The sequence below is a fragment of the Gobius niger genome (assembly GCF_951799975.1).
Source record: "Gobius niger genome assembly, chromosome: 9".
NCBI lineage: Eukaryota > Metazoa > Chordata > Actinopteri > Gobiiformes > Gobiidae > Gobius > Gobius niger.
In genome coordinates, this window is record NC_136860.1 from 8024874 (window position 1) to 8096962 (window position 72089).

The window sequence follows — 72089 nt, forward strand, 5'->3', positions numbered from 1 at the left end:
ATTTAGTCACTTCATTCGTCATGTGTCTGAGTCCGGACGTAAAACATCCAGTTTATTTTTAACATTGATTTTCCTAAAAATTCAAATAGAGTTTCTCTGTGCTAACTCACGCACATTAAACACACATGGTTAAATTGGAGATTTGTCTAAAACATTATAAACTGAAAAGTTATCAAATCATTTAGGCGTATTTTCGAATGTTGAGTGTTTTCTTTCTTGTATAATATCCGCCCAATGGTCGGTATTAGCACATATCTGATTAGCCAACGTCTGGCTTTTAAACTCTATTTGAATTTTTCTAAAAATTGATCCTATTAATAATTGGGATATCCGGACCCAGACACATGAACGGAAGTGGATGGGACTGCTCTATCCATCTTTTAGAACTTAGATTCCTGGGAATGTGTATCACTCTGAGATGTCGTAGTTTACTTTATACATGATACATTTGTTGTAATTTTGAATGGTTTGAAGTAATGAAAATTAAAGGGTATATACAGTATTTTAAGCCTCATGGAGGGAGCATACAGCGGTCCTCCACTGTTCTTGCTCTAGTCTAGACCCACTCTGAGCAGTTCTGCATCACAATGCCATTGATTTGCCAGTATGCCATTAGTGAAAGGAAAAGCTTGTCATTCCCACTGCCTGCAGAGGGGATTTCCTTCTCAATTCAACATCCTGACCAGCCCAGTCTCCCACTCTTTACTCCGGATTGAATTTGACTTCATTTCAAATTTAAAACATTAAACATAAATGCGAGAAATTTATTCAAATTTAAGAAATACAAATATGTTGAAAGCAGCATTTAATAAGACATCATTGCAATGAATAGTTAGTGTTTACAAGCTTTAACATCATACATCAGATTAGCTATTGTGTGTGCTTGCTTATAAGTTGGAATGGAAATCAGAGAATACATCACTAGCCTCATATACAGTAGAGGGAAAATAATGCACACTTGGTCCATTAGATATTGTATTGTTAGCTTGTGCTGTTTTTCTTTATCCAGTTACTTTATTTAAGGAGTACACAGAAAAAAAAAACGTTAAGTACTAAATGAAGTACAGGTAACAGAAAAGTATAAATGCCCTCATTTTGGTCATGTTGCACTGTGCAGACAGTCTCTATATATAAAAAAAACAGTAAAACAGTCAAAATTCCCGCTAAGTCTCATCAAAAGGTGTCTGGGGCTCATATTAATTAAAACAAAATCCTTTAAAAGGGGCTAGATGCAAGTTGGCCATTTTATACTCACTACTGCAGCCTCAGGTCATACGTGTAACTGCACCTTCTATATTAAGCTCGTGCATGTAAAAACTTTTTGAGTGACAGTGCAGGATTTTAGTGGCAGTTGTGGTGAACAGGTCTGAGTTCATTCTACACATTAGGACATGGCTGGAACATGTAGGGGGAGGAAAATACTTCATTTTAACATTTTTAAACTCCGTAATAGTCCCTTTAAATGAGAAAATCAGCATGAGACTTCAGTGAAAATAACCCACTGTTGGTGCAGTATCTATGGTAAAAATATTAGCATAAACATAAGTATTCTAAATAGGACTTCATGTCCTAAAAGGGCTTTAAGTGGGATTTTAAAGAGATCTTGCTCAGTACTAATCAAACTCGGTTATTAAGTGATTGGACCTCAAAGCCACGACTGGTTTGCAAAATGAGGAGACAGAAAGAAATATCAAAAGTAAACATTGAAGCTCCTGATTGGACCTGGCAGGCTGGTTCACAGGAAAGAAATCTCATTGGTCATTGGATATGGCAAAGGAGATTCAATTTTTTTTGCTGAGATGCAAAGGAGGGACTGTAATTATTTAATATTATTTGCTTAAACTTACAGACTTTACTCACTTTAATTACATTTACTTATTATTTATATTTCAGAGCAGCGTTTCTTAACAGTAACTTGACTTGATTCAGTGATTCACATAAGTTTCAACAACAGTTAGGATTTCAGAGGCCTTGTCCAGTGCTCGTCTTTCATTGGCTGATCTGAACTGTCCATTAGGAATGTTTGGAAAAGAGTGATAGTTTGGATACTGAGTCTTTTTGGCGTCCACATCCAGAGCTATGAGATCTCTCACTAGCTGTGACAGACCACTGAGCTGAGGGCTGTAGCCGGACACTTTTGAGGCCATGGCTGAGATGGAACTGCAGTTTGGCTGCTTGCCATTGTTTCGATAAGATGCAGCAATGAGACTCTTTTCCACAGCCTGATGAACTTTGAATAGACACCACTCAGTGCTCTCTCCTCCAATATCTTTGTGGGCAGCGTAAAGATCACATTGTGCTTGTCGACACCAGCGCTTTCCTTCCTCTTTGTTTGGCCGTAGTATATTTTCATTGAAGCTCCAGAAATTGTAGGAACGTCCACCAGTATGAAATCTCTCTCGACTAGTTCTGTGATGTCTGGCCTCTTCGTTCCATTGATGGAAGAAGTCCTGAAAATTGGAATATGATGAGGATGAGTGGAAACCAGTAGATTTTCCTTTGCCTTTTGCGAGTTCCTCAATTCTATTCTTTAGATACTTGAAGGCCTCTATAGCAATAAACGGACAGTCGGGGTTTTTGTCTGGATGCCATCTTAGATACACACGCTTGATGGCTTTATCTCGTTCCTCCTTTGGAAGAGTCCAAACGTCCTTCAAACATTTGTCAATTTCTTTCTTGGCCTCTTCAAGAGAGGTTGGTATGGACCTTGAAGTTTGTTGAGAGGAATGAGGTGTTGCACCTTCTACAAGCTGGAGCTCCAAACCAGTAGATGCAGTTGGGTGTGTTTCACATTTGAATTGATACAAATCAAGAAAACTGACCTCAATCGGCTCTTCTTCACCAATGTTTATTTTGTATCTCTGTGTGAATTGTCCTGAATGCCCTGGAAGCTCCTCAACAATTACAGCATAGATGTATTTCCCATTTGAATAGTAGCCGACATATTCCCCCTCCTCAAAGTTATTCAGAATGTTCATGGCCAGAGCATCGTGCCATTCTTCGGGGATCTCAGTCCCTGGTGCTTGAAGATCAAGCACATTTTCATCTTCAACACTTTCATGGATTTCATGTTCAGTCAGTAACTCTTTAACTTCTTCTAGACTGTCACAAAGAAGAAGTTGTAGTAAAATTGTCAGGTGGTTGTTGGAGAGTTTGTTATCCAAAAGCCTGTTCATTTCATTTGCAAGTGTTGTACAAACTTTAAATGTCACCTTGAGAGTAGAAGCATCATGGTGTTTCAAATAGAAGATGCAGCCTTCTTGCTCTTGTTTTACATAAACTCCTGTTTCTGCAGCAGTATTGGGCAGTCTTTGTTTCTCCAGCCAGAGCTCTGTTTGTAGACTTTGACAGCAGATAATCTGTATCCTCCCAAATGTGGTGTTGCACATTTCCATAGCCTCTTGATGTTTTATTTTCCCCTCTGACTTTGCTCGGATCAGACAAATAAGGCCATGCCTAAATGCATCGGAGGACAAATGCTCTCTAAAGAACCCACTGAAGTCACAGTTCCTCTCACAGAGCTCCATTTGGGTCTCCACTACTTTCTCCTCAGTGATTTGTGACAGCATTTGTGGCTGAAGTCTCTGAGGCAGCAGTTTCAGCAGCTTGTGATGTTCATAGATGTCTTTACCCAAATGGCACTTGGAGAGTTTTTCAAGCAACTCAAACTTCTCTGGAAGAGTTTTTTCTAATCGTTTATCATACACAGTGTTGTTATAGTAAAGTTTACACGACTCTTGTAATTTCCCATTGACACCCTGAAGATACAGTGTTTTCACATCATCTAGAGTTTGGTTTCCATTCAAGTGTTTCAAAAGGTGAAACAGCAGTTGAACAGCACGTCTCACTGTTTTTTGTTGATTTGGTTGTAGGCTCGGTTTACTAATGGTCTCATCATGAACTGCTGCCAACACAGAGCAAAACTGAGTTGCAGTGGGTTCCTTCTTCACACCAATTTTTGTGAAGAAATTCAGGTAAGGGGCCAACTCCGGTGGTATTTGATACAAATAAGGCTTAAACTCATCATCATGATCAAGACGCATTGTCACATTATCAGCTTTCACCAGTTTTTTGTTGTTTTCAACTAGTATTATCAGATTGTCAGCCAGTGAGCTGCTTTTAAAGGACGTTCTTTGCAAATAAGCATATAAATGGTGAAACACACGAGTACGAGTCTGGATTATGTGTTCAGTTTGACAGGGTGACAGACAGATGTTCCTCATATTTTCAGTGACTTTTTCTGGTGGTGGATTTTCAAACACTCCTGCTTCACAAAGCATTTGCAAAAGATTTTGTGACATATACACCGGTACATGTATGATTGGCATTGAGGACCAAATGAGTTCTTGACGTCCGTTGTCACCTTGAATCAAAGCTCCTCTGATTGAAACAGCTGAATTCTCAGTGGTGAAAGGTGGGTGATAATTACACAACTCTGTCTTAATTTTCACAGGGAAGATGAATTTAACATCTGCTATGCTGTACAGCAAGTTTGTTTTCTTGCTTTCTGAGTGTTTGACAAATTTCAGGGCAGCTTCAAAAACAACTTCTGATTTCTTTTTCAGAGTCTCATTTTTGCCTGTGGCCTCTTTTTCCACCTGGTGTGCAAAGGTTATTATGTCATTTTCAGACACCTTGACTCTCAGCCCAAGTTCTGCAAGTAATTTTTTTGACTGTATTTCTCTGCAACTGTCGTTGTCACTCAGTGCATCCCAAAATGCATCGGGTACAAATCGTTCTTGTGGTAGCATCTCTTTGAAGAGTTTGATGTCATGATCATAGAAGTAGGAGGCAATTTCCAGTTTTCCAATAGAACTGCGAATGAGTTTGATATTCTTAAATGTGGAAATGATATGGTCTCTGTATTTGGAATAGTCATGATTATGTTTTATTGAAAGCATAAGTTTAAGGCAGTCCAAGGTCTGACGCTCTGTGAGTTTATGAGCTACAGGTAGAATGAACTTAACAAAAAAGTCCAAATCAGACAGTGTTTGGATTTTCAGTGTGTCTGTAAGCTGCATGTTTCCTGGGCTATTTATGAGAAAAATGGCCGTCACGTCAGGCAGTGTCCACAGATCTGGAAATCTGATCAGTTCATTCATCTTGATGACGTACACGTGTTGGTGTCTATCAATCCTCAATCGCTCACTGTTTATGGTTTCAAACAAGGGTAATGATTTGAACTTCCTCTGGTAGTCTTGTGTGTCTTCGGCTTTGGAAACGCCAGAATTTAAGAAGCTCTGAAGCTCATTCATTTCCCTCGAGGAAAGTTTTAAAAATTCCAGACAATCAATGTGGTAGAGTTGATCCAGAACTGAGCTGCTGTCAGTGACATTCAAAAGCTCTGCATGAAGAAGAAAACGCGGCTCTTGGTACATCTCAGAGAAAAGCGAGGTGTTGAGCTTCATGAAGCCAAGTTTAAAAAAGGTTCTTGATAAGTCCTTGTCAGACGAAAAGGGAACCACACTGGGCATGTCCCTCATCATTTGCAGGTATTTCTTGTCGCTTTGTGGACAAATGACTGGCAAAATGTAGCACTCACTGTAGAGCTGCCTCACAACTGCTAATGTCAGACTATCGCTACTACCATCCGAAGGTTTGAGTTGACTGAATATGAACTTCCAGAGATCCTTCAACCACTCCAGCATTTCTTTACTGGGGATGTAGTGTTTTTTGCTGGGATCAACTTCACATTTTTGAAGAAAGAGCTCAATTAAAGGCTTCAGGTATTTTGCTGCATCTGGAACAGTTAACATTTTTACAAAACCAATTTTTTGAAGAATAGAAATGTGCATGCTTCTGTAATCAGCAAACTGATCCTCATAGCCAATAAACACATTTTCATACAATGAAGCCAAATTGGGAGAGTTGATGTCAAACACTCTCAGAACCTTGTCCTTTGTAAGAAGCAGTGGAAGTTCATGGATTGCACCAGCTTCAGATTTCTCTTCTTTTTCTTTGAGTGCTTTCAGATCTTTTAGGCAGAAACTCAGAAGCTCTGAACACCTTTCCTCATTTTTGATCAGTGTTTCAGATATGGGGAGAGGCAGTGGTGCATCAGTCTGTGAGGGATCGTTCAGGGGCTGTGATTTCAGAAATGTCTGAACAGATGAAGGAGTCACATAATTCAGTTCAATTCCAGCTGACTTAAAACCACTCCACACTTTTTGCATGCTCAACGGTACCAGCCTCATTCCTATATCTTCCAATATTATTTGGATTTGTTCAGTCCCATCGTGAGCGAGGTATGGTATTTTAGTTGGTTCTGTTTCTGTAATGCTACACCAGTCAAATGCATAGACTTTCCGAGGCCTGCCATCAGTTATTTCTGCAAAAGGCTTGAACACGGGGATGACATCTTGACCCCGTTCTTTGATTGATCTGTAAACTTCATGCACCATCTCATGCCATTCTGGGGGAACATCTTTGAATTCAGTTGGGAAAAAACGCAAGTAAGATTCTTGTAGAAATTGCTCCATTTTTGTCTTTTTATCCGGCTTGTTCGCAAAACTACAGCGACGGTAATGAAGGAGGTCAGCATACAAAGAAGCTATGATGGTCTGTTTCAAATATTCATTCCAGGTAATTTTCTCAGATATCTGATCATCTTCTTTCCATAGATTTTTTCGAGAAGAATCCACCTCAAAGTTGGCATTGACATGAACTGGTAGTCCAGTGTGGCCAGGCAAGGGAAGGGAACAGAAGGCTACTCCGTTAAAATGGGGCAAACCTTGTGGTTCCTTATGAGAATTCTTTTGACTCAAACGTGCTGCAACTGCGGCTTGAGCAAGTTTGCCTGCAGGTAGTTTTTGTTTTCCATCTGTGTTTTGGACCAACTTTTCTGCCACTATCCACTTAATTGTTATTTTATGTGATGTAGAAATGACTGATGTCTCTGGGCTGGCCTTGTGTCGCCTCGGGGTCTCCCCAGAACAGCTAGAGTGGGTGTGCGTGGATTGAGAAGTCTGGGCATCTCTGCTCAGACTGCTGCCTCCGCGACCCAGCCACGGACAAAGCGGAAGAAAATGGCTGGATGGATGGATAGTAATATCTGCACCATAGATCACCGTTTGATCAGTTGGTTCATCGGACACTAGTGCCTGTTGTTTACATTTGTCAAATGCGTCTTTGTTCTGGATGCTTGACTCTGATATCTTTTTTTCTACTGCATATATCATTTGAAGCTCTCCTGATTTGTTGATTTCATGGATGTGGATTTTGCAGACGGATTTCAGGAACAGCACAAGTCCTTCAGGATCCTCAGATAGAGCAGAGCACAGGTCTTTCATGTCATGCTCGGTCACACTGTGTTGGGATATTTTAGAATTTTCTGCCATTTCGTCACTTCTTAAAGGCAGCCTGAACATGGTGCCTTCTTTCAGAGGGAATTTATCTGGTAGAAAGGTATTGTAGACATCCATGTACATCTGCTTAAAACTGTCAGCTAGTTCGTAACCAATACCACGAGGTGAAACATCTGAAGTACTCTCTATGTACTTTTGGTTGGGATCAGAAATGCAGAGTAACTCATCCCCAGTGAGGATTGAGGGGCAGTCTGTCAGATGGTAAACTGAGTTGAATCCCAGTCCATATTTCCCAGTCTTTCCTGGAGAGTTGTGCTTCCCGCCCTCTCCCAGCTGCTGGATACCTTTTAAATCTGCATCTGAGAATACTTTATTGTTGAAAACACACAGGGCTGGGCCTTGAAGATAATTCCATTTTTCACCAAAGGTTTTTGTACAATTGTGTTGCCTTTTGTCCCAAATGAAATGAATTTCTGTTGCCTCTGCATCATCAGCATTTTGGATAAGTTCTTTAAGGATGTCCTTCTTTGATGGATAGGCAGAGATAATATTTCTGATTCGAACTGTTAGCTGTTCATGTTGTTCAAACTGAAACGCTAAAGGTGACATGTTTTCAACAGCATGACTGTTCAAAGTGTGGTGCTTAGTTGTTTTGATGCCCAAGTGGAATGCCATCACTCGTGATATGTTTTCATGACAAAAGGTCACATCTTTTTCCACTGGCATCCATGGGCTGTCATTGTAGAACAATGTTTGTGCGGGTTGTAAAATCCCCTTCTTATTTGGCACAAAACAGTTCTCAGTTTTCTCTCCAGCTTCATAAATTCCTTTGTTCAAGATTGTGAGACAAATTGAAAGTTCACTTTTTGATAATGGTTTACTTTCGTATTTTGAATGGATGTTCTTCAGGGCCTCCAGGCATTGGCTAACAGTAAACTCCTTTTTCACACCAACCTTTTCCCAGAGTGTTCGAAAGTTTGTGAAATGATGTGGAAGACCATGAAGATATGGTCGAGCTTCAAACTGTGCTGTCTCAGCCACACAGCTGACACTGACAAATCTGTCATCAACAAGCACAAACGGAAAAGAAGTTACACTCGGCAAAATTACGTTTTGTTTGTCATTGTGTGAATCAGACAGACAGTGATCAAGAAACTTGTAACACTCATTGGCTATTTTATGTAGCACTAATTTGTCCAAAGATTGATGATGTTTTTTTGTTTCTTTTAGCTGCTCAAGCACCATTTCAGGACCTGGGTGGTCATTAACTCCCAACATCTGCAGAACTGGATCAGATGAATGTATTTGAAGTTTAGAGAGATCCAAAATTGGCTGTGTCATGTTCACAAGAAGAGCACATTTCTCAGTAAAAACATCAACAGGCCTTTGCAATGTGACCTCTCTTTCCATTTTTGCATCCCCAGGAGAAAACCCTGGCAGAAACTGAGTAGAGCTCAAGGTTGCCCAGAAAGGAGAGGTATCATTGTGTAAGTGAAGCTTGAGAAGTTCGAGAAGACATTTTATATGTTTATGGGCTTCGTTTTGGTCATTATTCCAAACTGTATTGATTGCTTCTGCTTTCTTAGTAATGTCTTCTAAAGAAAGCTCATCACTAGCCATTCCAAGCCCCTGCAGACGTAAAACATTTTCAGGGGAGCAGAAGTCATTTATCGTCCCTCCAAGCAAGCGACTTTCCTCATTTTTAAACAGACAGGCCACTTTTCCTTTTGGGTTGACCAGGTTCTGAATATACTGAAGCTGTCCATTAGTTGTTGGAATACATGGGTATGAGACCAACAAAGAGTCAATCTCCTTGATGTTAAGGTGAAGAGCATGTAGCATCAATGTATCTCTCCATTTTGGATCCATCTGGTCGAGATTGTTAAAAACTGCGTCTTTGTAAAACCTCCCCCAAGTCCATGTCTTGTCTTGTAGAACCTTCTCCAGGCCTGCCTGTTTGAAGCTATTCCTTGTCCATCTTGGCAGAGAAACAACATGACTGGATTTGACATGTGTCTGACATACCTTGATTGCAAGTGGGCAAATGATCTGATCTTCTTGTATGCTCTCATGCAAAATAATGACATTTTCCAAAGAGAACCAGTGCTTGCCATCACTGAAAAGCTTGAGAGCACTGCAGGACTGAGCAATAGTAGAATAAAAAGCATCTACCAGCGGTCTGAACGTTTCACTCACTTGCTCTCTGTCTGGCCAGAATGTGTGGTAGCTGTAGCTCTCCAGTTTCTTGTTTTGGGACATTTCCTTAAGGGCCAACAGTGCAGTGATTAAGGCAGTGACTAATGGGTCCTGCAGCAAAGACTTGTTCCACTCATGTTTAACTCCACTCTCCCAAAGACCTTTTCTGTTGCTGGTCACAGCAAATGTTCCATTGACATTGAATGGCAGCCCTGTGGAAATGGACAGCGGAAGGAAGGAAAATGCTTGACCCGCAAGGTTTGTCTGTGATGCTACAAATGTGTCAGTTTCGTGGTTGAATTGTAAAGGCAAAGCAACGCCACCTATGGGCAACGAGAATGCAAGTTTCTTGTTTATTCCTGTGGCCATTTTTAGCGACTCCTTTGTTCCAAAGCAGTTGTAGAGAAGCCAGCACTGCACTTGTGTTTCACCTGATTTGTTCCAGGTTATCTCCACAATGTCCACTTTACTGAAGTCGATGATCTCTTTGCATTTTCTGTTTAGTACTTTTTCAGCATGGTTTTGCTTTGAAAGAAAACCTTCTTCTTGAATATCTATGCTGCATAGTGTGCTTTTTGAGACTGTGAAAATGTCTTCAATATCTCCATGTTTCAATGGAGTTGAAGCAATAGTTGGGGCAGTTTGTAGAGACACTGTGTTGACATTTTTAAGAAAGATTAGGTGTGATTGTGAGTCCTTGGTAAAGTGTCTTTGGAAGGTTATAATATCTTGTTTGTAATATACTTTAGAACTTATTTCAGATGACAGCGACTCTTCTTCAGTTCTGAATGGTAATTTAATCAGGGTGCCTGGATAGTTCTGAGGTGTTTGACCAGAGAAACTACAATTAAAAACACCTTCGTAAGGTGTGAACTGACCAGAAAACCAATGAAAAAGTCTCTTCTGAGTAAGGTCCAGCTTGATGCCTGGATTTGATTTGTGCTTGATGCGTTTTTTTAAATGGGTTGTATTGGGATCGAGTATGAGGAGAGTGTTCCCGCTGAGGATGGAGGGAATGTCTGTGACATGATAAACTGTGTTGAACCCAAGTCCAAACATGCCTATCTTTTCAACCTTGTTCTCCTTAGAGGCAGAGCCCACTCTCACGATATTGTCCCAGTCATTCTGTGAAAACTGTTCATTATTGAACGCCCAGACACAGGGCCCCTGGCACAGCTTCATGTTTGGGTCAATGAGACTTTCAGGGTCATCTTTGTGAACTCTGAAATCCAGTAAGAACTTACAGGTGTCTGCTCCAGCGTCTTCAGCATTTTGAATAATCTCTTTAAAGATATCACTTTCTTCATCATATTCTTTGAGAATGTTTTTGATTCGAGTTGTTATTGGTTCTGTTTGCCCACATTGTTCGATTCCCACTTCCTTCGGATCCAGAATATAGGTACTCAGCAGTTGAATGTCTAACCACTCCGCTGTTGCAATTGGTATCTCCTCATGAACAACATGTATTTCATCTTGGCTACACTCTAGTTCCTTCAAGCTATTTTTGCTCAAGTCACAGAACACAGTCTCAGACTTTGATTTCAGTGTATATTGTCCAGGTTGTACAATGACCGGCACTGGAATATCATCTGGAAAATCCTTCTTTTCTCTCCAAATCCAGTTCAGAATGTCAATAGATACTTTAACCTCAGACGATGTTGCTACTGCTTCTCTGCTTTCAATGGTTTGCTTTATTGTGGAAAGTAAGTCAATAATTTCTTCTTCAGTCAGTTCTTCTCTGAGACCAAACTCCTGGAACAAACTTTTGTATGGAAGAAATTCATCTGCGACTTTTCCAACATGAGAGCTCAGGTCAAGGTTACTGGGATAGTTTAGAACCAGTTCCTTTGGAGCAACAAACTGTCTGTGATTCCAGAGCCATTTGGTGTCTTTGCTGATTAGTGCAGTATATTGATTTACTGACTTTTGCATATGTTCATAAATGCTTCGCAACTTTCTTTTAAAATCCACATTTGTGTCAGGAGTGGTCATTTTCTTCACATTAGAAATCAGGGCTAATAGATTTGCCACTACTTTTTCAGGTGGAGGAGGTCGTTTAAAACCAAGTTTGCTGCAAATGTTTTCACTGAAAATTCCCTCCAGGGGCATCACATATCCAACTATGTCTTCATACATGCTGTGCCTCATTTCTTCTGGGCAGAAGAAGCCACTTTTCATGGAGTCATTTTGTGTAGTCACTGGCACCCATTTAAGCCTTTTGAGTTTCTCAAGCTGGTCATTAGTAAAGTTCTCCAGTAAATCATTGGCATCCAAGACTTTCAGAAAAACTTGAGCTCTTTTGCGAGCCTCTTCTGGACCGTCTCTCGTAAGATTCTCCACCAGTTTAGCTGCATGCAGCAAGTGTTCAGGAGGCACATCCTTTTCTTTATGAATTAACCCGAGATCGATCAAGCTCACGAGCATCTGTGGAGTCTTTGTGTACACAGCTGGTGGGAAATAATGCTTCTCAAAGAGAACTTTAAAAGCATGAACTCTTGGGTCATACAGACTGGAGGCCTTTATTTCGATAAAAAGCAACTTCACACATTGTGTTTTTAAGTGTGGATTTTGATAGAAAAGCATGTTTCCGTGGTCTAAGATCCATGTCATGATTTTTTCAGTCTCTGCTTTGGTGCATGCTCTATTCTCTACACTGTTGATGAGAAGGCTGGCTGCTTGTGCTGTGTCCAAGAGGCGGATTTCAAGTCGTTTAAGAAGTCTGCGATCTGCCTCAGTGGCACATTTAATCACTGAACCGAGCATTGTCACATCTGTTGGGATCCTGAGTCCAGATATCATTAGCACAGCTTGTTTGGAATGGGCGGTGGTATACTCTCCTGTCATGGTTTGGAACAAAGGCAAGTGCAAGAGTAATTCTGTCTCGCACTTTGAGAGAGAATCAAGGTGAGAGATGTAATCTTTTAGCTCCTCTATAGTACTTTTAGAAACAGACCTCAGCTCTTTGATGACCTGCTGGGATTGTAAATTTACAAACACTTGCAGAACATGTTTTGGGGATGGGCTCAGGACATAGGAATCTAGATCTTCATGTCTTAGCCAAGGATTTTCTTTTACTACTGTCCCACCAACTTTGTTTACCAGCTGAGTGATACTATCTGGCATTACCACCTTCTTACTTTTCTCAAAAATCAAAGTTGGATTTCGTTGTATTTTAGCAAGTTTGACTGGTTGGCTACTGGACACTGTGTTCACTGGTATTAAAGGCAGTCCGATTAAACCTCTTAGCTCCGTAAAGTGACAGTTGAGAAATCTCCAGAATTCTTGTAACCAGTTCAGTGGAGGATGCTGACCACTGCTCACGTCCCATGTCACAAGTTTATTCTCTGTCTTCTTCCAGTCGTCCGGCAAATGGCTTTGAGTGAATCTCACCACCTGGTCTGCATCAATGTTAGTGACCATGTAGAGATCTGCAAAAAGATAAATATCAACAAGTTGAAAAATAGAACTAGAAACACATTTTGTACATAGCAGGTCAGAAAGTGCTCTTACTTTTTCGTGCGAGTTGTCTCAAATGGTTTACACAGTCAGAGGTGAGGCCGTCTGGTAGGAAGAGGTTTTGACAGAATGGAAGCAAAGTTCTGCACAAACAAAAACATGTTTTTAATATGATACTGGCATTACAAAAAAGAGGGAAAAAAGTTAAATAACTGTTCATTTTGATTTGATTTTGTTATTTTTTAATGTTTTAGAAAGGTACAAGCATATGTTGACTTTTTTCAACATGCAAATGCAATTAAAAAACGCCTTTAATATCTATCTAATATATATAATAGCGGCTTTAAGTCATCTCTTTGCAAATCTGTCCTGTTTTTTTTGTGGGGATTTTTGCATTTAATAAAGCAGCATACAGCCTTGTTATCTCATTTATTTATTTAATTAATGGTTTATTTGGTCGGGACAGTCAATGTTAATGAACATAGATGGGTCTCATGCATGTAAACACACCACACCGGATTGTAGCCTTGAGTTAATTTCCATCCGTTGTACCCCACTCGCACTCTCATTCATCCTGGCCTATTGTACATGTTTTTAGTGGTAGGGGAAACCGGACTACCCGGAGGAAACTTAAGCAGACACCAGGAGAACATGCAGACTCAACACAGAAAGGCCCCGTCCAGGTTGGAATTGAACTCGGACCTTCTAGCTGTGAAGCATGAGTGCTAACCACTGCACTACCATGCCGCCCTTCAAGTAAAGAAATCAAAGAATCAAGTACATCTAGAGTACAAATTGAAATTTTTCTAACTTATGAGTTATTTTTATAGATACATCCGAATGTATAATGACATGACTATGTAAAATAAGGGGCAGAGGGTTTTTTCTCCACCACTGCGTGAGAGCGCCATTTCACTACTACTATCGCATAAAAGTACTTTTGTTGGGTCAGAATGATTTAGATTAAATGTTCTTGTTTAACACAGATTTCACATGGCTGTACAGTGGTATGCAAAAGTATGGTCCCCCCTTTAACATTTTGACATTTAGGCATACTATGGACCATAAACAGAAATACATTTAATTGAAATTTTATGTTAAAAACACACTAAGTGACTCACAATCGTGAAGTGAAATGAAATTTATACACGATTTAGAATTTTTTTTTACAAATAAAAAACTGAAAAGTGTGATGAGCAAAGGTATAGGTCCCCTTTCCTTTTACTGCAACCAACTGCCTTCAGAAGTTGCCTGATGATTTCTGAATGATCTGTTGCAGCTTCTCAGCCCTATGCTGCGCAAAGTGAGTGCTCCTACCGGACCTGCACTCCTCCCAGACGGCGCTTCCAATGAGCCGCTCTGGGTGGAGTCCTTCTACCTTGTAAAAGCATATTTTATTCATTGTTTGTATGTCTGTCTTAAAAGATGTGTCTGCTAAAAGAATGTCAAAATAATAGAAAGTAAAAGACACTTCTGATTGTTGCTGCCACCAGAAGAAGGACGGACAGACAATCGATGTATGACGGACGGACAATCGATGTATTACGAAGGAGAACCAATGTATCTCAACGTAAAACTACCCAAACTCGTAATTGAAAAATTCTTTGGAGATGTGAGGAAATGGCAATATTTTTGGGAACAATACGAGAGTGCAGTACACAAAAATCAAAGTTTGATAAAGACCGACAAATTCAGCTGTTTAAGGTCATACCTTTCAGGTGCTGCGGCAAATACCATCGCTGGGCTGGCTCTGTCAGACATAAATTATGATAACGCAATCCAACTGCTTCAAAATAGATTTGGCAGAAAAGATTTAATTATCAATGTCCACATGACCAAATTGCTCAACCTGAATCCTGTTAAAAATGTAAACGATGTCAAAGCGCTCAGACAGCTCTATGATGATTTTGAGAAATTCAAATCCGTAGCCTTACCTCCTTGGGCGTTGTCTCTGAAACTTACGGTAATTTACTGTGTCCAATTTTAATGAAACTAATGCCTGACAACATGATTTTAGAATTTAGTATAGGTGTTGAAAATGATGACGTTTGGAAAGTTGATGCGCTTATGGATTTTCTGAGAAAAGAAGTGGACAGCCGAGCGCGCACAATGAACATGACAAGAAACAAACCAGAGCGCACGAAAGAAGAACGAGAAAACGACTCACAAAGTCACTGTGAATTGCGCAAAAAACCTAATCAAATGATGACTGCATTTGCACTTTATGCTTCGGACAATTATGGACAAAATTATGAATGAAATATGTGCCTTTTCTGCGACAAAAATGATCATCCAGAGAATGTCCAGAGAATGTGATGAAATGAGTGTGCTTGAAAAACGAGAAAAATTAAAGAGACCAGGAAGATGTTTTGTCTGTTTTGGATCGAGACATTTAGCCAAAGATTGTCGCACTAACAATATCAGCTGTGAAAACTACGTCACTTTAAATCAATGTGTACAAATGACGAAATTCTGAATTCCAATGATCCCACTGACACCATCATCTCAATCTCCCCAAGTGAATCAATACAAAAAACAGTATTGCTCCAAACCGCCACCGTTTGGATTGAAAACTCCTGTCAAAAGACAATTAACTTGCTGCCTTTTCGACGGAGGGAGTCAACGCAGTTTCGTGCGTAAAGACATTTCTCGTGCGCTAAACCTGCACAAAATCGGGGAAGAGACTCTGAAGTTGCACACTTTTGGCTCTGATGGTCCCATGCAAGTGACATGTAATGTTGTAAAAATAAAACTGAGCAACATACGAAATGGCCACAGCGTTGAAATTGGTGTGCTTGAAACCCCCCGTGTTTGCACTTCTATAATGTGAGTTGCAGGTGACGAGTTGCGCCTGAAAAGAAGAAAAAAGGCATGCACTTGGCAGATACTACGGTGAGTGGAATGAAGACAGAAGAACTGGGAGTATTAATTGGTGGTGACAACTATTGGGACATAGTTACGGGAACATTTGAAAGATTGCCAAAGTCAATGGTTGCGCTTGAAAGCAAATTCGGATGGCTCATCCAAGGCACAGTTACAGTGAATGCAGTGTCCTCTGAACCCACTGAAGTTGAAACCTTACATGTAATCTTGGGACACGAAAAGGAAATGAATTGTACCCTACGCTCTTTTGGGGAGCTGGAGTCGATTGGCATTGTAAGGAAAAGGACGAGTTGATCTGCAGCGTCCCGAGTATAACAGATGCCACAAACGGTTTGTTCGGAAAAAAACCCTTTGGACTCTGCTGGAATGAGTCAGAGCAAATGGAGTATTAACTCCATTTTTGGATAGGTTTTCTGAACACAAATATGCTGTACGTACAAACAATCCCAATTATCCGATCGCGGTGCACATGAACACTTCAAACTGCAATCTCAATCACCTAAAAGTTATGGTACTGGAAGTCATCCCCAACAACATCAGGGGAGGAGAAGACTAGCCCAAAGGGAAACCTTCTGGATAAACACCTTGGGAGCTACCCGCCCCCCAGGGCTCAATGAGGACATAGACTTCTCGGTCTTTCTGTAGCAAATAAGCGATTTGGGTTGTACTGCAAAATGATCACATGTTGACCCAAGGACTAAATAGAGTCTGCCTGTGTGTAATCTAATGTCAGTTCAAATACAGCTGCTCTGTGATGGTCTCAGAGATCGGTTAGAGACTATTGTGGAGCAGACAGCATCATGCAGTCCAAGAACACACCACCAGACAGGTCCGGGATCAAGTTATTGAGAAGTATAAAGCTGGGTAAGGTTATAAAAGATTTCCAAAACTTTGAACATCTCTCGGTGTACAGTTAAATCCACCATCCTGGAATGGAAAGAGTATGACATCACTGCAAACCTACCAAGACCCGACCGTTCTCCTAAACTTACTGACCGAACAAGGACAGCACTGACCAGAGCTGTTACCAAGAAGCCTATGATAACCCTGGATGAACTGCAGAGAGCTACAGCTCAGGTGGAGGAAACTGTCCACAGAACAACTATTAGTCATACACTGCACAAATCTGGCCTTTATGGCAGAGTGGCATTATTAAAAGAAAACCATAAGAAGCCCAGTTTGCTGTTTGCCAGAAGCCACCCTGTGGCCTCCATGTGACCTCAGGCAAACAGCAAACGGGACTTCTTATGGTTTTCTTTCAAAAATGGCTTGTTCTACATAAAATTTCAGTTAAATATATTTATGTTTATGGTCCATAGTATTGCAAAATGTCGAAAAGTTTAAGGGGGGCCCATACTTTTGCATACCACTGTATATTCCTTTATATTTTTAAATGCCTGATGACACTAATTAAAACTATATGCAAATTGAAGTTTTTGTTTTATTTGTCAGAAGGCTCAATAAACACGACACTTTAATAAAAATACAATTAATTAATCATCTGGGCTCAACAGGGTTGAGGTTGGTCTAAAAGCCAACACACAACAGTTTTACATGATACAAATTGAGTTTTGATTAGATCATTTGTGATAAAGCATATGAGACAACAAAGCTGCGTACTACAGCAAATCAATACCAGGTAATCATTCAAAATGGTGCATGTACCTTGGAAATTCCTTGTTGTCGATTAAGACAGTGTCTTCCTCTCTGTCTGTAAAGGATCTGAAGGAACCATCACTGCGGGGCAGCAGCTGAAGACCATGGAGTTCACTGTACTGTTTGTCACTCAAGACAAACTCCAACAGAGCGAGTCTGTCAGCATCTGAGATGTCCTTCACTGCACAGTTTCGAAGTTTGTTTCTTAGGAAGGTTGGAGTCACATGATTCAGTGAGCTATAGTCTGGATACACATCCTTTATGGCTCTTGCTACACTATCTGATAAAGTCACCAGGTTGACGTCACAGGACACCAGGATTCTTCTAATGGCTGATAATGTCTCACTTGTTGTTGGTCCGTTACATGGAAGCACAGCTTTCTTCAGTGTGATGAACTGTCTCTCATCTTTGGCCAAGGAGAGAACTGCTATATCCTGACTAAATAACTGACTGAGGACATCCATGGCAACTTCATACCATTTCTCTTTGTGATGCACTTGGGAAATGTCCGGCCAGAGATTGTAGATGGAATTAACCAGCAGGATGTTGTCTTGGACCAGTCTGATCGCATCTCGAATGATTGTGAGATATGTTTTTGGAAGAACCTCTTTGATGAGCTTTTCGTTCCAGATGGCATGTTCGTCATTCCTCTGGTCTTCTTCGAGCCACTTGATGTGTCGTCTGTTGTCTGTGAGGCCAAAGTATGCGTTGACATAAACGGGGAGTCCTGTCTTATTTGAGTCATTGTTTGGAAGTGGGAGAAAGCAGCACAGTCTACTCTTACTACAGTCTGTGTGGACATCATCACAAGGAAAGGCCAGGTCAACCCTCGGAAGGAACTTCAACTTCTCTGCAAGGTAGTCAAGCTCGTCCACATTTCCTTCTTTCATAGTGCAAGATGTCACAAGCCATTTTGTTTCTCTGGACTCTTCAGAGTCGAGAGTAATGGTTTTGATTTGTGTTAATCCTTCAGTGACACCATCGTAGGACTTTAAATCAACGTCTTGTGAAGTGGTGGATTTCACTTGCAGTCCAGTGCTGACAGAGCCAAGAGCATCAATGTGTATAAGAGAAACTGACAAGACGTTTTTCAAGAAGAGAAGGCTGAGTTCTGCATCAGCAATGAAGCTATCAAAAAGCTCAACAACTTTCTTGCAACTATAAACATTGTCAGATATTTCTGATTTCTCTGAGCGAAGGGGGAATCTGAAAAGGGTCCCATTGAAATTCTGATCTTCCTGGACAACTCTGGACCACTCTTGTCCACTTACGAGTGACACAATGTCCCTAAAAGGTTGAAACTGGTCAATCATGGTTGTTAGTGCTTCTCTGTCGTCTTCTTCTTCCAAAGACCAACGGAAACCTCCTTTGTGTTCACCAAATATTTTCTCCTGAGGGTCCATCATACCCAGGTGACCCGCACTGAATATACTTGTCAAATCTGAGGGGAAAAATGTAATTATTATTATTAGGTTCGGTCTGTGTCCAAGTAGTAGTAGTAGTATCTTGAATTTGCTTGAACAGAAATGTTAGGCCTTGGGGAGTTACCTGTTATGTGGTACACAGAGTTGAAGCCGAGCCCAAAACGGCCCACTTTGTTGGGGTCTCCGCGCTTGACACTCCTGGCCACACTCTGGATCCCTTCCCAGTCTGCATCTGTAAACTGGGCATTGTTGTAGGCGTAAAGGGCTGGGCCTGTACACAAAAAGAGAACAATTGGGTAAAATGTGCAGATGGATAATGACCCGAAGCCACTGCCAAAGCCACCAAAGAGCTTTTTAAGACAAAAAAGTAGAATGTTTTTCACTGGCCAAGTCAGTCGCCTCACATGAATCCAATTGAGCTGCATTTCATTTGCTGAAGACCAAACTGAAGGGAAAATGCCCCAAGAACACGCAGGAACTGCAGATATTTACAGTAGAGACTTGGCAGAGCATCACCAGGGATGAAACCCAGCATCTGGTGACGTTTGACATTAGGCAAGGTAGGCAGCTGCCTGGAGCCCCCAGAGGGCCAACAGCTTTGAAAGAAACGACCCCCACTGCAGCTCCGCCGGCAAGAAAAGAGAAAGCATTAGAGGTGTCAAAGCCATATTTGAACTGGTAACCTCCTACACCAAAGACCAGCGCACTATCACTGAGCTGTAACTCCATACTTATGTGTGCCTGATGTGGGCTACTGTTCTCATAAGTACCGGGCATAAATTCGTTCCCAGCACCCCACTGGAGGAGAGGAGTCATTTCCCGTTTGTAATGAGGGTGGGACCATAGGCGGTGATTAATGTTCTTCCCAGTCAGGGTCAAGTGTCAAAAAAAAAAAAAAAGAATCAGGTTGCGATTGATCCAAGCAAGTTTATGGATGGGAACCCAGCACTCTACCAATGGAGCTACACAGGCTGAGTGAATAAGGCAGCCGATTTTACATTAATCTTATGAAAGACCGCACTTGTGTATTTGCAGAAAACGGAATTACAGTTTGCACAATAATAAACTGAAGCATTTTGTAATTAGGGTAAATTTCCCTGGCCGCCCAAAGATTTGTTGAGAGGGTGCTCCAGCCCCAAAGCACCCTCGATATATGAAGCAATATTTTGGAGAGACCCATATAGTACGAGGAACACACAGAGAGACGGACAGGAAACAGCCAAACTGATTGTACAGTCCAAGCCAAAATCGTCCAAATTAAAACTTCTTCCGGTGACAGAGGGGTAGAATAAATACGTACGAGTCTAAAACTGTGGCTTTTGTGAATAAAAGGGGAAATTTGGAAAAGTGACGAATTTCAGGAGAAACTCAGACAGAGGCCAACAGAGGCTAAGAACTCTGGCTATTTTCACAGATGATGGGCGGGCCACTCACAAGCCATTTAAAGTTATTTTTGGCAATTAGTGGTTGCGTTTGCACACCATTAGAGAGCCAGGTCACTCGTGCAAAAGAGATTATTAATCTCAATGAGTTTTTTACCTGGTTAAATAAAGATTAAATAAAAAAAATAAAAAATTAGGTCCAGGTCGGGAATGTGCACGCGTGCCGGATTGTGTCTGTTCCAATCCAACAAAGTGAGGCTTTGAATTTTGCTGAAAATGGCCTCCGAGTTGTGGGCTTGTCATGACCACAGCCAATAATATTCAAAAAATGTAAAAGATGGGTCTGGGACATGTTGGCCAAAATTTGTGGCTTTCCATTGAAGACTTGGGGATCAGGGTCAGAAGTTCAAGAGGTACGATTTTAAAAGTCGGAGGTTCAGGCCAAGATGGCTTCCTGTAGCATTTAGGGCGGGGGACATGATCCATTTTTTACATGTCCTGGTGTGGTCTATGTCCTTGGCCAGTGTCACCTTTGTACGATGATTTTAGGCGACCAGGCTCTCATTGACTCAATGTAAATTGCCTGTTTGAGGGGGCACCACTGAGCCATATTTTAATATTTTCTCTTGCGGACCCCACCCAAAATTAGAGCTTGTGGCGCACTAACTTCTGATCCCTGTTACTTGCTTATCGGTTCACGTTTGCTATGTGAATTCTTGCGCTTCCGTTCCCCGTTATTGATATGAATTAGTCCCTCACGTGACAATGCATGTCTGTTGCTAGGGCCTAATAATAATAAAAATAGCTTTATCTGTATAACACCTTTCATTCAAAGTTACAGTTCACACAAATCATAAGTTAGCATACAACAATAAAAGAGCAAAGATTAAAAAACAAAAAAGATATAATGTCAGGAGGGAGAGCGTTCCATAGTTGTGGAGCAGAGTTAACAAAAGCTCAATCACCAATTTTATTCCCTACGTTTCTAGGAACTTCCAGCAGAGAGGCTGAGGAGGACCACAGTGTTCTGCTTGGATTATAAGTTGCCAGGGAATTGGAGATGTAGGCTGGGCCTTGACCATTCAGTGCTTTATAGGTTAATAAAAGCACTTTAAAAATGCATTCTAAAAGGAACAGGTAACCAATGTAAAGAAGCTAGAACAGGAGTTATGTGATCTCTCTTTCTGGTACAAGATAAAACACGCGCTGCTGCATTTTGAATGAGCTGCTGTCTTTGTATTGTTTTTTTCGGAAGGCCAGTGAGAACTGCATTACAGTAGTCAATTCTACATGTAACAAAAGCATGCATTACCTTCTCAGCATCTCTCTCTCTGACTCTTTAGTTGTCTGATTCTAGCAATATTTCTAAGATGGAAAAATGCTATTTGTGTTACCTTAGTTATGTGTGCATTAAAATCTAGGTCAGGGGCGAATATCACTCCAAGACTGGTTACATTAGGTTTTTTCTAGCCTGGTTTAACCAGACCCTTGTACTCATTGCGTTTTGTACAAGGGTCTAGACCTTCACAATTGAGCTCCGTTATCAAGTGGGAGGGGTGAACTCCTTTGAAACGATTGGATCTGCTTTTCGCTAGCGTTTGGTCTTGACGTATGTAATGCGCCCGAGTGAGTGAATCAAGCTCTCATAACTCTTGGGGGCATTCCTTGAGCATTCCAAGGCTTCAATTTTAATTTCTGGATATTTGGGAGCCGAGCCAGAACGGATTGAAGAGCTTCCATTACCTTTGTATCCGCCGCCATTGCCAAACTACAACCAGCAAATGCGGCGCAAATGCTTGACGTCACCTACAAGCCCCGCCTCCCCCACTCGCTGAATGGTAGGTTGAAATTCAACCGATGTAACGCGGCCACTGAGATCAGACCCAGACGTACATGAAGGGAAATAATAATTGGATGGCTAAGGCCAGGCTAGGTTTTATCCAGTCCGCTAACATTCCCAAATTTCCTGATAACTTCTCTCTATTTATTGTCGATCCAACCACTAGTACCTCTGTTTTATTTTCATTTAGCTTTAAAAAGTTTCTATTCGTCCTGTTGTTTACTGCTAGGAGGCAGTCGGTAATAGATGCAATGGCATCAGATCGTTGTGGGTCTGTGGACACATACTACAACTGTGTGTCATCTACATGGCTGTGGAATGACACGTGTCATGATGATGTCTCCTACAGGAAGCATGTACAGGGAAAAGAGCAACGGTGCAAGACAGCTTCCTTGTGGAAGACCATGGTGGATGGTTTTCTTTTCAGAGACTTATTCTTGCAGGGTAACACACTCTCTGCCTTAAATATATGATGTGCCATGTATATGATGCCATTTTAAAACCGTGCTGCGAAGACCAACAGTATGTTGAAGGCGATTTATGAGGACGTCATGATCTATGATATCAAAGGCTGCACTTAATTCAAGGAGTTTTAATATTGATTCTTTGTTGCTATTATAGCTTACTAGAGATCTTTGGTTATTTTTTATTTTATTTTAGAGTTTCTGTGCTGTGGTGTTTCCTAAATCCTGATTGAAACACCTCCTGAATATTCTTTTCTGATAGAAAGGATGATAGTTGCTCTAACACAATCTTTTCCAAAGCCCTGTTATGGAAAGGCAAAGTTGATATAGGGCCATAATTACAGAGGTCATTAGGGTCAAATTTGCTATTTTTCAGTAAAGGGTTTTGTGAACGCAGTCTTAAAAACATCAGGGAAGATTCCCTCTAAAAGCGCCAAATTAAAAAGCGTCAACAGGGTGTCTAAAAAGCTATATGTAGAAAAGGTGCATTGTCTCCCCCTGATCTATTAAGTGGCAGTTCTCATTTGCACCGCCAACATACAGTAACAACTGTATGTTGTACAGTTTTTAACTATATCGATATGGTCTAATTCCATATCTCATTTAAAAATATATCGATATATCTCAAATATCTAAATATCACCCAGCCCTAATAAGAAATTTAAACAACTCGGAGTCGTGCATTAGATAATCATAATGCACTCGTGGTGTTCTTGACTCTATGTCGTGCATTACAACCGTCTAATGTACGGCTCCTCATTGTTTAATCCTTACTTTTAACTTTATTATATATAGCCTAACCGGGTGAAAAAATAGGTCAGCCTAAAAAATGCACATATGTCCAATACAGATTTGTCCTGGATACTTAGTTCATGTTTGTTTATTTATTGTGTACTCAATGTTTGACTTAAAAATTCATCTGAATTGGCTCCAGTTACAGAAATGCAATAACCTTTATTCCTGTATTGATATAGATATTTAAATTGGTGGTGGAACATTGTACTTTCATTAGGCCCATTGAAATTGCCAGTTTGAGATAGAACATAATGATTATTAGTGTTGTGGCGCATTTAAAAGTTGGATGAACGCGTGCTTTTGGCTATGTGCAGAATGATTACTGTGAGAGTACTGCAGAAGTCTAGTCGGATATGCTAATCCACTTATTGAAAAAGTATCATGAAGGTTGAACTTACATTGTGGGTTATTGTTTAAACACACGAGTGAGCACATTTGCATGGTCAAAACCATTTGCCTCTGTAGCATCATACCTGGCACTAGATTGGCGCACCTAACCTTTTTTGATAGAGCCACTCCCAGAACGCCCTCTACCTGTATTGGCTCCGCCAATTAGCATACCACATTAAACTGCACCAGGGACATAGGATATTTGTGCTGGGAATAGCAAATTTGTGACTTTACAATAGCCGTTAAAATGCTATTTTATAAAAAATAATGATACTATATGTTGTCTTTGTGACAAGAAAGTTGCATCTAAGGTCCGCTAGAATAGGCTAGTTAAATAAAAGCACATAAGAGCGAGGCAGGACTAATATAGCTCTTTCCTAGCTCTGTGTCATTGCATTGCAGAGCTCACCTCATCAAAGTCATTAAGTGTGTTCGAGAAGAGCCAAACGGACGCAGTTTTGACAGCCGACTGCAGACGCACGGTGCATGCCGGTTAGATTTCTGTCCGACTTGCTCCAGACAGGCTCTGATGTCACGGGCACCTGGGGCACGGAACGATCGTGAGACCCCAGCGAGACCAGCCGACTTGATCAGCTCCACGGCCCCGTGCATGACGGGAAAACGCCCACCTGTCAGTGGCTCACGCAGGGTTGGATACCAGCAGATTGGATACCAGTCTGCTGTGATCAGAAACGTGCTCCTCGCCCCCTCCTCTCTCCTCTTTAGATCTGAACAAATAAACTATGACTGAAACTATTAAAGTTATGTATCGCCCCCTAAAATAGAGCTCATGTATGATGCTCTTACAGAACAACTCGTGACTTAAAAGGAAATATTTTATCTCACAAACTTGAGCACTGTGTGTGGGCTGAACCATTCGGCACATTTTTAAAGGGGTGTCAGGGCCCTGAGATTCATCCATCATTAATGTTTATGCAAAATTCTGACTCGCAGCCGTTGTATTTCAGCCTGGTTGTGTTCATAAACCATACTTCACTTTAGGGACTGTATTGACTGAAAACAAGGATGAGTAAATAGTAGGGATGTCCCGATCTGATCACGTGATCGGAAATCGGGCCCGATCACGTGGTTACGGACTCGCGGACCTCCCGATCAGGACTCAGATATTTATGCGTGTCCATTCTCGTTACTTTTGATCAGATTTCGAGCTACCGCGAACCACTGTCCCCTCCCCCTGGCCCAGCGCCTCTGTCACTCACCTGGCCCAGCGCCTCTGTCACTCACTCCACCTGCTGCGTCAAACCACTCGCACCATCGCTCAGTCCGTGTCCCCCCTTCCTCTGAGAAATCCCCAAATCCACACAAGTGCCAGCGCAGGAGAACAATAACAAGATCTCCGATAACTTGTGCGTAGTTTACTGTGTAGGCTAAGCGAGGAGAGAGGAGTGAGAACGGACGGGAAGACAGGGCAGGGAGAGAGCGGTAAGAAGTAGCAAACAGCTGTTTTTATCGCTATTACACCGCTACATGTGATTAAACCATGTCTACTCAGACCCGCACTGAGCAGAGAAACCCTCCACGCATTTCAGCGGAGATGTTTAAAAGTCTGTGATGGCCCGCTGCGCTCATACGTGCGCAAACGCTGAAAGACGAGGGGAAACTTCGTCTCTATAACCTGATAACCACCGCCTCCTCTCTTCACTTATCCCCGCGCTACGTTCAGGAGGTGAATTGAAGCACTTGTTGTCACTCCTGGTTGTCTTAAGCCTTTAGTAAACACGCACTCTGTACACGCCCACAGTAGGTGACGCACTCAAGCCACGGTGAACGGCGCACGTGCACAGCTCGGTGGACGGTGCACTGCGCGTGCGGACCTCGACCCCGTCCTGGTTTTCAGGCTGTGAAATGTGGTCACCCTATATCTACTTATTAAAGAGACTGTAATCATGTTAACATGGCACATTTAGCTTTTGGCCAAATATATTGTGTTATTTAACTGTTTGGCCACATTACTGCTGGTTTTTTTTCTGTGCTGCCAGACAGTTTTTTACATTGCAGTGCATAAAAAATGTATTGCCCAAGTTTTGTTTTCATTGCCAATCAACAAAAACATTTAACAAAGAATGGAATTTTAGATCACACTCTCTGTGTAAAACTATATTACACTGTAAAGACTAATAGTCTTGCTTACTTGAGAAAAGCAGACTTAGTAGAGTTACTCTCTATATCCAAAACCATGAATGAAAACAAGTTGAATAATATAGTTTTTTTTTCTTAATTTTTAAAATAATGTATTAGGTATCGGATCGGGACTCGGTATTGGGCAATTCTCAAAATCAAATGACTCGGACTCGGATCGGGGGCCAAAAATCCTGATCCGGACATCCCTAGTAAATAGTATAGCCTAACAATAAAAACGATATCAGCCCAAACACGATTTTTATCATTTTTTTTCCTTTGGATTGATTGAACAGGTCCTGCTTGTCCCGTGTTTTGGCCGTTTTGTTTATGACTCCCGTTGAAGCCAATTTGGTTGTGTGTACCTTGATACTTGGCCAGATCTTCAGCCCAAAGGTCTTCTGTCCCGTACCTCCTTTCGTCATGAATGAAAACCACCTCTGTGGCGCCGGCATCGTCTGCATTTTGAATCAGCTCCTGGTGTTCAATATTAAAAAGGAACAAAACAAATAAATTAGGTATTTCAGGATTTCAAGATGAACTGCTAATACTGAAAGGGATTCATGAATGAGATTTACTTGTTAATGTATTCATTTTGTAAACAGGACTATTATATCTTGAGTTTTTAAATGTAAATGAAAAGGTGACACTGACACAGAGAGTCTATCAGCCCATTTATTAGTGAGTTGAGTATCAGTTATTCATCATAATCATTGATAATCATATGAACTCTGGAGCATGTAGTTGTTTAGAAAGTCTTAACAACAGCCTATCGTGAGGTTACCGTTATCGTGAGCCATGTATCATGAATCACATTGAATTGTGAAGTACCCAAATGTTCCCATCACAAAGATCTTTGCCTTTTTTCAAACTATATATTTAATTTGCAGTGTGCTTGAGGCCATCAGCAACAAAGGCTACAAAAGTGTGTCCACTCTCTGAACTATTTAAGCCGGAGGGATCTGAGACTAATGTTACTGGCACTGGAATATCAATCTGGCTCTTGAAAGGGTAGTGCTGTACTGCTGTCAGTCGATAGTCCACAAAAGTGATATCATTTTGCCAGGACTGGAGAGAACATTATACTGCAATAAAAACATGCACAAAGTTCTTCCAAATATTTTAACAAAATGATTTCCATATTTTCTATATTCCAAAGTTATTTCAATTATCTATATGTTGTAGCCCTTCCTGGAACCACCACCTTAACGTGGAGGAGGGGTTTGAGCACCCGAATGATCCTGGAGCTCTGTTGTCGGGGGCTTCAGGCCCCTGACAGGGTCTCCCAGGGCAAACAGGTCCTAAGTGACAAAGAGCGGTTCAGAAGCCCCTTATGAGAGACCAACAGGCCCGGTTTGAATCATGAGGCCGTCCTTCTGTGGACCCACAGGAGGAGCCATAAGGGGCTGGTGCACGACCCGGCAACGGAAAAGTGGAAGAAAATGGATGGATGGATGTTGTGCAGTTAAACAGACTTAATATCATTGGGTTTATAACTTTTGGGGGAAAAAACTTGTGTTGTGACCAATGGCCGCTGGCTGCCCTGCTTTTTGACCACAAACGTGGGGGCCGCCATTGCTCCGCCGTTGCTGCAGTACCTCCATATCGCCGCTAGGCCCCCATTGAAAAGCATTGGACTTTAGACACGTTAAAAACTACTTTAAAGCCTGGTTTCAATTGTTTCAACACTAGACTATGCTAGATATTCCTCCTGAGATAACGCTGGGTTAATAACAATATATGAAACCAGGCTGGTTTTCGTATGAATTTTTGAAATCTCGTGCTTAATGAGGCTCGGACTGTTAGCATTGGAGCAGCGCGAGCTACACGTCACGCAAGGGCCGAGTCTACGGTGAAAATCCCGCCCGTATGTCCTTTTTAGGAACATGCTTTGTCAGAGCTGGGGAGGGGGAGCCTGTAAATCCGCCATGAATTGCCCCACGGCCGTGGTCATTCTGGTAAACGGGGAGGAGTGAGCATAAGACGTCCATTATTTTTTACAGTCTATGGTTGTGACTTGCATTGCAATACATTTACTGTATATTTCAATGCCTCCCTATAGTCAGTTATGCAACATACCTTCAGAATCTGTCCTCCGTCTGGGTAGCGCCGCAGTATGTCTTTGAGGTAGTCAATGAAGGGCGGAGCCGTCGCCCCAAAGGGAGTCCTGAACAAACAAGTGTTTATCACAGTCTACATTTACTGGACCAGAGAAGCAATGTTTGGAATTATACTAAACAAAGTGCCCTCAGGATGTGTTGGTTCTCCTGATTAATATTACAGAAGAATGCTGTTCACCTCTTTATGGTTAAACTCAAAATATTCACAAAAATACTTACCTTTTCTTTCTTGTTTTTGTGCTCATCGTCCATTTGTTGAAGTTCTACCTGAGGAAACAGACGAGGCGAAAACATTAACAGCAAGTCTTCAGATATCGAGCGAGAGGCACAAGCAGCTTCCATGAGAGGAAAGTCCTTCTGTGGGCGATGCCCTGATGCTGCAGACCACAAAACCTGTGGACCATGTGGACACATCTGATCATCATCGCAGTTACTTAACCAACGTCTGATACACAGTTTAATACATGTACTTAGAATACTCATATTAAGTAACTATATTCTGGTACAGTTACACTTTCACTTGTGAATATTTAGAATACAGTTACTTGCCTAAAATCAAAGGAATACATCACAGTACTCAATAATGAGATTTTAGTTCATTTTGCTCAACATCTTTAAGAAAGAACTTTTAATGAAGACCTGTTTTTCTCCTAAAAGTACATAAATATTTAAAACGCCTTCTGCCGCAGTTCATACACACGATGCACATGATGGAGTGTTTGGGTTTTTGAGTTCATAATTATTTGTAAATACATTTATATCAGGCAAGTGTAGTCTACATTTATGTAATATACCAGATTTATACATAAATATAATGCAAATCATCTTCAAATTATTTAGAATACAACACTCTGAATACAAGTAACGGACAAAGTGATCAAAGTAACGGAATACATTACAAATTACATTTTAAAGCAAGTATTCAGTATTCTGTAAATACGATCAAAGTATTCTCCACAACACTGCTGATGCATTTTAAAATGAAGTCCACTGACGTTTCCAAAAGCTGCATTTACTAATAAGCAGTTTCTGATGTGGTTGTCTTCCAAAAGTCACTAGCATTGTATTGTACTCACAAGCCAAAACGTATCATCTTTTTAATTTATTTTAAAAAGGGTGTTTTAATAAGCTAACAAAAGTGCCGTACCTGATGTAGTCCTGCAGAGACCTCGCCTTGGCTCACGAGCGGAGGATGAGAGCACGCGCCTTATAAACCCGAGAGCCCTGGCCAATCACAGCCCTGCACGAGCTCCCCTGGGATGCTGGGATAAGTTTCGTTTTCCTTCAAAAATTCTGACGTCGTGTTTTTCAGACAAACGAATCTTAACGCAGTAGAAAATAATATACGCATAATATAAGCCCATACACGGGGGAGAAAACAGTTAGTTGCAGTGTGGACAGACACTTTTAGACCTAAGCTGTACACAGGAATTAGAACCAACACTTTTCGAAGAAGGCTGTTTGGAAACACAGAAAAAGAGGCCTCTAAAGTGATGTTTCAATGAATAAACCGACGAACCGTACTTTGACCTACAACACACTTTTAATTTAAACAGAACCGCTACAACTACGTGCTAAGCTGAAATGACGCTCATTGGGCTTAATTCTCTTGTCGTACTGGTGATGTGACGCACATTAAAAACAACAAGGTGCACTTCCCTAGACCGGCGCTCCGGAGGGACAGTCTGCTGTGAAAACGTGAGATATCGTGACACAAATTAAGGATAGGGCCAGGGAAATGGTTAACCTCTTAACTCCCACCTGAACCGAGAGGATCTTATTCCTCACGTCATCAGATTTTTTTTCCCAACATTTTTTTGTTGGGTGTTCAACTCATTTTTGTAACTTTTTTGTAATTTATCACATTTTTGTCATTTTCTTTCCGTCCATTTTTAATCATTTTTTGTCACATTTTTGTCACTTTTTTGACATTTTTCTGTCAATTTTTTATCAATTTTTATTTATTTATTTTTGTCACATTTTTGTCATTTTTTCGTCAATTTTTCGTCAATTTCTTGTGACATTTTTTTGCCACTTTTTCATAAATTTTTCATCACTTTTTGTCAATGTTTTCTCACTTTTTTCTCACATTTCCATCATTGTTTTGTTGCTATTTTCACAGCTTTTTTTCCAGAAGCTTTTGGACTGGGGGTAAAGCCAAACTGGAGAAAATGTGCTCGGTTCAAGTGGGAGTTAAGGGGTTAACCTTAAGGATTAGGGTTAGGATTAGGATTATTTGCATTTTTAGACAAACCAACTCATAAATCTATACAAACTCACAGCAGACCGTCCCTCCGGAGCATACGATCTAGCACTAACCCTAAAAGATTACCTTGAGGTCAGAAGCAAATGTTCACAAAACCAAAACAACCCAGAATCTTTGTCTACGATGAAGGCGGCTATTTTACGTTGGCCTACGTGCACATAACATGAGACAAAAAAAAAAAAGGCCTGTTGTTTTTTTATTGACAGACTGATGATTCATTCGCATTGAAATCCCCACGGCTTAAACCTGCACACCCTCCCCTCGCTAGATGGTGCTGTAGTCCCTCTGAAGGCCGCTATCCCCAAACAAACCCTCTCTGGGGCAGCCTCACAGCAGACCGCTCTCCGCCTCTCTCCCCGGAGCACCGCGCTGGCCATCACCACCACCGCTCCCATGTCGTAAGCCGACGGTGCACGGTAACGTTTTGACTCGGGGATTGCGACCCGCTGTGGCGCGTGAGTGCGTCAAACCTGCACGCAGCAGCCCGGAGTGCGCCTCGCTGGCATGCTAGTTTAGCTAGTGGCACGTCTATTGTAGTCTGCACGTCGAGACGCGTGCAAATGATGTTTTCTGTACTGCGTGGCCGCTGTTATTATTTTTACGATCTTCTGGAGAATCGTCATTATTTAGGTAAAAAAAAAAAAAAAAAGGTGCAGTGGTTGACCTCTTAACCCCCGCCTGAACCGAGCACATTTATGGCACTCGCATGAATTAAGCTCCTTGGGGAAAAAAAAGCGTCAAAATAGCGACCAAGACAAGGATGAAAACGCAACAACAACAAAAAAAAAGCAAGCAAATAAAACAAAATGGGACAAAAATGCAGCAAAGAAGTGGCAAAAATGAGATGGAAAAAGAACGTGAAAAAGTGACGGCAACAACGCAAAGGAAAAAAATCCATTGAGATCAGTTTTGTAGGTCTTAGTAGGGCAGAGCGATATGGCCAAAAATTGATATCACGGTATGAAAAAGAAATATCATGATAATGATATATATTTGGCGATGTAATTTGCATCAGGGAAAATACATAAAAATCAAAGCCTTTATTTAGCTGATGGGGAAAATTCATTTACAGTGAATTTAGATGAATAAAGAGGAATATATTAGTCCTCTTTATTCATCTAAATTCACCTAAATGTCTACCTCCATCTGGAACACAGAAGATAAGATCAAATAATATTGCTACAATTATTTGCACCCTCATCTCCTAACAGTAAAATGCTCCTGTAAGTTCACACTCCTCGTCAGCAGTGATGCGGTCGCTGTATCGGTCTGTCGTGGTGAAGAGGGAGCTGAGTCGGGGCAAAGCTCTCGATTTACCGATCGATCTACGTTCCCACCCTCACCTCTAGTCATGAGATTTGGGTCATGACCGAAAGGACAAGATCGCGAATACAAGCGGCCGAAATGAGTTTCCTTCGCAGGGTGGCTGGGCGCACCCTTCGAGATCAGGTGAGGAGCTCAGTTACCCGGGAGGAGCTCGGAGTAGTGACGCTGCTCCTTCACGTCGAAAGGAGCAGCTGAGGTGACTAGGGCATCTGTTCCGGATGCCTCCTGGTCGCCTAGGGAGGTGTTCCCGCGGGGCCTTGTCCTTCCACGAGGCCTTGTCCCACTAGGACATGCCTAGGACACGCTGGTGGGACTATGTCTCCGAGCTGGCCTGGTGTCGCCTCGGGGTCCCCCCAGAACAGCTGGAGGAGGTGTGTGTGTATCGGGAAGTCTACGTTTGTGCTGTTATCGTTTTGAGATATTTATGATTGTTTTGGCATGCAGTGTGTGCACTCCTGACACGTGTACACGCTTCAGATGAGGACGAGAGTGGACGTCTCAAGGCTCTAAAGTTTGTAATAGTTTAAACACCGAACCAGCACAAACGGAAATGTTTACAGCACAAAACAGCACAGATGTAGAGGAAGCGATTGACACCATTTTTGCCCGTTTTGGAGCTTTATAAAGAGCAGGGTGACCTTAGATCTAACCGATTAAAACAATCATTAATATCTCAAAAACGATGACAGCACAGATGATTGACATATTTTCAATTTAAATTTGAGCATGATGAGGGACGTTCACGGAAGTCATATGAGCTCTTCCTGAGACTTGTGATGAGAAGGATATTATTAGATTTTAACCGCGTTTGCAACATGCGTTTTCTTCGCGTTGTTGTTAGCGCCAGAAAGTTAGCCAGTGAGCTAGGCGATGCTACAACTTGCCGGAGTTCATCCAAGGCGTAAATCCCTTTCCTTGCAAATAAACTGAAGCCTCCACAGTCATGTTTATGCCGCTGCATAAAATTGTGCAGTGTACGACTCATAGTTGTCCTGTGGCAGTGATGCCATACTCTTTCCATTCCTGAATGGTGTATTTTCAGGAACGTCCCTGGTGTATTTAACTGTACCCATAACCCAGCTTTATCCTTTTCAATAACTTTATCCCGGACCTGTCTGTCTGCTCCACAATAGTTTCTAACAGACCTCTGAGACCATCACAGAGCAGCTGCATTTGAACTTAGATTAGATTACACACAGGTAGACTCTATTTAGTCATTGGGTCAACATGTGATCATTCAGAAATGTTCATTCAACTTCTGAAGGCGATTGGTTGCACTAAAAGGAAAGGGGGTAAAAACTTATGCACATCCCACTTTTCAGTTTTTTATTGATAAAAATAATTCAAAATCATGTATGAATTTCATTTCACTTCATGATTGTGTGTCACTTAGTGTGTGTCTTTCACATACAATTTCACTTAAATATATTTATGTTTATGGTCCATAGCGTGGCAAAATGTCGAAAAGTTCAAGAGGGGCAGACACTTTTGCACAGCACTGTACTGAAGTTTACTCAGAATACTTCTGAAATTGTATGTAGTTACAGAACACTGAATACCTGCTCTAAAAAGTATTCCGTAACATATTCTGTTACTTTGTCCATTCAGAGTATGGTATTCTGAATACTAGGATCACTTTCACATGGATTTGCATTGTAGTTTTATATATAAATGTGGCGTTTGATTAAAAACATGTAGCCATGCTCGTGGAACGCTTCTCATGAACTTATTCCCAACTAATTAGGACACAAAAAAGTACTTTGCAAATGGACTGAGAGCGCACTGCATCACATGACGCACAGTGAACATTTACATTGTTGGATGAAACTTCAACTTACTGATTGAGTACGGTTATTGTCCCTATAAAGACATTTGTTTACTTCATCTCTGGATTTGGCTCACGTTCCGGAGTACCTTGTTGGAAGTCTAGCCTGTTGTGCATGTTTTTTAGATTGATGTTGGAAACTCAGGAAATGTATTTGTTTGTTTGCTTGTCCATCCCCTATAACCTGCCCCTCGTGCCCGCAGACTCCCCGATGATGTGACGGCGGCGGGCCAGTATGGTGATAGACGGCAGTATGCGGGACGACAGCAGTGACAGCGGCCCTCAGCCTGCGCTCTGCTCCCTGTGCGGGTGCAGCTTCACGACCCCTCAGCCCGGCTCAGACTCCAGCTCCGGCCAGTGTCCCGCCTGTGAGCGCACCCTGCTCAACGGACGACCCCAGCGGTAGGCCTGCCACAGGAGCCACTATAGTAACAGTGTTTTAGGGGCTTTTTGTGTTGCAAAAATGTCCTAATATGGGTTGGGTTTACATTCTTTCCAAATATCTGCAGTTTAAAAGGACATACAGTACGACTGGGTTTTTACAGACAGCAACAAGTTAAATTTGTCACATTATTAATTGTGCCAAAATGAATGCTTTTACATTTAGTGTGTCATCAAGTGTTTTTTTACTCATACTTGTTATTTGTTATTTGGGCCACTACTTTCCTTCTACTTGAGTAAAATCATTTTAAAGTAACATTACTCTTAATCAGAGGTGGGAGTAAGTCACTAAATGCAAGTCTCGAGTCAAGTCCAAGGGGTCATGGGGTCAAGTCGTCTTTCTTTAGCCAGCAAGTAACCTCAAATCGCAAAGTGTTAAGCCTAATTCTTCTTTTCAAAATGTGTTTAATCTAGAAGAAGAAGAAGATCTTTATTTATATAGCGCCTTTCACAGACATATAGTCACAAAGCGCTTTACATGAGACAATTGTACATTCACTCCACACTCGGTGGTGGTGGTAAACTACGTTTGTAGCTTCAGTTTCCTGTGGGGGAGACTGTCAGAGGCGCTTTCGCGACTACACATGTCTGCGCCAACGGACCCTCTGACCACCATACATTCACTCACACACATCATTCATCCTGGCCTATTGTACATGTTTTTAGTGGTAGGGGAAACCGGAGTGCCCGGGGGAAACCTACGCAGACACGGGGAGAACATGCAAACTCCACACAGAAAGGCCCGTCCAGGTGGGAATCGAACCCGGACCTTCTAGCTGTGAAGCGAGAGCACTAACCACATCTACTTTTAATCTACTTTAAAATATTAAGTGCTTTCTCAACATTTAGTGATTTTGAAAATGTAGGCTAAAATCAAACTTTTTAAAATCCTAATGGATTTGGATTTAAAGTGTAATTAATATTCAAATCGCTACAAAATGTAAAATATATATACTACTTAAAAAAAATGGAAACGGAGTCTTTTAAACATGAGTAGCTTTTCCCTGCGGTCTATATTATTATATTTTTTTATTTTAGTTTATGGCAGTTTTTCTGTCTGTGGTTCCCCTGTAATGCCCCAGCCCTTGTATACTTGGATTACATATGGTCATATTAAGCATGACCATGTGTGGGCATTTCCAATCTCTGATCTATACACTGCGTTCCAAATTATTATGCAAATTGGATTTTTGTGTCAAAAAGGTAAAAAAAAAAAACAATAATAATGAAACTCATGGATGGTATCGTGTCTTGGGGCTCTATGAATCACTGACATTAATCTCAGAGACCTGGGATGATTAGTTTTCAGGTTAAGCCATATGGGAAAGAAAAAGGGTCTTTCTGCTGATGAAAAGTGTGAAATAGTTGAATGCCTTGGTCTAGGTATGAAAACCTTCGATATTTCATGAAAGATTAAGCGTAATCATCGTACTGATAAGAGATTTGTGGATGATTCAGAGCACACTCCATTTTGTGCAGATAAAGGCACAATATGGACGGTTTCTGCCAGACAAATATATCAGATAAAGAGAACAGATGCTACAAAGCAGCATACAGGTATTTGAAGCTGCTGGTGCCTCTGGAGTCTCCCGAACATCAAGGTGTAGGACCCTCCAGAGGCTGCAGTTGTGCATAAACCTTCTATCCGGGTCTCCCCTAAACTGTTCATTGAATGTTCATGAACAGAAACGGCTGTAACGTGCTCAGAAATACATGAGGACTCATTTTCACACAGTCTTGTTCACTGATGAGGCCGTGTAGCCCTGGATGGTCAAATCAATGGAGTAGTGAATGGTTGGTGAATGGCCACAATGTCCCAACAAGGCTGTGACGTCAGTAAAGAGGGGCCGGAGTCATGTTTTGGGCCAGAGTCATGGGGAGAGAGCTGGTCGGCCCCTTTAGGCCCTTTTAGACTCCCTAAAGGTGTGAAAATGACCTTTGAAAAATATGTGGAGTTTCTGACTGACCACTGTCTTCTATGCTACCAAAAGAAGAGCCGTGCTTTCCCTAACAAAATCCTCTTCATGCATGACAACGCACCTGTAAAGAATACCTCTGTAATACCTCTACTTGAAAATTATGCTGACTCTCATTTGAGTTGACAATTTAGAAAATCTTAGAAAAATGTCATTTGCATAATAATTTGGAACGCAGTGTAGAGTTGTATTGATCCCTGCCCTCTTTCTGACATTGTGACATCATCACATACTAGAACGTGATTGAAACCTATACTTTCTGTGTCAACATGTCTCAGATGAACTGTTTCTTTCAGGGCGACACAGCGGCGCATTCACCTGGAGCCGCGCGCCTGCAACATCTGCCACAAGACCTTCATCTCCTCCGCCCATCTCAAGCTGCACCTGGCCTCGCACAACAAGGACAGGAAGTACCGGTGCGGCATATGCAACAAGTACTTCCAGCAGAACTCCCACCTGCTGGCGCACAAGCTGGTGCACACGGGGGAGCGGCCCTTCAAGTGTCCCGAATGCGGGAAGTGCTTCGGGCGCGCGTCGCATCTGAAAACGCACCAGCGGATCCACTCCGGGGAGAAGCCCTTCCAGTGCACGTTCTGCGGGAAAGCTTTCACGCAGAAGGGAGGCCTGGTGGCGCACGCTCTCCGGCACACGAGCAGGAAGCAGCAGCCGCCGGCGTCTAACGAGAGGTGGGTAAGGCTTCAGATTAACCTCTTACCCCCCGCCTTAAAGGGACTATACAGAGTTTAAAAATGTTAAACGTAAGTATTTTCCTCTCCCTACATGTTCCACCTGTTCACCACAACTGCCTCTAAAATCCTGCACTGTCACTCAAAAAGTCGCTACTTTGGGTCTGAAGTGCCGTCATGCACGAGCGTTATATAGAGACTGCAGTTACGCGTTAAGACCTGGGGTGGCAGAAGTGAGTATAAAATGACCAACTTGCATCTAGTCCAGACCTGGGCAATTTACGGCCCGCGGGCCACATCGGGCTCGCGAGATGAATGAATCCGGCCCACGACTTGTAGGGCATAAATTCCTGAGTATGTAAAAAACAAAAAGTAAGTCTCTAGCCCACTCCGTTGCAGAGTTATGATTTTTTAAGACATTTCCAGAATGCTCACTCAAGCCACTAGAGTAGGCGTCTCAGACATGCGGCCCGCGAGGTAATTTTTTGCGGCCCGCGAGATAATGACTTATTTATATTATATGCGGCCCGCCGGTAAATTGCATTAAACACGTTAGAACTACATTTCCCATGATGGATCGCGCGGTAGCACCAATGCTGCTGCGGACGCGAGAATGTCAACATCAGACAGGGAGGGAGATGTGGCGCTTCTGCAGACGACTTATCAACTTTTTTCAACAGAGAAACAAACTAAAAGCAGCGACTGAGAGAGAGGAGCTTCTGATACAGGTGGAGACTCAGAGCATGAGGAGAAACTTCAGTTTTTCAGCTAAACATGTGCGGGAAAAGTTACAAAAAGCACCTTTACCATATTATATATACCAGTTTATACACCTTTAGGACATTGCAAAGCGAACGCATGTATTAGTGTTTAAACGCGTCTCAACAGTAAAGTGAGGAGCCTTTTCGCTCAGAGCTACATTATCATGTCACAGAATTTAATCTTTATTAAGGACACATGTGCAAACACATGAGCCATAGTTAAATTAAAAATAGAGTATAATAGTATATATAGAGGATAAAATAGAGTATATATAAAATAGAATATGGAAATGTATAAAAATACTGTAAATAATTACAACAACATCAGTTCTGTCGGTCACAAAAAGGCCTGAGGTCAGTGACTCCTCATTATTTACATGAGGTGAATCTCACTGAGCTGATCTCAGACACACCAGAGTCTGGAAAAGTGTCCAAGTCGACACATTCATCGATGTATTTATTATATGACAGGGTCATTGAAAATGAAGCTGATGCTTTTTGCTAGTGCTCATAATCAGTTTCAGTCCCTGGTCGGGCTTTTCTACACTAAATTAAAATGACATGTGTTGTACATTTTGCATTTCTTTAACAGGCTCACAGACAGAAAATGGACCTGACTCCTGAAAGATCACTGATGCCCTGAACCAAAATGGGATTCATTACAAAAAACGAATTGTCTAAGTCTGTAATTTCAAATTTAGAAGCTCAGCAAATGTTTGGCTGATTGGAAACCTCTAGAAGCTTAAACATGTGCAGATAGGTAATGTACAGTCTATTTTAAGTTATATTACAGCAAACAATAAAAAGTTGTTGAATCATCATTGACTTAATATATAAAGCTTCGTCTGTTGCGGCCCCCGACCAACACTGGGTTCGCATTTTTGGCCCCCAGTCCAAATGAGTTTGAGACCCCTGCACTAGAGGGCTGCTTAAATGAAAGTAAAAGGAAAGAATTCCACACGTGTCCAGCAGAGGGCACTGACATAGTGAGAGATCAGGATACAAACGACACATCGGCTACTGTCCTGTCAGGCTCATTATTTTTCATTTATTTAAAAAAGTTTCCTCGATAGCATTTTCGCAATCCAAACATATTTTTATTTAGGAGCTTTTGTTAATGGACCCCGGCAGTACACTCCACATGTATGTTTTGGCCCCCATGCACGCCCTTGGCTTAATATGCCTAAATATTTTCAGAAAATAATTGTCCTGCTAAATACCAGTATCAGATATTCAAAATACACAATTTAGTGTAATGTACAATAGGATAAAGTTGAGCGGAATAAGTTTTTGTTGGTGTGGCTCCAACTCAGTTCAGGCTTCTTATGTGGCCCATTATGAAAATTAATTGCCCACCCCTGATCTAGTCCCTTTAACAGAGTGCATTCGCTCCAGTTCAAGCTTTACCCAAATCTAAAAGCTCCTCGACTGCAGAGCAACAACGTAATGCCTCATTTGAAAGCTAAGGCCTACAAAACGGATTGTAACTTTTTGGACGCTCTTTTGTGCCTTTTTTGTTGCCTTGTCATCACTTTTTCCATCACGTTTTCGTCACTGTGTTGTCACTTTTTTGGTGCGTTTTTGTCACTTTTTTTTAAATCACTTTTAAGTTGTGTTTTCGTCACTGTTCTGTTGCTTTTTTGTCACTTTTTTGTGGCTTTTTCCGAGCTTTTTTGTTGCCTTGTCATCACTTTTTTTTGTTACGTTTTGATCACTTTTTTTTTCCATGAAGCTTTTAGATTTGGGTAAAGCCAAACTGGAGAAAATGTGCTCGGTTAAGGGGTTAAATTGTGTTTTTAAAAGTACTAACCGTTCCCTACCCTCCGACAGCCAGCGAGCCCAGCCTCCGAGTGGGCCCGACGACCTGAAGTGCGGGGTCTGCTGCCGCACGTTTGTCCGCTCGTCCTACTACCGTCTGCGGCGGCGGCTGCGCAAAGGCTACCGGCCCTACCACTGCCGCGTGTGCAACAAGACCTTCGCCAAGCTGGAGTCCTTCGGGAACCACTGCGACCGCCACCTCCGGCTGAAGAAGGAGAAGGGGAAGGAGATGGAGGAGAGGGCCGGTCCCACGTCACCACAGTCCTGCAGTAGAGAGTCCATACCAGACGCCAGCAGCTGCTCCAAAACGAAGGCCAAAATCAAGGTGGAGCCGCTATGATGCAATTGTTGAAGAAGAAAGAAAAACAAAGAGAGTTAGGGCTGCTCGATTATTGAAAAAAATAATGATCACGATTATTTTAGTCATAATTGAAATTGCGATAATTCAAACGATTATTTGTTGCCTTTAAAAAAAAGTCTATCTTTATTTTATTTATTTATTTATTAATCAAAAAACTATGCTGAATACTTTCTGTTTTCTGAACAGCCATAAAAGTACAAATGATTTCAAGTATGCGACGATTAAGGAGAGGTCTCTGTTTCACACCTGCCCCCTGCTGGCCAGCCCGCACACCTGCGCAAGTAAACTGAGCAGCGCGGCCTGATGACATCATCACACAGCGCCGTTTGTTTTTATGTCAGGCAAAAGCATGAGCCATGGCACGTGAAATGCGAAGGGGAAATAATCCCAGCGGGGAAAAAAATAATAGTAATAATAATAAATCTTTTTTTTTTTATTATGCTAATTTTGTAATCGTTTAGTGTAATAATAAAAATCATAATCGAATTTCGATTAATTGCACAGCCCTAAAGATAGTTGTCCAGGGTCTAAATTTGGTTGGCCCTGAATTGACCTAAATTCTTCATGTTGCTATGTCACAATGGTGATTAAAAAATGTCATAAAACTCAAAACCCAAAACAAACATGCCTGCGATTGCAGATGTGCTCATCACCATCAGCTAGATGCCTCAATAATTATGTGTGGTTTTGGCCCCCTGTAGTCAAAATTAAAACATGGTTACATACTGGTAATGTCCCGCTCTCAGCGAAGGTACAGGCCAGGTCTGCAGAGTGGCAAGCCTACTTGCAGTGAAGACACATTTTTAGAGATATTTAAAAAAAAAATATGCCACATTTAAAATATGTTAAAGGAACAGGCCACCGTTTTTTCATACTGAGATATGTTCTTACCTGAGCTTAGACGAGTTGATACGTACCTGTCTCGTCTGTGTGCGTGCCCGTGAAAGAGCGTGGTAGCTTCCAACTTCACCCCCGTTTGGAGCCATAGGAATATGCTGGGAGAGGCCAAATGCAACATCTTTGGTTGTTTTGTGTGATTGAGTGCACGCACAAAGACCAGACAGGTACGCATCAACTTGTCTAAGCTCAGGTAAGAACAGATCTCAGTATGAAAAAACAGTGGCCTGTTCCTTAAGAACGAATCATTTTACAACATCTATGGTAAAAATGCCCATAGACTTTTGAAAAATTGATTAGCTGTGATGGAAGCTAACTAACATTAATCAATCAAAGTTAATGTCTATAGCACTTTACAACAACACCAGTAAGAAAAAAGTGATTTTCTTCTTAAAAATACTACATTATTGCTTCCTAGACAGAATTCAGTTCGTTGTAGGTATTAGAATCCAATTTGAAGAGATAAACTTTAATCTGGACTTGAAAAGTGACTGACCCATGAGAACATGCAGACTGAGGTGCAGCCGTTCCACAGTGTAGGTGCGGAAACCACAAAGGAACGATCGCCCCACGGTTTGTACCTGGACCTGTTCACGTCCAGAACCATTTAATCGGAGGACCGGAGAACTCTACAGTCAAAACCTCACTTACAGGAATAGGCCACCGTTTTTACATACTGAGATATGTTCTTACTTTAGCTTAGACAAGTTATTTTGTACCTGTCGGGTCTTCACGCGTGCCCTCAGTCACGTAAACCGCATAGACGGCGTTAGCATTTAGCCTCTTCCTCTCCTCTATAGCTCCAAACGAGGTGAAGATAGAAGCTACCAAGCTCTTCCACATTTTCACTATTTAAATATGGTTAAGTGAAGTGGTACACGATATAATTATATAGTATAATTACACAAAATTAAACTGTGGATTTTCTAAGCGAATAAAAGGGGGAACTATATTGTAGGAGAGGCTAAATGCTAGCGCCGTCTGTGCTGTGTTTACGTGATAGAAGGCTCGTGTGAAGACCAGACAGGCTCAAAAGAACTCGTCAAAGCTAAGGTAAGAACATATCTCAGTATGAAAAAAACAGTGGCCTGTTCCTTTAAATATACTGGAGCGAGACCATGAAGAGTTTATATCTATATAGTTTTCAACTTAGTTTATTTTCTTTATTATATCTATGCCTTTTCATGTAGAAAAAAACATAGGTATAATAATTCATGGTAGCGTGGCCATGTGGTGTGTGAAAGCAACATGGTGCACTTTGCTCCTCCGACTGATCATGTTCCTTAAAAGGGCAAAAGGGCGGATTGGCAACAAACCTCTGCAGTTCTCAAGGCCTGTCAATCAAAGCCCAAAGCTGAAACTTAAAAATAAAATCCTCTTCTGTGACAACAGAAGGAAACACATTTTTTAGAGCCAGGCTTTAAGCTGTTTTTGACACGTGTAAAGTCCATGTTATTATAAACACAGAAGAACACAAAGAACAGTCACATATTTCAACAGCCGCATTTATTAAAATGAGTCTCCAGATTTATAATTAATGACAAAACTTCTACTTATTAACCTTATTTTCAACAGGTATATTGTTTTATTTGATCTCAGGGTTGCCAGGTCTCAGCAGCCAAACTCCCCAACAATAAACTTCGTAACGTTCATTGTGTCTACTTGTGATCTAGTATCACTTTTTAGGTTTGTTTTGTCAGACACTAAGGTTAGAGATGTTAAAGATCTTTTACCCTCAACAATATCTGAAAAAAACACCCAAAGCCGGATTTCTGTGCTGATGTTCACTGTCATTCACAATAGTAATTGTTATCATAATTATAGTAAACGTTCTAAACTAAATACAGCCTATTGTACATAGAAAATCGCTTGACCAAAACCTGCGGACAGCCTTTTTTAATCTGCACAAAAGCTTAAAATGCTGCTCAATTCCGCAGATTTGCCACAGACCTGGCAACGCTGCTGCTGCCTCATACATTCATAACAGAATAAACCGCCTGTAGCCCAACGTCTTACAAATGACGAGCAGACCAGGCAACGTCATCCACAATGATCTACAAACCATGTGTCTGCTCTGATGGGTCCATGGTTTTGGATGTTCAGACTTCAGACTCGTTTCAGAGTGGACAAAGCTTTATCACTACTGAACTCTACGCACTTTTGGATCCAAATGACAACAATGTAAACAAAAAAAACCTGACCTTGGGATAATCACCTTCCAAGTTGGACTGAACTTGTTGACACTACTACATGAAGGTTGACTGATCTTTTTTTTTATATTACATCTTTATCCTGTAGTTTCCATTTGTTGATAATGAAGCATCGTCGGTGCTGGATCAAAGGTCAAAGGAAAGCAAATATCAATAGAGGACCAATGTAAAGCTATGGAAACTATATATTTATTGACTTGATGCACTATTATATCATCAATTTATAGAATAATATATTTAAAAGTGGCTTGCGCATGGACAATGAATCATCTGCTTTGGAGGATGTTTTAAGTGCTGTTAAAAATGGTGATGATTGAATGTGTTTACATGCGCTCGAGTATTCCATGTTTTTCAATATCCTGGTTTTGTCCGTGTCCAGATAAACGCAGTATTTCAGTATCCAGGATACTCTTCCATGTAAACAGAGTATCCTGAGCATGTACGAACATGAGAGACGGATACTGCCACTGTGGCGATCATGTTTTGTGGTAGCTTCTGTGTCTGTGCTGTGTTTTTCTACTGAGCTGTGTCAGTGCTTTAGTCTTCAGTCTTCAGTCTTCCTTTGACAGGGCTGCTGCTGCTGCTAGCCATTTTAGGTGTGCTAAGCAGAAATGTTTGATAGAGCCTCCACGCATGGAGGTAGCTCATTTAAATGAAACACTCAAAGCTACATCAGAAATAATCCTAATTGTTGGTACACTCCAGAGCTTTCCCCCAATCAGGATGAATAATAATATACACACACAAAGCCTTTTTCTTTTTTACCATATAGCATTCTGTAGCTTTTTGTTTGCTATGTTTTTCTATCATCCTTTCGGACACACTTTGGATATGGAACAGGCTAGTTCTATTTTATTTTTATTATGATTATCTATTTATTTAAAGAAGAAATCAGAGATTGTGCAATCATGAAAGGTGCACACAATAGTTATAATGGAGGAGGAGCCTGTACTTCTGAAATAAATGTACGAATGTTCACCGCGATGTTCCTCGGCTCCCTGGAGGCGAAAGCTTGAACTGTCTAGTCTCCAGAACTTTTAAAAGACCGCAAAGTCTCTATTACTTTCTGTTCCAAAGTTATGTCTAAATATCGCAGATGTTGTAGATGGCAGGAGCATGGAACTCATGGGATTCAAAAATTACAGTGCAATTCGGCGCCCCCTCCAGCAGATGGTGCCCTTGGCTGCCCTGACTGCTTCAAAGGTGGGCCCCGGGACCACTACTGGCACCACTACTGTCCAATGCTTCTCAATGGGCTCAGTATGGTGCCGCGCCGAGCACTTGATGCCCAACACAGTGTGTAGGAAGCAGCGCCACTGTCCTTGGATAGTGCATGTGGTGTGTAGGGTAGTGCATGTGCACATTTAGACATGAGGATGTGGTCAAATCCAGGATAAGCCTAATAACTGGGATAGTCAATATTCGTCTGTAAACACACTCAATGCGCTGACTGTTTTTTTAATTGTTTTCTTATTTCAAATGATCTGCTTGTGTTGTTAAATTCTTTGTTATCCTATTGCGTGTGTAAGAATTACACTTTCACTTTGAAGGTGCAACTTTGTGAAAAAAAAAGATAAAAAACTTGAATTAGTGCATCATTGACCTGTTAGTGACCCAGAGGCTGAGTGAGTGGTTAGCATGTTTCTGGTAGGTTGTCACTGCTGTTGGGCCATCTCACCAGAAAACTGACAAAACAAATGATCCTTGAGCATCGTAGAGGACACCGTGTAAAGTAAAGGCGCCATAGATACAGAGAAGCTCTTTGCAAATGCCCATATATGGTCATGTTCCAAGCAGCCAGAGTGGCGAACACTAAATTACACTTAATTCTTCACAATTACTATAACAAATGCTGAATTATGAATCTATTTTTGTACTAATTAAAGATCGAGACTTGGAGAATTTAGTAAGATTTGTAAACTTGCAATCACACGGGGAATAGCCTTTGATATTCCAAACCAAATTGGACACAAGCAACTTTTGAGCAAAATATTGTTGTAAAATTGCAGCTGAATTAGTTTTTGAGTCTGCAGTAAAACCAATGATCAGTGTCATTGTTGTGAGTTCTGCCTCAAAGGAAAAATATATTTAAGACAGTTGGATTTAATGCCAGTTTGAATCTGATTTAATGCTTTTTAACTACTTTGGCATCATTATTTCAATGGCTTTTAATGCACCGTGGAAACCCTGATGAATTGTCTAATGCACACAGTGGCTTTTGCAAACGCCACATTTCCATCCAAATTAGTCAACAGGAGGGAATTACATGGTTTACTCAAAGTCTAAGTAAGAGATCCGAAATCTGCTCAGAAAGGGTCTTTGTGATTAGCGAAGCGATGCTAATGAGTGCTGTTTTTTCCACTTCTACTGTAATTTGTTGTGAAAAAACATCCACATGGACCTGTTTTAGGCCTGACTTTATTGTTGTGTGATACATATGTTTAAAGTCCACCAGAAAACGGCGAAAAAGAGTGAAACATTAAGATTCCCATGAGAGGTTTTCTGCCTGTATCTACTGTATGCTAACCACACATACAGCTGCTGCATCACAGCAAGGTCATTTACACACAATTATCAACATTTTATTCAATATTTTTAAAGCACCTTTAAAAAAAGAAGGAAAAACTATATATTAAAAACAATCAAAAATGTAGAAACCAAATATTTGGCACAAAAAGACGTTTAACATTTGTAATATTCCGAATCTCAGCCATTTTCACTTCTTGCTTGTTTGTGCAGTTTCTTGTTTTCCTGAGTTTGAGGTCCAAGTGTGGAACATGGTGGAGTTGCTGTAATGTGGTTTGATCATTTGCTATTTCAATATGAGGCAGTTAATTTATATAGAATTCTATAAAGGCCATTTGAGTGTATATTGATGGCTAAGAATCAACTTATTCGATACTGAATCATCTAGAATGTATTCACTGAAAATCTGGGATGAACTTTATTCAATGGTAAATGATTACATAAACATGAAGAATTTATTTTAAGACAAAAAAATAGATGCTTGTGCGTATAACTGCTATATTTTTCTCTTATGTAATGAGCTGAAAGTTTAAAAAGAAGTCTAAGGCCTTGTGACTTATTTAAACATTTTAAAGTTGAATAAAAGTTTTTTTTTTTCTTGATTGATAAACTATTGTTGAATACATGTTTTTTCTGTGACTGTGAAAGTTCCAGCTTTTAGGAACAGTTTATTTCAGCGTGTGAATCATTTTTTGCTTCTGTAAACTTGCTGGAATGTAACACATTGTTCTTTCTTGTCTTGTTGTTACAAATGCCCAGTTCATTCAGAAATGCAGTAAAAGAATTAACATTTTCACCACATCTTTGTGTTTGTCTCTGTTATGTGAATAAGATCTGGATTGGCAGCCATAGGGTCCTGTCACCTCCACATGGGAAACGTCTTTGTTCCAACCTGAGGGCACAAGAAAAACATACAGACATTAATAACTCTCACATATTTTAAGCTGCCCTGTCTTTTTATTGTCAGTAGGTGTCGGAAGTGAACCCTTTAATACAATCTGAATTAATGATAAAAATGACTGGTTTTGCTCAAAGAAATGGTCAGTCATGGAAATTCCTCAACATTATAGTTCTGTTTACTGGATCTAGTTAAGGATCAATGTACCAAAGGTATCCAAAATATATTGTTTTATGGAGAATTTATACAATACATATCGCTTAAAAAGTTGTGACAAGTACATTTCCAGTAGGGCTGTTGAAAGCACTTGCCTGGCAGGCGTCGGCGTCCTGTGTCCCGCTGTGGACCGTCCAGCTCAGAGTGATGCTCATGTGGCGTCTCCAGACGTGGTTTCGGTGCAGGACAATGGACCCACTGATCCTGTCCCCCTCGTGGACACTCACGGGACTGTCCAGCATGAACAGGGTCTGCTTCCAGTGTGTCGGCCTGGACAGGAACAGCGCAGATAATATGAAATCCCCCCCCCCACAAGGTGAATTCACATTGTTGGGGCCCTGTGGGATCTTTGGGTCTAAATTTAAATGAATATAAATAAAAATGAAGGCACAATTCGTAAAAGGTTCTTGCCGTTCAGCCTGCTCTAATGATCAGTGACGTTCATAAAGCAATTTTTGTTACTTACTGTGAATACGGTCCAGTGTCGAGCTCCACGGCGCCCCCTCCTGCTGTCTGCCGACTCTCAAAGCCCACAGTGAACCAGGCGGAGAATCCATGGAACTCCCCCAGCTTGTCCACGCAGAAGGAAAACTGTCCAGTCATTTCCTAAGAACAGAGACCGCAAACGGCTTAGCCGTCTGTAACCAAATCAAATCAAAACTTTATAATACACGTTTAATAAACCGTTAGGAGGCACAACACTGCTGATCAAAAATTCTAAAATGAGCAAGATGATCATGTTTTATTTTTTGCAAATCCAGTCTCAAGGTTTACACGTAGAAAGTACTTAGTGCTGTACTACTTTGAACAGCATTGGGTGAAAGGGAGCGCTGCTTATGAACGTCTCCTGATCACAATCCTCGCACATGCGTAAAGCAAAGCTCTGAAAGTGACTTGATAAACGCAGCTGTGATTTGATAAATCACTTTTTTTAATCAAAAAAGCATTTTTTTTTATCAATGTGATTCATTTTACATGTGTCAGTTTTTAAATCAGATTCACTTTTATCACATTAGCGTTCATCAGGCACGAAAACAACAAACAACAGGTTATAAATATCTCCATCCATCCATCCATCCATCCATCCATCCATTTTCTTCCGCTTTATCCGGGGCCGGGTCGCGGGGGCGGCAGTCTCAGCAGAGATGCCCAGACTTCCCGGTCCACACACACCTCCTCCAGCTGTTCTGGGGGGACCCCGAGGCGACACCAGGCCAGGTCAGAGACATAATCCCACCACCGTGTCCTGGGTCTTCCACGAGGCCTTGTCCCACTAGGACATGCCTGGAACACCTCAGCTGGCTCCTTTCGTGAAGGAGCAGCGACTCTACTCCGAGCTCCTCTCGGGTAACTGAGCTCCTCACCCGATCTCGAGGGTGGTTGTACAGTAAATATCTATAAATAAAAAGTGTAAAGCTACATTTTAACACGATCTTCTGATACAGTGAGTTGGTGGATACCTCTAGGTCCTGTACATCGAGCGTGTACATGTTGAGAGAGAGGACCTCACTGGGCGCGCTCAGACAGTCCTCCAGAGCGACAACATGGCTGAACTTGGGTTTGGAGAAGATCTCCTGCTGCGCTAACGGCCTGGAAAGACAAATGGCAGTCATAAATACTCAAATATATCCCCGGGTGAGTATTGTATTATACATTGTTTCTGTGTACATCCACTACAGGATTTAGAACTGGGATTGAACACATACAGAGGTAATGACTATGTATTGCTCTCAAATCCTTGGGCTGGGAGATAAAAACTGAAACGGGATCAAAGAGCTTTAAGAATAGATACGGACGGCATCACCTCATTACAAGGGGGCATGGCCTAGCGAGGGGGAATTAGTAGGGAAATCATTATTTTATTCACTCTTTTTAGATTTACTTATTAGCATATTTAAGACACACAAATAAAATAGAGTCAAAATCAGGTTCAGTTGGCTGTTTTCACACAGAAGGATGCCCAGTAGAAATTGAAAACCATCACTCCAAGCCAGCCATTAGCATGTAGCATGAAGCTAATGTTAACATTAGGGGTGGGAAATATTGACAAAAATGAATATCTCTATATTTTTGTTCAATATCGATATTTTGACGATATTTTGCACTTCTTCAAAGACTGGTATGGCTGGCCTTTTTTTTGTTCAATAATTGTATCTTGCCCCTCTCCTCTGCTCAGTTTTAGTGAGGCTAGTGGGCAGAGCAGACAGGCACCTGTAGCTGTGAGGCCTCTGAGTCCACACAACTCTGATAAAACACAGGACTAAAAGCGGCTCAGAGGAAAATAACAAATGACGCTTGGATTATTTTATTTATTGAGCTTCTGCCCTCGTTTCAACACTCCTCGAAGTTCGTGTAGCAAAGGAAGGACCTCACACGAACAACAACAACAATGTGGATATTACAGAGTAAACGATATATTTCCCACCCCTAGTTGACATTATGGTGAGCACTCCCTGTTATAAATTATGTACAGCTTTTGGCCGGTGAACCTTCTCCATGTCTGTGTATCTTTATCTGGTAGAAAACACAGCCACAATTCAGTTTTGTTGATTAGTAGTGGAGAAATAAGTGAAAGAATAGTTCTTTTTATCCCCTTTGTTTTCCCTCTGGCAGTTTCCTACGTGACCATTTGTGGTTCCCAAAGCTGCCGTTCTGTATCTATACTTGATGAAGAGGGGCTGACTGACTGCAGAGGGGTGAAGTCCAGGCCGTAGGGGTTCTTCCAGAAGGACATGTTCTCGGCGTAGAAGCCGTGAGCCTGGCAGGGCACCAGGAGCAGGGCTGCGGAGGACGGCCACATCACTCCACCCTCGGCCAACCAGCGCCGGCGGACCTTCAGCACCGCCTCCACCATGAACTCGAACTGCGACAGACAGGACAGTTGGTGGTAAGCCAAAAAAGACAACTAAGGGCCAAGGATGGAGCCTTGGGGGACGCCACAGAACAAAGAAGCAACAGAGGAGGACAGGGCACCAGTTATTACTCTTTTTTTTTTTAAGTACAGTTCAAACCACTTTAGGGCTGTGCCGTAAATGCCAATGCACTGATTAAGACAAGACAAAGATAAGATAAGATGATACTTTATTGATCTCACAGATGGAGAAATTGCATTCGATGAGAGAGCATCCGGCAGCAGCACCCATTCAGTGCGCACCACTCTTAAAAGGATCCACTGTTAAAATGCTGCTGCTAAGTTTAGCAATACTAAGAACTGGACACCTGGCATTCCATCACAATCAAAATCGACTTAATACTTTGAATTAGCGCTGCATGGTACGCATTTTTGCGTCCTGCTTTCCGTTTTGGGAGCCTTTTGCCAAGTGTTTACCCCTAACTGTTGTAGCCAAGGTGTGTGAAGGGTTCTAAAATCTAAACATCGGACCATGAGGAGAGTTGTTTTTAATACTATGTTTCCCATTCAGCTCATAGCATAAGCACCAGAAAGGCCTTTCTGTGTGGAGTTTGCATGTTCTACCCGTGTCTGCGAAGGTTTCCTCCACCACTGAAAACATGTACAATAAGCCAGGATGAATGAGAGTGTGTTTGAGAGTGTGACTGGGGGACAATGGATGCAAATTAGCCCATGGCTACAACCTGCCGTGGCGTGTTTACATCCTGACCAAATAAACAAATCATTGAAATAAACCTGGACCACACCTGGACTAGACCAAGACTAAGCAGGGCTCAGTGGAGAAACAGTAAAACATGCATTGATCTGTGGGTCCGGATCACTGCATATCATTCTGATATTTAGGAGCCAAAATGTATTTTTAGAGTAAAAAAAACTATAATAACAGGATTCAATGAATGGCATTATTTTCAAAGCACAATCATTATTATTGGGTTTTAAAAAGGCTTAAAAATACTCATATAACCATGAATTAAAGAGGGGGTATTATGCTTTTTTCAATCACATAGCACCAGTCTATATCACACTACAATGATGACGAAACCTTCTGTTGGTCTGTAAATGCAGTAAATTAAAATAACAGCCTTGTATAAAATTGCTCTCTCAAAATGGCTGTAGTGAATGTCTTGAAATAGGCCTCTGTCTCTTTAAGAACCTCTGAGCCTTTCCGTCACGCCCCCTCCACACGCTGTCTGTGGCATCAGTGGGGAGGGGGTTCTGCTGAGGAGCAGTGGTTGGTTACTCGGCTGGTGACCAAAGCTTGGAGGCGTCTCCAGGAGGTGGGGGCGTTCCTAGGAGGACTCAGGCAAACCTATCCCTAAAATGGCCGCCATCAGAGTTTTTACAGATTACTCAAAACTACGTGAATGTGCCAAGGCAACACTTCAGGCATGTTTTTAATGAGGGAATGACAGAATAACATGATGTAAAGCTTGAAAAAGTCGATTTTGCATAATACCCGCCCTTTAACCCTGTATGTACCGGACCTTCGCTTGACAATTTTTTTTTTTTTTTCAATTTGGACCTTCGTGAAATTAAATTCAGCACCCCTGCCCCCTATCCACAATCGTCCATGTGTATAAATTGTTCACCAGGAGGCAGTTGCCCATCCACTCCGACAGCAGCACGTCCACCTTCTGAGGCAGCTCGACGTCCTCGGCTCGGCCCTGCAGCACCGTCACCACGTCCTCAAAGCCATTCCGCCGCACCAGCCGTCTGGTGTACTCCGCCATAGGACTGGCCTCTACTGCGTACACCTGAGGAGGAGGAGGAGGTACTGTCAGCTTTCTAAACAGAAACGGACCGCTGGGAAAGTGACACCTATTGAGGAGATGTAATCATTAATGCAGAGAACTGGAATAGTTTTAAGACCTCCGCTGTGTGAACATTCATATAAACATTGGTGAAGTATATCCAATTTAATCTACGTTCACAAAGCACTGCGCTCTTGCATCATAATCGCCCTTTGTTGTCAATATGTGGTTCACTAACCTCGAGGTTGGGAGTTGGATTCCTGCCACCACACCAGTGCAGGCTGAAGACAAATGACAAGATGCACATTTTTGGAGACACTTGCATGGTTTGATTCAGTTCAGGGTGTTGTGAATGACGTACAATGACTTTATAGAATAGAACGTAGGGCTGGACAATGACTGTAATTTTAATTGAATTGAGATTTTGATAAAGGTCGATCTCAATAATCGTGCGTTTTACTCGACAGGATAATTCTGTCCCAATCCTGTCGTGTTCTGGAAAATAATCTGAGCGCCGCTGATGCCACAAAGACCAGGGAATACTCGGAAAAACAAACAGGAAGGCAATGCGGCACGGGAGGAGTGTAAAATCAGCGTCACATTTGGCTTCGAAGACCGCTCGAGTTACTGCTGCAAATGTAAATGCTCAGAAAGGAACAGGTGTGGAATATTGGTAGGGAGTATACGGAGTTTAAAAATGTTAAAATTATGTTTTTTCCTTTCCATGTTCCAGCCATGTCCTATGATGGAGAATGAGCCCAGATCTGTTCACCACAACGGCTTCTAAAATCCTGCATAATCACTCAAAAAGTTGTTACTTCGGGTCATGCACGAGCTTAACCTCTTAACTCCCGCCTGAACCGAGAGGATCTTTTTCCTTACGTCATCAGATTTCTTTTCCATCATTTTTTTGTTTGATATTCAACTCATTTTTTGTCAATTTTTTGTAATTTTTTCGTCAATTTCTTGTGATATTTTTGTGACATTTTTGCCACTTTTTCATAAATTTTTCGTCACTTTTTTGTCACATTTCCATCATTGTTTTCATCTCAGTTTTGTTGCTTTTTCACAGCTTTTTTCCAGAAGCTTTTGGACTCGGGTAAAGCCAAACTGGAGAAAATGTGCTCGGTTCAGGTGGGAGTTAAGGGGTTATTATAGAAGGTGCAGTTACTCATAAGACCTGAGGTGGCAGTAGTGAGTATAAAATGGCCTACTTGCATCTAGCCCCTTTAAGGAAGTTATGCACTTGTTCTTCAAACATTTCCACTTTTTTTGCAGATGTTTGTGTGTTTACGTGGTGCGGGGGAAAGTGAGGGGTGGAGCCTGTCTTTGCCTCTGCAGCAGGACAGTTAGCCACACTTTCATGTCCAACCAAAGCATCGATTTACATACTGGTACAGGAAAGGCCACATTTATTGTTTTTATCATTCAAAAAAAAAAAAATCGAGATCAATCAAAATCACCCAGCCCTAATAGTAAGTGGCCACTTTGACCACGTGACATGCAGGCAACAGCTTCCGTTCAAGAAAGGCAAAAATACATTAAAAATACAGTAGACAATTGTAAAAAGTAAAACTATGAAGGTGCTTGGAATGTAAGCCTGAAGTGATTTAATTAATGTCGGAACAAAAGTAAAAAGTAGTTCTAAGAGAAAGAGACAGCCTATTGGGATGATCTATATCGAACTTTTGACACCAAGTATCGCCTCATAAAATATGTATTGTTTATTTCATTTGAAATGTTTAGACGTCTTAACCCCCACCTGAACCGAGCACATTTTCTCCAGTTTGGCTTTACCCAAAACCCAAAAGCTTAAAAAAGAAAGAAAAAAAAAGCAAGAAATAGCGACGAAAACGAGGATGAAAACATGACAAAAAAGCAATGACTTATTATCTATTATATACTTGTTACTAGTTCATACCTCAGCTTTCAAATGTGGCATTACACTGTTGCTCTCCAGTTAAGAAGCTTTTAGATTTGGGTAAAGCCAAACTGGAGAAAATGCTCTCGGTTCAGGCACGGGGCTAAGAACTCTCCTTGCCGCGTCCTGGGTTCGATTCCCACCAGGACGGGGTCTTTGTGTGTGGAGTTTGCATGTTCTCCCCGTGTCTGCGTAGGTTTCCTCCGGGTGCTCCGGTTTCCCCTACCACTAAAAACATGTGCAATAGGTGAATCCTCCAGCCAGGTGATTCTGACTACCAGCCTGGCTCCACATCATGGAGACGGGTCCCCGGGTGTGACGGTGCCGCCGACCACTGCTCCTTACGGGTCGCCCCAGCGGCATCGAAGGATGGGTTAAATGCAGAGGACAATGTTCCCTACGGGGACAAGTCTACAAGCAAACAGTTGCACCCTTTCGTTTTCAAAGGGTGTAAAATACTTGACCTTCAAAGTACCAGCTCATCATATTTTGGATCCCTGGCAGGCGTGAGCAGTAGTGATGCACAGGGTGAACACATGATGGGTTGGGTCGGTCTTGTTATTATATGAGCCACATGTAGTTGCAACATCTTTACCTTTTTTGACGTAAACATGATTTTGCAAATTTGCATTTTCTTGCAAGTTTTAGGAAACTTTCGAGCACTTTTCGGACGGAATTAAAGCTGTGGTCCATTCAGATCTATCATATTTATAAATTTATAATTTTAATGGGTTTTAATGAAAAAAAAAACGACCCATGCATCACTCACAGTAAGGTCACACTGGTTGTTTGAAAGTTGTGCAGTATATCTCCATTGTCAGGAAACTAAAAAAAAAAAAATGCCAAAAAGTAAAATATAAGTCTATTTTTTGACACGTTTGCTCATTTCTGAAAATGTGTAAAAAATATTGCTGTGTCACTGTTATCAATAGAGTTCCCCAAAACAATCTCGCCCACTTCTGGTCCCAAAAGACTCACCTTGGCCGGCTGGGAGAGCTGCGCACAGAAGAGGCTGATGATCCCGGTGCCACAGCCCAGGTCCAGCACCACTTTGTCCTTCAGAAAGTCCCGGTTGTTCAGGACCACCTGCCTGTACGCCTCAGTCCGCCTCTGGTCCGACAGCATCTCCAGGTGAAGCTTCTGGAGACGGAGAGGAATGACAACAGCAAACAGCGCAGGTTTATTCACTTTTTCATCTATCGTGCTTTGGATTTAGTCAACTTTACAGTTTGGGAGGTTTTTGTCATACTTTTAGTCCCATTAACGGATTTTAATTTAATTTTAGTGAGTGCACAGTTTGAGACAGCTGCCCCCTGCTGGCCACACTCACACCTGCACAAGCCAGCCTCTGCTGCCTGATTACATCATCATGTAGCACTGAAGTCCTTCTGTAATAGGAAGTACAGGCCATAGAAAGACTTTACTAAAGATTACTAACTCGTCTGGAAATGAGCTGCACCTGGAAATGTTTTGGTAGGTATTAGTGCACCCTCAGGCACAATGCATTGCAAATGCCGAATACTTTCACAAAGTAATCATTTGGACATTCGTAACATTACTTAATGCATAATATTTCACGATTTACACGATTTCAGTTCGTGGTTTGTGATGATTAGTATTGATTTGTAAATCAGCATTCTTATAGCACTCACTGTTTTCTCTCACGCTTGCACTCGACATTGATAGAAACTCACACTGCTCCGATGGAGAGGGCAGCGAGCAGCGACAGGAGCTCAGTGTGAGGCGCAGGTTAAACAGGACGATCAGAAGCAAAGGCCTGAACCAGTCACAGTTTGTCAATGTTTAAATGTCGTTGTAACAACCTGGCCTAAATGAAGGACGCTTTGCTGAGTTTGGTTTTCACTTATAAACGAAACTGCAAATCCACATGGACTTCAACAATATACTGCAGACGAGAATGGGAGTGATTTTATTTAGATTTATACTTATACTTATAGGTACCACATTTGCCCGATTCTTGACATTCTTAACCTCTTAACCCCCACGAGAACCCAGCTATTTTTTTCTTAAAGGGGCTAGATGCAAGTTGTCATTTTTATACTCACTACTGCCACCTCTGGTCATACGTATCATACGTTTTTCAGTGACAGTGCAGGATTTTAGAGGCAACTGAGGTGAACAGGTCTGAGCTCATTTTGCATCTTAGGACTTGAACATGTAGGGGGAGGAAAATACAACATTTTAACATTTTTAAATTCTGTATTCACCTTATTCCGCCCCGCCCACTTTTGCCACTTTTTGCGTTGTCTCGGCACCTCGTTTTCCAGACACTTCCAGTCGAGCGCGAAGCCTGTTCATTATAAATGGAGAACGAGGGAAAATATTCTTCGCTCAAATCTGATGTTTATTCGATTGATTTGTGTAAAATGTCCGATGTTCATTTGCACCAACATGTCAACACTGCACCGTTTCTCTGGGCGGCCTGAAAACGGCTTTGTTTTCGTGTAGTGACTGATTTTATGTGGACTTCTCCAGTCCCATGTTAACACATAGGAGAAAAGGGGCGGGCACAATTCATGGCGGCGCCCACGAGAGCCTCCGGAATAAGGTGAATAGTCCCTTTAAAGTTTCCTCCTAATTTGACTAAGATATTATAAGAACAGGGAAAGTCTCACCAGAGATGCATAGCTGCCAAAGTACTCTTCGTCCTGCCAGGGGTCCTCCACAGCCGCCTCCTCCTCTTCCTCCTCCTGCTCACAGGGCCCCTGGGCGTCTCCGGGCCCCTGGGCGTCTCCGGTGGCGCTGCTGAGCCGGCACTGCAGCAGGTGACTGGACGGGACATAGCCCACGTCTCCCCGTAGCTCCGCCCACCACCAGTCCTCACAGGGCTTAGCGCGGACCAGCAGCCTGTCCCCGCGACCAAACGTGAGCTTCAAGGAGAACACGCAAAACAAGTCACATCACAATCTTTTATAAATGCAATAAGACGGTTGCATGTGCTTCAGGAGCGCTCAGCAAACTCAGGAATATTGATCCCGGTTCATAAAGTCATAGAAGCACAGTGGGTTTATTTATTCATTACAATAATATGAAATACTTTCTGTGACGTCTTCTCAGTTTTTGTGTTTTGCTGCGCGGAGGAGGGTGGTTGTAACAGGGACGCACCGATACTGGAAAAGATCATGTGTTGATTCCCAATCCGATACTATTGTTGTGGCTCTCACCGTTTTAAAAATACAACTTTCGCCGACTTATTCCAAGTAAATATGGACCTCACTTTGAATATGATCACACACTCGTGACTGCAGCCTGGGCCTCTGCTGCGCCGGGGAAATGAGTGTTGCAAATCAGGCTGTTGTAAATTAACAGTTTGCAAAAGAGCACCATATAATGAAAGTGAGGGGTGGGGTTAATACAGGTTCTTTGATCTGCCAACTCATTTTCAGCACCAGCCAGTGTTCATTTTGTCGACTAAAATACTTAGTCTTAATTTTAGTCAAAGTGTTATTTTTGACGACTAAAATTGGACTAAAACTAAATTCAAAGTTTTTCATGAGACTAAAACTATGACTAAAATGTCCAGATATTTTAGTCGACTAAAATAAGACTAAATAAAAATGAAAGGGAGAGACTGAAATCATCCAAACTTCTATTGACCGTCTGAAAGAGCCTCAGATCATGTAAATTCTCTGCCAAAGGATCAGCTCTGAGCTTTGTTCATGTGGAGCAGCTCCATGAAGCAGAGGAACAACATTAAATATGATTATAATAAATATTATCAATGCAAAGTCCACTAAATTCGTCTTAAATTTAGTCGACTAAATTTACTTGCAATTTTCGTCGACTAAAACTAGACTAAAATCGAATTACATTTTCATCAAAAGACTAAGACTAAATAAAAATATGTTGTCAAAATTAACACTGGTACCAGCACTGTCCCTTCGTATTCTGTAAACAATGGTATATAAGACAAACTAAACTCTGTCCTCCTTGTTATATATTTTATTACTGTTCATTTTATCCAATTCTTTTATTTTGTGTTTGTTTGTTTCTTTTATATCTGTGTGTATGTTTTGGTATATTCTTTATATTTATTTTTGAAAAATTCTAAGATGAAAAAATAAAGTAATAAAAAAAGAAAATATTTCAGACATGACATTTTTAGCTCCATTAGATCTTGTCTTCTTGTTTTACTGCCCTCTTCTTGCTATGACATAAAGTAAACTATAAGTAGAGGAGGAAGAAAGATCATTCAGAAGATTCTGTTCTAAGGATGAAGCCAGGACTAAACTAGGACAACACGAGGAGCTAAACAATGAAACAGCTCTCAACCAAAAACAAACATGGTCTGAAATGAACAAAACCAGGACTTGGCTAAACTGAGACATAAATTTGAAGACCTTAATAAACAAAGTTGTGGAGAAAAGCTGAGCTCAAACCTGATCAGAGCCGGTGGCCGTGAAGTCTGACAGAGATATAAACTCTTCTCCTGCAGAAGTGTCATTTTCTGCTTTTTCCGACTCCTCCATGTCTCGTTTACGAACTTACATGAATTCACATCCCTTTGAAACGATTACATACAACATACAACATCCATGATACATGTGTGTGTATGTAAACATCACAGGCTCGTGCACAACGCTCTTTTAATACTGGTTTGGAACATGGGAAATGAAGAAAAGTCACAAGCGTCTTCTTCTACTGTATCTACTGTGGACATCCGGGACATGGGGACATGGGGACACCTACTGGCAGGTAGAAAAAGCTTTGAATGTTGTGAGGCAGCTAATATTCACTTTTTAAAGTAATCTAAACTTTAAAACACTTTCGATTCTAACATCTTCATTGTTTTATGATAGAAAGAGTATCAAAAATATTTTCTGACCCAAAAAAATAGAAAAATGAAGCGCTATATTTTTACATAAAACTGACCAGAACCAGTTGTAATAATTTAATATTTTTATTTTAAATTTTGTTACTGGTGTTACAACTGTTTTAATGACAAACATACGGCAAAAATGCAACAAAACATTTTGGGAAAGGTTTCAAATTTTGCATTTAGGAAATTTAGCAAAACAAATTTACTAAAATAATGGAAAATTATAATGTTGAATTAAGTTCAGTGTTTTTTTTTAACAATAATGACAAAAGTGTAACAGCAGTGACGTGTGGGGCTCTAACACTTTATGCAATTTCTCCATCTGTGAGATCAATAAAGTACCATCTTACCTTCTCTTAACACCAGTCAATCTTTTCTTCTTTTTCTTCAATAGTTTTTTGTCATCATTTCTAAATGAAGGTGGTTCATCACAGTAAAGTTGTGTTGAGAAGTTCTACGAACTGATGCTAACAGCCGTAACACAAATGACCCACAGTATACATTATATTTTAAAGTTACTTTGATTTTTTGCTCTTAGTGATGGAAATACGGCCGTCTTTATATTTCCCACAAAGAGACTTTTAATTTGGTCTCCTCAGACCAGAAAAATATTCACACAACTACACTGCTCACAAAAACTTAGGGCACACTCAAAAAACACATCCTAGATGTCAATCAATTCGATTTTTCGGATGAAAATCTTTATTCATAGTGTAGGGCAATGTGTTGAGAACAAAATAACATAAGAATGATAAATGGAAATCAAATACTCAGCCCCTGGAGGTCTGGATCCAAAATTATAATCACAAATCAGGTCACTGGTTGATCCAAATTCTGTAGAAATTCCTCCAAACGAGTCTGTATCATCCTCAGTCGTGTGTGTGGCCTCCATGTGCCTGAATGCACTCCCTACAACGCCTGGGCATGCTCCTGATGAGACCACGGATGTCCTCCTGAGGGATCTCCTCCCAGACCTGGATTAGAGCATCAGTCAGCTCCTGGACAGTCTGTGGTGCGACGTGGCGTTGATGGATGGACCGAGACATGATGTCCCAGATGTGCTCTATTGGATTTAAGTCTGGGGAACGGGCAGGCCAGTCCATAACATCAATACCTTCATCATGCAGGACCTGCTGACACACTAAACACATAAATTGTACCGATCATAAAAATATTAATACATTTTAAAGCCGGTCGAACTTCGCGCCTGTAAGACACGCATGCGCAGAAGTACTAAATATATTGTGCTGAGTTAAAACAAACTTCTTTCAAAACAGTACTTTTGATTTTTATTAAAATGATGTCATACAAAGCATTATGTCTGTGTCAAGTTAATTTTTTTTCCGACTCCAACATATTAATCACTGTCTTCTAACTGTCGTAAACATACATTGGCCATGCGAAGCTTGCGCATGCGCTGAACCCCTGTGTCCAATTCTCTTCCTGTCCCCGATATGCCTGCCACAACCCCTATTACAGAGAAATTAGCAATAAGACTATAAATCTCCATTTTGAGCGTTAATGGAATTTTCAGCTGCTGCAGTTTTGAATGTTGACGTCACCACAACCTGTGTTCCGTCATTAGCATAATCACTACGGCTGCATAGCAACAGTGACTCCTGTCTGTCCAAAACTCGCTTGCTAAACCTTGGAGTCAGACACTTCTTCAAGACCAAGCGACAAAACGACTCAAAATGGGGCTAATTTTATCAAAAGTTTGTGCCAATATCGGTTGTTTGAGGTCAGGTAAGTCAGAGTTTGTTGTCAACCAAGAGAGACGTTCTTTGAGCTTAAATATTTAGCAAAACAGCGCTGTGTGTGTCTAAAGGCTCTTGCCCTAACTTTTCTGTTTTAAGATGAACAGATAAATACGTTAATTGTGGTCCAAACTGATTCTTAACACCTTTATAACACCTTGGTTTATGTGCGGAGATGAGAAGTTAGTGAATCTTTAATCTAGCAGCAGTATTTGCCATCGTCAAGCTAATTGTCTTTAGCATCGGTGCTACTTCTGGGTTTAAAGTTGGTCCTCTGGGAAACTTAAAGCCTTTAAGTTGACGTAAAAACACAGACTTTGCAGTAGTTTTGAAGACAGCGAACTCTACCACGGTTTGACAATTACAAACTGTAGCTGACTGTCAAACGTAGGGACACTCGTTGTCGTAAAGTTGGTTTCTTTCTGCCTGCGTGGAGTATTTTGCAGATCAAACATTGGGGATGTGCGGGCAATGTGGGTAGCTTTGAACAGAAGGCTGTTAATAAGCGGGCATTCCCTTCAACATAAATTATTGTAACCATCTAACCCGCTGTTCTCTTTTTTTTGGCATCAGATTACCGGCTGGTCACAGATGAGGAGATCTTAAAGGTCATCTCCAAAGACTACACATTCCTGGAGGTTTTGTGGAGGGGAGTCCACGCTAAAGTGGTCAAGTGTGTGAAGAAGGAGACCGGCGAGGAGGTGGCCATCAAAGTGATGTACTCCTGCAAGGAATACCAGGAAGAGGTAAGATTATGATTCACTGTTTCAGGCCTTGTACCAGATATTTGTCATGTCCAAAGTCATTCCTACATTTGCTAACGCGATTAAATGAAATGAAAGTGGTTCAGCTTTTAGCAAAAATTGTATTTGCGTTTATTTGACTAAATCTTGAATACACGTTGTCAAATTTACATCTAAATAATTCTATTTAAACATGTTATACAGGGCCACTGCAAATGTTTACTTGGCTAACATGTTGTATCTTTCTCCAGTAGAAAATGCATGATTAATTCAGCATTTGTTAAAGTGAATGTGTCGTAGAAGGTGAAAGAGTAGTTCTTATCCCCCATTGGGACGTAAGCCGTTTGTATCAATCGGTAATCTATAGTTTAGCATGCTAACAGCGCTCTTACATTGTTAAAAAAGAAGTCGCAGTGGTTAGGCTTGACAGTTCAATCCATACGCTAGTTATAGGTTGGTATATATGTCTGAGTTATGGAGTAACCATTTGTTTTGTGTCATTAGGTCAAAATCTTGGAGAAAATGAAGGACGCGGGTTTGGACGGTGCTCACACGGTGAAGTTCCTGGAGCGGATTGAGACGCGGCGCGTGAAGGGCCTGGTTTTCGAGTGTCTGGACATGACTTTGTTCACATACATGAAGAAGGTGTTTCCCTTGCCCTTGTGTGACGTCCGAGCCATCATTAAGCAGATGGCCGTGGCGCTGGGGACCCTGGAGACATTCGGCTGTCTGCACACCGACGTCAAACCGGACAACATCATGCTTCGCGTTACCAGCCGGCCACTCCAAGCCAAACTCATCGACTTTGGTCTGGTCATGCCCTTGAGTGAGGCCCAACAGGGGGTGCCGGCGTCCCTCGTCATGTACAGGTGAGTAAGCGACACAAGCAGAGGCTGGGGTGTTGTAGTCACGGTAATGGTGGGAGTCGTGGTAGGATTGGTTGTATTGACTTTTAAAGCAACACTGCGTAATATTTTGCTCAGTAGATAAAATTAAATCCAAGCGTTAAAAGTGCATATGCTTTTGAAAATTAAACTTATTTAGATGGATAATGTCTGTTGTAAGTAATAATTATCATTTTATTTCAGTGAAGCAGAAATGTTTGGCAGAAAAGTTATTTGTATTTTTTGTGTGTTTTTTATCTCCAGAGCTCCTGAAGTGCTCCTGGGTTGTCCCTACAACAACGTGATGGACGTGTGGGCTCTGGGAGTTTCGATTTCCAACCTGATGATGAACACCGCGCTGTTCCCAGACGACTCAGAGTATGCGGCGGTAAGTTCTTTACTCTACTTCCCCGTGTTGGTTTACATTTCCTGTATTTGTTTAGTTAGATGCTAATGTTGCCGACAACAAAGTCAAATCTTCATCAGTTTGGTTCAAAGAAAGTCCCAGATTAGAGCCATAAATTTGCAGCAGCATTCATTGTTCATTGCTCAACATTTCCCCAAACTATTAGAAAGTGTATATATATTTTAAAAAGGGTAGCATGACGTTTAGTAGTTCGAAGTGTGAAAGTGTAAAGCACTAATGTTTTGGGGGGGGGGTTGTTTTGTTTTGCAGATCAGAGCCGTTGTCAGTCTCCTTGGACAGCCGCCTGACGAACTTCTGAACCAAGGACGCCTAACCAGAAAGTTCTTCAAAAAATGTGGCGAGAGCTGGATTCTGAAGACCAAAGAGCAGTACGCAAAAGACTATTCCGTTGACCAAACTCCAGGCCACTTCACCGAGCAGTTCCCATCTTTGAGATCAGTGATCAAGGTCAGTACTGCGTGGTCAATTAAAGCAGCCTCATTGTCTCATCTCATTCCCCCTGAGAGCAGTTGTAATCATTTATCGTTATGTTTCTATCCAGACGATCTACGACAGCCGCGGGGAGGACCTGCAGGAGCTCGACTGCTTCATCGACCTGCTGGAGAGGATGTTGGACGTCAACAACGCCACCCGGATCAGAGCGGCCGAAATTGGCAATCACCCGTTCATCACAAATTACCGGTAAGTGTCGGTCGGAGATTGGCAGTCACTGGGGCATGAGGTGATGCCGTATCCATATCGTCAAGTTACGGTTATATTTAACTCGTCTTTGTGTGCTTGTGTCCCATTAGAAGCATGTTTCATATCGTAACTATAGTTTTATCACAGTATTATAGTTGTTGTTAAGTAGCAGCATTATGTTCCGCAACGTTAACCAGACCGTGTGTGTGTTTGCAGTGAGTGCGGTATCGAGCCGTTTACCGCCGAAGAGGTTCAAGTTTTCCTGCGCGAAAAGTACACCGTGGTGAACATGCAGGGCGTTGACAACTTGTATCATCAGATGGTGAAGTGCAAGACGAAAGACACCGGGAAGTTCGTCTCCGTGAAAATCTCATACAACGAACGGGACACCTGTAAAGAGGCTTGCCTGTTGAAGAGAATGATGAGGAGGGGTCTGGAGAAGCAGAACATCGCAATGTACTTGAAGAGCGTCGACTTTGGCAGCAGCAAGGCTCTGGTGTTTGAGGAGCTGGACAGAAGTTTGAATGACTACCTCCAAATCCAACGAAAGATCCCCATCATGGAGGTCCGGACCATCGCTCAGCAGGTAAATAATGTAACGAGCAAAGAGTTTAACCTGTTAGAATAGATGGGTAATTCGATATCACAGAAATAACACAGTGGAAGCAGCATAGTAATTACGGGTTACCGAAATTACTATGCTGCTTCTATTATGGACTACTTCAGTCCATAAATAACCAGACCATATAGCAGTTCCATGGAGACGGGCTGGAGACGTCCGCATTCTCAGTAAAGGTACAGCCAAGTCTTAGGAAAGGCGAGCCGCTCACAGAAAGCACAAGTTTGATTTATAACAATAACAATATCTATGGTAAAGTGAATTACGTATTTTTTTTATATACCAGTATTACCTAAACTTTTATTCCGATACCAGAGTAGTATTGTTTAACAGTACTCAGCCCTAATTACATTTGCCTTTGCTGCCGAAAGCTTTAGTAAAATGTCATCTTTGTTCTGTGTGCAGGCCGCGACAGCATTGACCGCACTGCAGGATTTGAAGATCATCCACACGAACCTGTCGATGAACAGCTTCTGGTTCTCAGACATCCGCCCGAACCACACCAAGATCAAGTTGGTGGACTTTAGCTCTGCCATGTACAGCAGGGACATCCAAGAGGGGATGATTCTGCGGTCGCAATACAGGTATGTTTAATCGCTCTTCTCAGGCAGGGCTGCACAGCACATCGCCTAATTATTGTTATTGCAATATTAGATGATTTACAGGTGTTTTTTTTTTGCTAACACTGCACATACTTTAATATAACTGTAAAATGACACTATTCATGACTGTGCAGCCCTACTCTCATGTACCGCAACCTAAAACTGCTGCTAAATCTACTCTTTTTGTATTTCTCCACATTCAGAGCTCCCGAGATGATCCTGGGTCTGCCGATCACCGAGGCTGTGGACGTGTGGTCTTTGGGGAACATCTTTTCGACCGTGCTGATGGGGTTCAACGTCTTCCCAGAACAAAACGACTTTGGAACGGTAAGTCATCTGCGATCCATTACGAAAACATTATTTTTTTTTTAGATGGGAGTTTTATGCAAAATGAACGAATCCAAAATCCTCTCTGAAAAAGACTACTATATAATCAAAATGAAACCGTACATTTTTGTCTATCCGTTTACTTAGATGCCGTCACTGAAAATGTATATTATTATTTTGTTATTATTATTATTCAGGAAAGCAAAACTTCACAAACAACAACATGTCTTTGAAAGCATCACACTTCCTCTCTAAAATGAAGGCCTTGAAAGCCATTAAATTGGATTTTAAAAAGCATTAAATTGAATTAAAAACCTGCATTAAATCTACATTTCTTCTCTTTTTTGCATTAAAATGGCATGAAAAAGCATTCAATTTAACTTGTAGAAACCCTCTATACTGAAACATTTTCTCTTTGTGTACTGCTATTATGCCGTGTATTAACAATTTTTTTGTGTTTTGTTTCTTTCCAGTTGAAAGTCATGGTAGCACTTTTTGGAAATCCGCCCGACAACATTCTCAACGCTGGGACCCATGTCAAGTATTTCTTCAAGAAGACAGCCGGCAGGTGGAGACTAATGGTAGGTGTCGACTCCAACCACAATTCAATCATTTTGTTTATTTACAAGCAGCTAAACTAATTTTGACCTTTCCTTACCTTACCATTCCAGACCGACAAAGAATATGCGGCGAGCCAGGGATTGAACCTCAATGACATTCGCACGCACGACACCGAAAGGTTCGAGTCGCTGAAGAATCTGATTTATGTAAGTTGACTTCTCCGGGACTATATTTTTTTTTACGAATGCATGAGCGATGCCTTTGTCTTATCACGCTTTTGTTTCTGTTTATCGAAAAACAGAAGAAAGTCAATGGCGGCATGCACGGCACCTTGTACCACGACGACTGCGTGGATCTCCTGAGTCAAATGTTCCAGGTCGACCCGGCGAAAAGGATCCTGCCCCGCCAGATTCAGGAACACCGCTTCTTCCAGGAGGAGAGGTAAGTGTCGCGGTCGGTGGTGGCTGTCGGGAAAATGATATATTAATGCCGAGATTATCCCCATTTCAACAATGTGAATTTAAAGTGATAGTCTGTAAGTTTGCATTGTGACGAGAGAAAGAGTTAAAGTGAACAATCGAATTCTTCTTGGACCAGAAAGCTACTCCTAGTTTGCAAAATGAGGAGAGGGGGGAACTGAATTTCTAAAAGCAAAACTCTCTCCTTATTGGTCGCGACAGGCCGCTTCACAGGAAAGCTCGTCTCATTGATCAAAGCAGTGTCTCGGGGTTTCTGATTTGTGTCTGAAATCAGAAAAAAAAGCGTTTAGTGTCCATAAAAGTTGCAATAACGGTCATTTGCAGAGATACTGTGCAGCCCTCGCGAGTGGCGGTACACCAGACTAAAAAGCATCGTTTTTTTTCTCCTTGCAGTTTCGACAGCGAAGACGAGGAAGAGGAGGAGAATGAGCCTCAGCCACCACCGCAGGTCCAAGCAGCCCGACCCAAGGACACCCCGCGAGTGCCGTGCATCACGTAAGTCTTGGTCAACATATCCTTTATTTATGGTTTATTAATGGTAACAAGGAATGATGGTGCACATGAGAGTCTTAAATCAAGAAAAAATATTCAATTTGATCATGCCAATTTTTTTGGGGGGGGGGTCTAAATATGCATTAAAATAACAGCCTCAAATTCCTCAAACCTATATCATTGTACTTAAACTCATTTTCACTAGCAGCCAATTTCATCCGTTTTTTATTGAACATTTTATTTACATTATCAGTCAAATGAGAAGATAAAATGTATTGTTTGATAGTTGCATTCAATTTCACTGGTACATACATTTTTTTTTAAGTCTTAAATTTCACTCGGCCAAGCCTGTAATTAACATCACTCAATTGGGAGAAATAATGGGAAAAATAAGGGGAAAAAATTCATATAAATATGTTCATAAAAATGGGCAAAAACTAGCCAAATCTTGCTGATTATTAGGAGCATGTATTGCTGTGCTAGCTTTAAAAATGTAATATGAATTACGGTGTCGTAACCTTGTTCTTGTGTGTGTTTTTTTTCTTCAGTGAAATGTGGAGAGTGGAGCACGAGCTGGTGCCACCAGAGACAGTCCAGGTGTTCCCGGACAGAATCGACAACACCCTGCTCACCCTGCATTGTACAAACAATGTCACCCTGGACGAGCGTATCCCACTGGCACACACTGCCCCACGCTTCCACAGATTCCAGCCATATGGAAGGTAAGATCTATCATGAAACCGTAGCTAGGCAAACTGGGCAAAAGTGTTGATGTGAATCTGCTGCTGCTATGTCTGCAATTAACTCATTTTACAATGTATTTCAATGTATTTTATTATATTTGCTGTGTGCAAACTGTGTGGGCAAGCCAAAGGCACATTTCCGCCATCATTGTGCATGGTAGGCAATACAATTTGTCTACTATATTCTAGCCAAACATTTTGTTTAGCTGATATGGTGTTTTTGTGCAGATTGGCCCAGTAATTGCATTAGACAATAACTATAAAACAGGTTGAAAAATCTGCTTTTGTGACAGCCAAAAGTCAAAGCATTTGAAATGCATTTTGAGAAAAAAAAAGGTAGAAGTGTCTGACTCAATTTTTTAAATCAATTGCAAGAGATATTTAAAACACTGTATTGCAGCTTTGAAGTCACCTGTGGCATGAAAACAAAATCCCCTTAAATCGCAATTCACAGTACTGGGTTAGAAACAAATGTGATCAAAATGCTCTACTTTTTTCTAACTCGGTGCATGTTCTTGTGTATTTCAGTGACTTGCCTGGCATGGAACCATGCATTTCAAAGAAGTCCGCAACAGAAAATAACAGCTGCAACAGCAGTGACAATATCCAGACAACAACCCAGTCTGCATCAACGTATGGAGGATCCAAATCCCAGTCTACATCAAGGTCTAGTGGATCCAAATCCCAGTCTACATCAAGGTCTAGTGGATCCAAATCCCAGTCTACATCAAGGTCTAGTGGATCCAAATCCCAGTCTACATCAAGGTCTAGTGGATCCAAATCCCAGTCTACATTAAGGTCTGGAGAATCCAAATCCCAGTCTGCATCAACGTATGGAGGATCCAAATCCCAGTCTACATCAAGGTCTGGAGAATCCAAAACCCAGTCTGCATCAAGGTCTGGAGAATCCAAATCCCAGTCTGCATCAACGTATGGAGGATCCAAATCCCAGTCTACATCAAGGTCTGGAGAATCCAAAACCCAGTCTACATCAAGGTCTAGTGGATCCAAATCCCAGTCTACATCAACGTCAAGTGGATCCAAATCCCAGTCTACATCAAGGTCTAGTGGATCCAAATCCCAGTCTACATCAAGGTCTAGTGGATCCAAATCCCAGTCTACATCAAGGTCCAGTGGATCCAAATCCCAGTCTACATCAAGGTCTAGTGGATCCAAATCCCAGTCTACATCAACGTCTAGTGGATCCAAATCCCAGTCTACATCAAGGTCTAGTGGATCCAAATCCCAGTCTACATCAACGTCTAGTGGATCCAAATCCCAGTCTACATCAACGTCAAGTGGATCCAAATCTGCATCAATGTCAGGCAAATCAGAAGATGTCAGCAGTGGCGATAACGAAGAAGAAGAGGAAGAAGAGAAGAAGAAGAAGAAAAAGAAAAAGAAGAACTGTCTCCGGCGGGTGTGGTCCTGGGTGAAAAAACACTTGTCCTGCTGCCACACCATGGACGATGACGACGTCTTGCGGTCACACCTAGATTAACAATGCCATGAGCCATAGTATTAATCGCAATCCGTAAATCTCGAAATTTGAAGTCACAGCGGCGCACCTGACAGAGCGATCACGTGATGTTTTGACCTCTTAGTGGCTGTATGGGTGATTAGAATGGCGCCTTTGCTTTCCATCACAGTGGCTTCCAGGATGCACTGGGCTTAGTTGTTTTTGGGGGTTTCTGGTAGGTTTTCTGGATGGAACATATGCTTAACCATTGTTCCATCAGTAGAGAAAACCTACCAGAAAACTCTAACTTTTTTCGCCAGCATGAAAGGTTACATAGTGCTCCTTTAAAATATGATCGCTCAAGACTAAATTCGCCTTTTTTGGGCTTTAAGGGGTGGGGGCAACACTGTAATTGCAGACAGTGTTGACCCCACATGTTACCTGGGCCGACAAAGACACAAGCGCTCTTTTTTAATAGCAACAAATTTGAATTAATATTTAAATGTAAACACTGATCTTAGTCCAACAACTAAATCTAAAGGGGTGACGGTGGCGCAGATGGTAGAGCAGGTCGTCTCGTGATCGGAAGGTCGTGGGTTCGAATCCCAGCTCCCGCAGATGCACATTGTGTCCTTGGGCAAGACACTTCACCCTACTTGCCTCCAGTGTCTGCGTGCATTGGTGTATGAATGAGAGAGTGAATGGGTGACTGGTTCCTTACTGTAAAGCGGCCTGAAAAAGCCCAAAGTGGGAAACAGCGGGTAACCACATTGCTCTGATTAACAAAAAGATACTTAAAGGCGCGGTTTGTAACTTTTTATCTGGAAAATGTTTTGACCTGTTGTATGGGTGATTAGCATGGCGCCTTTACTTTCCATCACAGTGGCTTCCAGGACGCACTGGGCTTAGTTGTTTTGGGGGGTTTCTGGTAGGTTTTCTGGATGGAACATATGCTTAACCATTGTTCCATAAGTAGAGAAAACCTACCAGAAAACTCTAAAAACAGTTGATCCTGTAGCGTCACTGTGATGGAAAAGTAAGGCGGTATGCTAACCACCTATACAGCACTAACATCAGACTTTTTTCACGTGCATAAAAGGTTGCACAACGCTCCTTTAAAATATGATCGCTCGAAGACTAAATTCGCCTTTTTTGGGCTTTAAGGAGTGGGGGCAATACTGTAATTGCAGACAGTGTTGACCCCACATGTTACCGGGGCCGACAAAGACACAGGCGCTCTCGGCTGTGACGCACACTGGAGATTCATCACAGGTCGTCAAAATGCGAGAATATCCATCTCAATATTAACGGATAAATTACTGATGGCTCTTTTTTAATGGCAACAAATTTTAATTACTATTTAAAAAAAATTTAAACACTGATTTTAATCTTAGTCCAACAACTAAGACTAAATGGGTGACGGTGGCGCAGATGGTAGAGCAGGTCGGCTCGTGATCGGAAGGTCGTGGGTTTGAATCCCAGCTCCTGCAGGTGCACACTGTCATTGTGTCCTCGGGCAAGACACTTCACCCTACTTGCCTCCAGTGTCTGCGTGCATTGGTGCATGAATGAGAGAGTGAATGTGTGACTGGTTCCTTACTGTAAAGCGCTGTGGGCCTGAAAAAGCTCAAAGCGGGAATAAGCGCGTAACAAAAAGATACTTAAAGGTGCGGTTTGTAACTTTTTGTTTGGAAAATGTTTTGACCTAGCGCTAACATCAAAGTTTTTTCGCCAGCATGAAAGGTTACATAACGCCCCTTTAAAATCTGGGGCCTGATCTTGTGTCTCAAAACGCAGACGATAGCGTTACATTTTGCGCTCAGTAGGAGCACTTTGTGATCTTGCCACTCCAGACTTAGCGCATTTAAGTGGGTGGAGACACACACACTTTCCTCCAACCAGATCGACTCCACGTCCAGGAGAGTGGTTGTGTGGGAGTGGGGGGTGAACATGTGCTTTTGTTTTGCTTCGCGTTCACGCCAAGCGCAGCCGATCCGCGCCACAGCGGACGCTGTAGCTCTTTTTCTCTGGAGACGTGAACATCGTTTAGCTCACGATGGGGTAAATAAAGTTTTTAGTTTGACCTGTGAGAGCCTAAGGCTTAAGAAAGAACGCAAACCAGCGCAATGTAAACGAGGAAGTGAATGTCAGCCGTGTTTCCATCAGTGCAGTCACCTCCTCTTGTGACGCCCCCTCACAGGTGGCGGAGGCGAATGGCACATATAGCGCCGCCACTCGGAAAATAATTCGCCAAGAGCCTGCGCCGCCCCGTGCGTCGCCACAAGATCTGGCCCATGATCTCTCGAAGACTAAATTCGCCTTTTTTGGGCTTTAAAGGAATAGGCCACCGTTTTTATATACTAAGATATGTTCTTACCTCACTTTAGTCGAGTTAATATATCCCCGTCTGGTCTTTGTCCGCGCGCTCTGTCACGCAAACGGAGCACATACACAGCCTCTCCCATATGTGACATAGCTCCGAAAAAGCTCACGATAGAAGCTACCAAGCTCTTCCACGTGTTCCCTATTTAAATAAAGTTACGTGAAGTGTTTTCATGCGAAGTATATTTACACAGAAATGTAACGTGTCGATTTTATAAGCAAATAAAAAGGGGGACTATATTGTGAGGCGTAATGATACGAGGAGTAAAACGTCCGCGCAGTAACTCCTAAAGGTTATTGACGGAAGTGAGCGGGGGAAGTCTTTAGGAGTTACTACGCGGACGCTGTGCTCCTCGTATCATTACGCCTCACAATATAGTCCCCCTTTTTATTTGCTTATAAAATCGACACGTTACATTTCTGTGTAAATATACTTCGCATGAAAACACTTCACGTAACTTTATTTAAATAGGGAACACGTGGAAGAGCTTGGTAGCTTCTATCGTGAGCTTTTTCGGAGCTATGTCACATATGGGAGAGGCTGCGTATGTGCTCCGTTTGCGTGACAGAGCGCGCGGACAATGACCAGACGGGGATATATTAACTCGACTAAAGTGAGGTAAGAACATATCTTAGTATATAAAAACGGTGGCCTATTCCTTTAAGGGGTGGGGGCAATACTGTAATCGCAGACAGTGTTGACCCCACATGTTGCCAACAAAAACACAGGCGCTCTCGGCTGTGACGCACACTGGAGATTCATCGCAGGTCGTAAATTTTAATTAAATAATAAAAAATAAAACAATTAAACACTGATTTTAGTCTTAGTCCAATAACTAAAAATAAAGGGGTTATGATGGCGCAGATGGTAGAGCAGGTCGTCTCGTGGGTACGAATCCCAGCTCCCACAGGTGCACACTGTCGTTGTGTCCTCGGGCAAGACACTTCACCCTACTTGCCTCCAGTGTCTGCGGACATTGGTGAATAGATGAGAGAGTGAATGGGTGACTGGTTCCTTACTGTAAAGCGCTTTGGGCCTGTTAAAGGTAGAAAAGTGCTATATAAATTGAGTCCATTTAACCATTTAAAGCTGAGAAAATAATTACTGTGCTAAATAGCAGCAAAGCAACAAAGGCTTGACATATGTCACTTTACATGTAATGAGTCATATATTAGTTTAACATTTTAAGTTGAATAACAATCAAAAATCAACTAAAAATCAAGGTTCCCAAAATAGACCGTTGCAGCACTCCCATCAAAGTGGTTTTTCACTCGTACACACTGATGTCGCTCAAATAAGAAGAGATCCAAAAAGTTGCATGGTTTCCGCGTATTAAAAAGCATTTAAAGGATGATAATATCGTCTCTGAAAATATCTTACACAAAATGATTAATGATAATAATGCTCGCGGAATCGTTCTTTACAAAAAAGCTAAAGCATTCCTTAGAATAAACCTAGAATGAAAAGGTCTATGCTAATATGTACAGCTGCTGCCTTACTTAAAGTGTTCATTGCTATTCACAAGTTGTCTCCATGTGTTTTCTGTTTCAGCTCACTGGTCGCTGGCCGCTCGATGGCCCTGTGATGACTGACCTTCGCCAACCCCGTCAGTGCCTGATCGACTGGTGGACCGCAGACCCAAAACTAAGCTACAGAACAGTTAGTATGCAGCTGATTCCACAAATGTTTGGTCATTTTATGATAATTTTTTCAACAATAAAACCATCTATGGAAAATAAAATGTATTGCTTGTTTTGTTAAAATGTTACGTGGTGTGTCTTTCAGGCCTGGATCAAGATCAAATCAGGACAGAAAAAATAGGAGTAACCAAATTATGATTAAACTGGGTGTAAACCAGACAAATACCTTCATTCAATGCATCACTTAAGCTTAAATGAAATGATCTGTAATTAAAATTTCCAAAGGCATTATGTACCTACATTCAGCGCTTGGAGACCAAGCTTATAGCCATGATCACCGGCAGGAGGATGAAACATTTGTGCATATTTTTAGTGGTTGGGGAACCTGAAGGAAACCCACGCAGACATGGGGAGAATGTGCAAACTCCACACAGAAAGGCCCTACAGTCATTTTAAAGGATTTGTTTGCCTTTTCCACAAGTATAGTCGTTCTGGCCTTTAGCTGGTGTTCACTGCACACATAAGAGTCATTTGAATATTTCATTTACTTTTTCTGCAGGTAAAGCACTGGCTGAATGATTTTGACAAAAGTCAATATATCAATCAATTTTGC

At 41.6% G+C, this 72089-nt stretch overlaps 3 protein-coding genes across 4 annotated transcripts; 1 reads left to right on the forward strand and 2 right to left on the reverse strand.

Moving 5' to 3' along the window:
* Positions 1–17477: 17477 nt before the first annotated feature.
* Positions 17478–28320, reverse strand: LOC306967693 (sacsin-like). The gene is made up of 5 exons (XM_079562799.1): positions 28269–28320; positions 28009–28096; positions 26295–26406; positions 19044–19190; positions 17478–18936 (listed from the first exon to the last, which is right to left on the reverse strand). Exons 1-5 carry the CDS (start codon positions 28292–28294, stop codon positions 17483–17485), a joined length of 1827 nt encoding a protein of 608 aa, XP_079418925.1. The 5' UTR covers positions 28295–28320; the 3' UTR covers positions 17478–17482.
* Positions 28321–30591: 2271 nt separating this feature from the next.
* On the forward strand, positions 30592–39566 carry LOC306967795 (uncharacterized protein). 2 transcript variants are annotated; one of them, XM_079562983.1, is made up of 4 exons: positions 30592–30731; positions 33670–33868; positions 36180–36569; positions 39161–39565. In XM_079562983.1, exons 2-4 carry the CDS (start codon positions 33702–33704, stop codon positions 39486–39488), a joined length of 885 nt encoding a protein of 294 aa, XP_079419109.1. In that variant the 5' UTR covers positions 30592–30731; positions 33670–33701; the 3' UTR covers positions 39489–39565. The 2 variants fall into 2 exon arrangements, with proteins under 2 accessions (XP_079419109.1, XP_079419110.1); XM_079562984.1 differs by having other exon boundaries at positions 30625–30710; positions 39161–39566.
* Positions 39567–46001: 6435 nt separating this feature from the next.
* On the reverse strand, positions 46002–57391 carry prmt2 (protein arginine methyltransferase 2; the record flags this gene model as incomplete). The annotated part of the gene is made up of 9 exons (XM_079563758.1): positions 57240–57391; positions 55476–55730; positions 53818–53979; positions 50757–50921; positions 48944–49119; positions 47717–47846; positions 46723–46862; positions 46322–46526; positions 46002–46034 (listed from the first exon to the last, which is right to left on the reverse strand). Exons 1-9 carry the CDS (start codon positions 57327–57329, stop codon positions 46002–46004), a joined length of 1356 nt encoding a protein of 451 aa, XP_079419884.1. The 5' UTR covers positions 57330–57391.
* Positions 57392–72089: the final 14698 nt, after the last annotated feature.

What these genes read in the sequence shown, in the direction of transcription:
- LOC306967693 (XM_079562799.1), bottom strand. Translation starts at nt 28,294, where the DNA reads ATGAGCACAAAAACAAGAAAGAAAAG. An exon ending in ACGGAGGACAGATTCTGAAG is followed by an intron (nt 26,407 to 28,008) that starts GTATGTTGCATA and finishes ATTGAACACCAG; the next exon opens with GAGCTGATTCAAAATGCAGA. An exon ending in CTCTGTGTACCACATAACAG is followed by an intron (nt 18,937 to 19,043) that starts GTAACTCCCCAA and finishes TTTTCCCCTCAG; the next exon opens with ATTTGACAAGTATATTCAGT.
- LOC306967795 (XM_079562983.1), top strand. Translation starts at nt 33,702, where the DNA reads ATGGTGATAGACGGCAGTATGCGGGACGACAGCAGTGACAGCGGCCCT. An exon ending in CTCAACGGACGACCCCAGCG is followed by an intron (nt 33,869 to 36,179) that starts GTAGGCCTGCCA and finishes TGTTTCTTTCAG; the next exon opens with GGCGACACAGCGGCGCATTC. An exon ending in CCGCCGGCGTCTAACGAGAG is followed by an intron (nt 36,570 to 39,160) that starts GTGGGTAAGGCT and finishes ACCCTCCGACAG; the next exon opens with CCAGCGAGCCCAGCCTCCGA.